Below are 72,089 nucleotides of genomic sequence, written 5' to 3' on the forward strand. Positions count from 1 at the left end.
ATAGTAAAGATATAAGGCCACGTTACTTCATTCTTTTTTTACAGTGATGGCAATCATTTATAGTGGAAAATCGTGGTTTTTTGTAACTATTATAATTAAGGAAAAGTTTTCAAATTGCTTCTAATTTTCAAGAACAAGTTGTAGATGCTATCGGCACATAGTGGGTTTTAAGCCGTTAACACACCGGGCAAAGTTGTTCAAAGTGATGGCAAAGTTGTGCAAAGTTATGGAAACTTTGGTAGATATATCGGTATACATGACCTAAGTTGTTGGCATATAGAAACGTGCAGCTGTAAAGTCAACACATTTAATAAATGCCAATTGAAAGCAACCTATAGATGTTCACATAAACTGACTGTAAAATGTTAGAAAACAGCGTGCAATGTTGGAAAAAGCGAAGGAAATGTTGGCGGAGTTGTTTGTTTATTTAACCTAAGTCATTGTAACGACACCCCCGCAGTTAAATTTAGAAAACATTAAGTAAATGCAACAGGAATGCCTCATATATAAACAAATTATCACAACAGCCAACCAAAGTATCGACTACAAACTGCTTACAAAGTTGTGTAAATTGATTGCGAAGATGGTTGTTTCATGCGGGATTGTTACCTGAGATATCATAATAACAAGTACCATAGTTAAAAGTTCGAAAATGTGAATAAATATTTCGAGAATTGCTGTTAAATTACCGTAGTGTTGCTCCAAGTATGTAGAGGTCATAGGTCAATACTAGAATCTAGAATGTACTTTGTGCCAGCGATAACGATTTTAAAACATCCAAAAACATGAAATACCCGCCAATTCGGCTTAACTAGAAATGATCCATGCAGCTAAGTGGTTACGTGACCGACAAATGTTTAAAGTAAAGCATGATCTGGCGTGGTTAGTACTTGCATGGGAGACTCCCTGAGTAAACGAGCAGTTTAATTTATTTTTTTGTTTCATCACACACATAGTAAAGATATAAGGCCACGTTACTTCATTCTTTTTTTACAGTGATGGCAATCATTTATAGTGGAAAATCGTGGTTTTTTGTAACTATTATAATTAAGGAAAAGTTTTCAAATTGCTTCTAATTTTCAAGAACAAGTTGTAGATGCTATCGGCACATAGTGGGTTTTAAGTCGTTAACACACCGGGCAAAGTTGTTCAAAGTGATGGCAAAGTTGTGCAAAGTTATGGAAACTTTGGTAGATATATCGGTATACATGACCTAAGTTGTTGGCATATAGAAACGTGCAGCTGTAAAGTCAACACATTTAATAAATGCCAATTGAAAGGAACCTATAGATGTTCACATAAACTGACTGTAAAATGTTAGAAAACAGAGTGCAATGTTGGAAAAAGCGAAGGAAATGTTGGCGGAGTTGTTTGTTTATTTAACCTAAGTCATTGTAACGACACCCCCGTAGTTAAATTTAGAAAACATTAAGTAAATGCAACAGGAATGCCTCATATATAAACAAATTATCACAACAGCCAACCAAAGTATCGACTACAAACTGCTTACAAAGTTGTGTAAATTGATTGCGAAGTTGGTTGTTTCATGCGGGATTGTTACCTGAGATATCATAATAACAAGTACCATAGTTAAAAGTTCGAAAATGTGAATAAATATTTCGAGAATTGCTGTTAAATTACCGTAGTGTTGCTCCAAGTATGTAGAGGTCATAGGTCAATACTAGAATCTAGAATGTACTTTGTGCCAGCGATAACGATTTTAAAACATCCAAAAACATGAAATACCCGCCAATTCGGCTTAACTTGAAATGATCCATGCAGCTAAGTGGTTACGTGACCGACAAATGTTTAAAGTAAAGCATGATCGGGCGTGGTTAGTACTTGCATGGGAGACTCCCTGAGTAAACGAGCAGTTTAATTTATTTTTTTGTTTCATCACACACATAGTAAAGATATAAGGCCACGTTACTTCATTCTTTTTTTTACAGTGATGGCAATCATTTATAGTGGAAAATCGTGGTTTTTTGTAACTATTATAATTAAGGAACAGTTTTCAAATTGCTTCTAATTTTCAAGAACAAGTTGTAGATGCTATCGGCACATAGTGGGTTTTAAGCCGTTAACACACCGGGCAAAGTTGTTCAAAGTGATGGCAAAGTTGTGCAAAGTTATGGAAACTTTGGTAGATATATCGGTATACATGACCTAAGTTGTTGGCATATAGAAACGTGCAGCTGTAAAGTCAACACATTTAATAAATGCCAATTGAAAGCAACCTATAGATGTTCACATAAACTGACTGTAAAATGTTAGAAAACAGCGTGCAATGTTGGAAAAAGCGAAGGAAATGTTGGCGGAGTTGTTTGTTTATTTAACCTAAGTCATTGTAACGACACCCCCGCAGTTAAATTTAGAAAACATTAAGTAAATGCAACAGGAATGCCTCATATATAAACAAATTATCACAACAACCAACCAAAGTATCGACTACAAACTGCTTACAAAGTTGTGAAAATTGATTGCGAAGTTGGTTGTTTCATGCGGGATTGTTACATGAGATATCATAATAACAAGTACCATAGTTAAAAGTTCGAAAATGTGAATAAATATTTCGAGAATTGCTGTTAAATTACCGTAGTGTTGCTCCAAGTATGTAGAGGTCATAGGTCAATACTAGAATCTAGAATGTACTTTGTGCCAGCGATAACGATTTTAAAACATCCAAAAACATGAAATACCCGCCAATTCGGCTTAACTTGAAATGATCCATGCAGCTAAGTGGTTACGTGACCGACAAATGTTTAAAGTAAAGCATGATCGGGCGTGGTTAGTACTTGCATGGGAGACTCCCTGAGTAAACGAGCAGTTTAATTTATTTTTTTTGTTTCATCACACACATAGTAAAGATATAAGGCCACGTTACTTCATTCTTTTTTTACAGTGATGGCAATCATTTATAGTGGAAAATCGTGGTTTTTTGTAACTATTATAATTAAGGAAAAGTTTTCAAATTGCTTCTAATTTTCAAGAACAAGTTGTAGATGCTATCGGCACATAGTGGGTTTTAAGCCGTTAACACACCGGGCAAAGTTGTTCAAAGTGATGGCAAAGTTGTGCAAAGTTATGGAAACTTTGGTAGATATATCGGTATACATGACCTAAGTTGTTGGCATATAGAAACGTGCAGCTGTAAAGTCAACACATTTAATAAATGCCAATTGAAAGCAACCTATAGATGTTCACATAAACTGACTGTAAAATGTTAGAAAACAGCGTGCAATGTTGGAAAAAGCGAAGGAAATGTTGGCGGAGTTGTTTGTTTATTTAACCTAAGTCATTGTAACGACACCCCCGCAGTTAAATTTAGAAAACATTAAGTAAATGCAACAGGAATGCCTCATATATAAACAAATTATCACAACAGCCAACCAAAGTATCGACTACAAACTGCTTACAAAGTTGTGAAAATTGATTGCGAAGTTGGTTGTTTCATGCGGGATTGTTACCTGAGATATCATAATAACAAGTACCATAGTTAAAAGTTCGAAAATGTGAATAAATATTTCGAGAATTGCTGTTAAATTACCGTAGTGTTGCTCCAAGTATGTAGAGGTCATAGGTCAATACTAGAATCTAGAATGTACTTTGTGCCAGCGATAACGATTTTAAAACATCCAAAAACATGAAATACCCGCCAATTCGGCTTAACTTGAAATGATCCATGCAGCTAAGTGGTTACGTGACCGACAAATGTTTAAAGTAAAGCATGATCGGGCGTGGTTAGTACTTGCATGGGAGACTCCCTGAGTAAACGAGCAGTTTAATTTATTTTTTTGTTTCATCACACACATAGTAAAGATATAAGGCCACGTTACTTCATTCTTTTTTTACAGTGATGGCAATCATTTATAGTGGAAAATCGTGGTTTTTTGTAACTATTATAATTAAGGAACAGTTTTCAAATTGCTTCTAATTTTCAAGAACAAGTTGTAGATGCTATCGGCACATTGTGGGTTTTAAGCCGTTAACACACCGGGCAAAGTTGTTCAAAGTGATGGCAAAGTTGTGCAAAGTTATGGAAACTTTGGTAGATATATCGGTATACATGACCTAAGTTGTTGGCATATAGAAACGTGCAGCTGTAAAGTCAACACATTTAATAAATGCCAATTGAAAGCAACCTATAGATGTTCACATAAACTGACTGTAAAATGTTAGAAAACAGCGTGCAATGTTGGAAAAAGCGAAGGAAATGTTGGCGGAGTTGTTTGTTTATTTAACCTAAGTCATTGTAACGACACCCCCGCAGTTAAATTTAGAAAACATTAAGTAAATGCAACAGGAATGCCTCATATATAAACAAATTATCACAACAGCCAACCAAAGTATCGACTACAAACTGCTTACAAAGTTGTGAAAATTGATTGCGAAGTTGGTTGTTTCATGCGGGATTGTTACCTGAGATATCATAATAACAAGTACCATAGTTAAAAGTTCGAAAATGTGAATAAATATTTCGAGAATTGCTGTTAAATTACCGTAGTGTTGCTCCAAGTATGTAGAGGTCATAGGTCAATACTAGAATCTAGAATGTACTTTGTGCCAGCGATAACGATTTTAAAACATCCAAAAACATGAAATACCCGCCAATTCGGCTTAACTTGAAATGATCCATGCAGCTAAGTGGTTACGTGACCGACAAATGTTTAAAGTAAAGCATGATCGGGCGTGGTTAGTACTTGCATGGGAGACTCCCTGAGTAAACGAGCAGTTTAATTTATTTTTTTGTTTCATCACACACATAGTAAAGATATAAGGCCACGTTACTTCATTCTTTTTTTACAGTGATGGCAATCATTTATAGTGGAAAATCGTGGTTTTTTGTAACTATTATAATTAAGGAACAGTTTTCAAATTGCTTCTAATTTTCAAGAACAAGTTGTAGATGCTATCGGCACATTGTGGGTTTTAAGCCGTTAACACACCGGGCAAAGTTGTTCAAAGTGATGGCAAAGTTGTGCAAAGTTATGGAAACTTTGGTAGATATATCGGTATACATGACCTAAGTTGTTGGCATATAGAAACGTGCAGCTGTAAAGTCAACACATTTAATAAATGCCAATTGAAAGCAACCTATAGATGTTCACATAAACTGACTGTAAAATGTTAGAAAACAGCGTGCAATGTTGGAAAAAGCGAAGGAAATGTTGGCGGAGTTGTTTGTTTATTTAACCTAAGTCATTGTAACGACACCCCCGCAGTTAAATTTAGAAAACATTAAGTAAATGCAACAGGAATGCCTCATATATAAACAAATTATCACAACAACCAACCAAAGTATCGACTACAAACTGCTTACAAAGTTGTGAAAATTGATTGCGAAGTTGGTTGTTTCATGCGGGATTGTTACATGAGATATCATAATAACAAGTACCATAGTTAAAAGTTCGAAAATGTGAATAAATATTTCGAGAATTGCTGTTAAATTACCGTAGTGTTGCTCCAAGTATGTAGAGGTCATAGGTCAATACTAGAATCTAGAATGTACTTTGTGCCAGCGATAACGATTTTAAAACATCCAAAAACATGAAATACCCGCCAATTCGGCTTAACTTGAAATGATCCATGCAGCTAAGTGGTTACGTGACCGACAAATGTTTAAAGTAAAGCATGATCGGGCGTGGTTAGTACTTGCATGGGAGACTCCCTGAGTAAACGAGCAGTTTAATTTATTTTTTTGTTTCATCACACACATAGTAAAGATATAAGGCCACGTTACTTCATTCTTTTTTTACAGTGATGGCAATCATTTATAGTGGAAAATCGTGGTTTTTTGTAACTATTATAATTAAGGAAAAGTTTTCAAATTGTTTCTAATTTTCAAGAACAAGTTGTAGATGCTATCGGCACATAGTGGGTTTTAAGCCGTTAACACACCGGGCAAAGTTGTTCAAAGTGATGGCAAAGTTGTGCAAAGTTATGGAAACTTTGGTAGATATATCGGTATACATGACCTAAGTTGTTGGCATATAGAAACGTGCAGCTGTAAAGTCAACACATTTAATAAATGCCAATTGAAAGCAACCTATAGATGTTCACATAAACTGACTGTAAAATGTTAGAAAACAGCGTGCAATGTTGGAAAAAGCGAAGGAAATGTTGGCGGAGTTGTTTGTTTATTTAACCTAAGTCATTGTAACGACACCCCCGCAGTTAAATTTAGAAAACATTAAGTAAATGCAACAGGAATGCCTCATATATAAACAAATTATCACAACAGCCAACCAAAGTATCGACTACAAACTGCTTACAAAGTTGTGAAAATTGATTGCGAAGTTGGTTGTTTCATGCGGGATTGTTACCTGAGATATCATAATAACAAGTACCATAGTTAAAAGTTCGAAAATGTGAATAAATATTTCGAGAATTGCTGTTAAATTACCGTAGTGTTGCTCCAAGTATGTAGAGGTCATAGGTCAATACTAGAATCTAGAATGTACTTTGTGCCAGCGATAACGATTTTAAAACATCCAAAAACATGAAATACCCGCCAATTCGGCTTAACTTGAAATGATCCATGCAGCTAAGTGGTTACGTGACCGACAAATGTTTAAAGTAAAGCATGATCGGGCGTGGTTAGTACTTGCATGGGAGACTCCCTGAGTAAACAAGCAGTTTAATTTATTTTTTTGTTTCATCACACACATAGTAAAGATATAAGGCCACGTTACTTCATTCTTTTTTTACAGTGATGGCAATCATTTATAGTGGAAAATCGTGGTTTTTTTGTAACTATTATAATTAAGGAAAAGTTTTCAAATTGCTTCTAATTTTCAAGAACAAGTTGTAGATGCTATCGGCACATAGTGGGTTTTAAGCCGTTAACACACCGGGCAAAGTTGTTCAAAGTGATGGCAAAGTTGTGCAAAGTTATGGAAACTTTGGTAGATATATCGGTATACATGACCTAAGTTGTTGGCATATAGAAACGTGCAGCTGTAAAGTCAACACATTTAATAAATGCCAATTGAAAGCAACCTATAGATGTTCACATAAACTGACTGTAAAATGTTAGAAAACAGCGTGCAATGTTGGAAAAAGCGAAGGAAATGTTGGCGGAGTTGTTTGTTTATTTAACCTAAGTCATTGTAACGACACCCCCGCAGTTAAATTTAGAAAACATTAAGTAAATGCAACAGGAATGCCTCATATATAAACAAATTATCACAACAGCCAACCAAAGTATCGACTACAAACTGCTTACAAAGTTGTGAAAATTGATTGCGAAGTTGGTTGTTTCATGCGGGATTGTTACCTGAGATATCATAATAACAAGTACCATAGTTAAAAGTTCGAAAATGTGAATAAATATTTCGAGAATTGCTGTTAAATTACCGTAGTGTTGCTCCAAGTATGTAGAGGTCATAGGTCAATACTAGAATCTAGAATGTACTTTGTGCCAGCGATAACGATTTTAAAACATCCAAAAACATGAAATACCCGCCAATTCGGCTTAACTTGAAATGATCCATGCAGCTAAGTGGTTACGTGACCGACAAATGTTTAAAGTAAAGCATGATCGGGCGTGGTTAGTACTTGCATGGGAGACTCCCTGAGTAAACGAGCAGTTTAATTTATTTTTTTGTTTCATCACACACATAGTAAAGATATAAGGCCACGTTACTTCATTCTTTTTTTACAGTGATGGCAATCATTTATAGTGGAAAATCGTGGTTTTTTTGTAACTATTATAATTAAGGAAAAGTTTTCAAATTGCTTCTAATTTTCAAGAACAAGTTGTAGATGATATCGGCACATAGTGGGTTTTAAGCCGTTAACACACCGGGCAAAGTTGTTCAAAGTGATGGCAAAGTTGTGCAAAGTTATGGAAACTTTGGTAGATATATCGGTATACAAGACCTAAGTTGTTGGCATATAGAAACGTGCAGCTGTAAAGTCAACACATTTAATAAATGCCAATTGAAAGCAACCTATAGATGTTCACATAAACTGACTGTAAAATGTTAGAAAACAGCGTGCAATGTTGGAAAAAGCGAAGGAAATGTTGTCGGAGTTGTTTGTTTATTTAACCTAAGTCATTGTAACGACACCCCCGCAGTTAAAATTAGAAAACATTAAGTAAATGCAACAGGAATGCCTCATATATAAACAAATTATCACAACAGCCAACCAAAGTATCGACAACAAACTGCTTACAAAGTTGTGAAAATTGATTGCGAAGTTGGTTGTTTCATGCGGGATTGTTACCTGAGATATCATAATAACAAGTACCATAGTTAATAGTTCGAAAATGTGAATAAATATTTCGAGAATTGCTGTTAAATTACCGTAGTGTTGCTCCAAGTATGTAGAGGTCATAGGTCAATACTAGAATCTAGAATGTACTTTGTGCCAGCGATAACGATTTTAAAACATCCAAAAACATGAAATACCCGCCAATTCGGCTTAACTTGAAATGATCCATGCAGCTAAGTGGTTACGTGACCGACAAATGTTTAAAGTAAAGCATGATCGGGCGTGGTTAGTACTTGCATGGGAGACTCCCTGAGTAAACAAGCAGTTTAATTTATTTTTTTGTTTCATCACACACATAGTAAAGATATAAGGCCACGTTACTTCATTCTTTTTTTACAGTGATGGCAATCATTTATAGTGGAAAATCGTGTTTTTTTTGTAACTATTATAATTAAGGAAAAGTTTTCAAATTGCTTCTAATTTTCAAGAACAAGTTGTAGATGCTATCGGCACATAGTGGGCTTTAAGCCGTTAACACACCGGGCAAAGTTGTTCAAAGTGATGGCAAAGTTGTGCAAAGTTATGGAAACTTTGGTAGATATATCGGTATACATGACCTAAGTTGTTGGCATATAGAAACGTGCAGCTGTAAAGTCAACACATTTAATAAATGCCAATTGAAAGCAACCTATAGATGTTCACATAAACTGACTGTAAAATGTTAGAAAACAGCGTGCAATGTTGGAAAAAGCGAAGGAAATGTTGGCGGAGTTGTTTGTTTATTTAACCTAAGTCATTGTAACGACACCCCCGCAGTTAAATTTAGAAAACATTAAGTAAATGCAACAGGAATGCCTCATATATAAACAAATTATCACAACAGCCAACCAAAGTATCGACTACAAACTGCTTACAAAGTTGTGTAAATTGATTGCGAAGTTGGTTGTTTCATGCGGGATTGTTACCTGAGATATCATAATAACAAGTACCATAGTTAAAAGTTCGAAAATGTGAATAAATATTTCGAGAATTGCTGTTAAATTACCGTAGTGTTGCTCCAAGTATGTAGAGGTCATAGGTCAATACTAGAATCTAGAATGTACTTTGTGCCAGCGATAACGATTTTAAAACATCCAAAAACATGAAATACCCGCCAATTCGGCTTAACTTGAAATGATCCATGCAGCTAAGTGGTTACGTGACCGACAAATGTTTAAAGTAAAGCATGATCGGGCGTGGTTAGTACTTGCATGGGAGACTCCCTGAGTAAACAAGCAGTTTAATTTATTTTTTTGTTTCATCACACACATAGTAAAGATATAAGGCCACGTTACTTCATTCTTTTTTTACAGTGATGGCAATCATTTATAGTGGAAAATCGTGGTTTTTTTGTAACTATTATAATTAAGGAAAAGTTTTCAAATTGCTTCTAATTTTCAAGAACAAGTTGTAGATGCTATCGGCACATAGTGGGTTTTAAGCCGTTAACACACCGGGCAAAGTTGTTCAAAGTGATGGCAAAGTTGTGCAAAGTTATGGAAACTTTGGTAGATATATCGGTATACATGACCTAAGTTGTTGGCATATAGAAACGTGCAGCTGTAAAGTCAACACATTTAATAAATGCCAATTGAAAGCAACCTATAGATGTTCACATAAACTGACTGTAAAATGTTAGAAAACAGCGTGCAATGTTGGAAAAAGCGAAGGAAATGTTGGCGGAGTTGTTTGTTTATTTAACCTAAGTCATTGTAACGACACCCCCGCAGTTAAATTTAGAAAACATTAAGTAAATGCAACAGGAATGCCTCATATATAAACAAATTATCACAACAGCCAACCAAAGTATCGACTACAAACTGCTTACAAAGTTGTGAAAATTGATTGCGAAGTTGGTTGTTTCATGCGGGATTGTTACCTGAGATATCATAATAACAAGTACCATAGTTAAAAGTTCGAAAATGTGAATAAATATTTCGAGAATTGCTGTTAAATTACCGTAGTGTTGCTCCAAGTATGTAGAGGTCATAGGTCAATACTAGAATCTAGAATGTACTTTGTGCCAGCGATAACGATTTTAAAACATCCAAAAACATGAAATACCCGCCAATTCGGCTTAACTTGAAATGATCCATGCAGCTAAGTGGTTACGTGACCGACAAATGTTTAAAGTAAAGCATGATCGGGCGTGGTTAGTACTTGCATGGGAGACTCCCTGAGTAAACGAGCAGTTTAATTTATTTTTTTGTTTCATCACACACATAGTAAAGATATAAGGCCACGTTACTTCATTCTTTTTTTACAGTGATGGCAATCATTTATAGTGGAAAATCGTGGTTTTTTTGTAACTATTATAATTAAGGAAAAGTTTTCAAATTGCTTCTAATTTTCAAGAACAAGTTGTAGATGATATCGGCACATAGTGGGTTTTAAGCCGTTAACACACCGGGCAAAGTTGTTCAAAGTGATGGCAAAGTTGTGCAAAGTTATGGAAACTTTGGTAGATATATCGGTATACAAGACCTAAGTTGTTGGCATATAGAAACGTGCAGCTGTAAAGTCAACACATTTAATAAATGCCAATTGAAAGCAACCTATAGATGTTCACATAAACTGACTGTAAAATGTTAGAAAACAGCGTGCAATGTTGGAAAAAGCGAAGGAAATGTTGTCGGAGTTGTTTGTTTATTTAACCTAAGTCATTGTAACGACACCCCCGCAGTTAAAATTAGAAAACATTAAGTAAATGCAACAGGAATGCCTCATATATAAACAAATTATCACAACAGCCAACCAAAGTATCGACAACAAACTGCTTACAAAGTTGTGAAAATTGATTGCGAAGTTGGTTGTTTCATGCGGGATTGTTACCTGAGCTATCATAATAACAAGTACCATAGTTAATAGTTCGAAAATGTGAATAAATATTTCGAGAATTGCTGTTAAATTACCGTAGTGTTGCTCCAAGTATGTAGAGGTCATAGGTCAATACTAGAATCTAGAATGTACTTTGTGCCAGCGATAAAGATTTTAAAACATCCAAAAACATGAAATACCCGCCAATTCGGCTTAACTTGAAATGATCCATGCAGCTAAGTGGTTACGTGACCGACAAATGTTTAAAGTAAAGCATGATCGGGCGTGGTTAGTACTTGCATGGGAGACTCCCTGAGTAAACAAGCAGTTTAATTTATTTTTTTGTTTCATCACACACATAGTAAAGATATAAGGCCACGTTACTTCATTCTTTTTTTACAGTGATGGCAATCATTTATAGTGGAAAATCGTGTTTTTTTTGTAACTATTATAATTAAGGAAAAGTTTTCAAATTGCTTCTAATTTTCAAGAACAAGTTGTAGATGCTATCGGCACATAGTGGGCTTTAAGCCGTTAACACACCGGGCAAAGTTGTTCAAAGTGATGGCAAAGTTGTGCAAAGTTATGGAAACTTTGGTAGATATATCGGTATACATGACCTAAGTTGTTGGCATATAGAAACGTGCAGCTGTAAAGTCAACACATTTAATAAATGCCAATTGAAAGCAACCTATAGATGTTCACATAAACTGACTGTAAAATGTTAGAAAACAGCGTGCAATGTTGGAAAAAGCGAAGGAAATGTTGGCGGAGTTGTTTGTTTATTTAACCTAAGTCATTGTAACGACACCCCCGCAGTTAAATTTAGAAAACATTAAGTAAATGCAACAGGAATGCCTCATATATAAACAAATTATCACAACAGCCAACCAAAGTATCGACAACAAACTGCTTACAAAGTTGTGAAAATTGATTGCGAAGTTGGTTGTTTCATGCGGGATTGTTACCTGAGATATCATAATAACAAGTACCATAGTTAATAGTTCGAAAATGTGAATAAATATTTCGAGAATTGCTGTTAAATTACCGTAGTGTTGCTCCAAGTATGTAGAGGTCATAGGTCAATACTAGAATCTAGAATGTACTTTGTGCCAGCGATAAAGATTTTAAAACATCCAAAAACATGAAATACCCGCCAATTCGGCTTAACTTGAAATGATCCATGCAGCTAAGTGGTTACGTGACCGACAAATGTTTAAAGTAAAGCATGATCGGGCGTGGTTAGTACTTGCATGGGAGACTCCCTGAGTAAACAAGCAGTTTAATTTATTTTTTTGTTTCATCACACACATAGTAAAGATATAAGGCCACGTTACTTCATTCTTTTTTTACAGTGATGGCAATCATTTATAGTGGAAAATCGTGTTTTTTTTGTAACTATTATAATTAAGGAAAAGTTTTCAAATTGCTTCTAATTTTCAAGAACAAGTTGTAGATGCTATCGGCACATAGTGGGCTTTAAGCCGTTAACACACCGGGCAAAGTTGTTCAAAGTGATGGCAAAGTTGTGCAAAGTTATGGAAACTTTGGTAGATATATCGGTATACATGACCTAAGTTGTTGGCATATAGAAACGTGCAGCTGTAAAGTCAACACATTTAATAAATGCCAATTGAAAGCAACCTATAGATGTTCACATAAACTGACTGTAAAATGTTAGAAAACAGCGTGCAATGTTGGAAAAAGCGAAGGAAATGTTGGCGGAGTTGTTTGTTTATTTAACCTAAGTCATTGTAACGACACCCCCGCAGTTAAATTTAGAAAACATTAAGTAAATGCAACAGGAATGCCTCATATATAAACAAATTATCACAACAGCCAACCAAAGTATCGACTACAAACTGCTTACAAAGTTGTGAAAATTGATTGCGAAGTTCGTTGTTTCATGCGGGATTGTTACCTGAGATATCATAATAACAAGTACCATAGTTAAAAGTTCGAAAATGTGAATAAATATTTCGAGAATTGCTGTTAAATTACCGTAGTGTTGCTCCAAGTATGTAGAGGTCATAGGTCAATACTAGAATCTAGAATGTACTTTGTGCCAGCGATAACGATTTTAAAACATCCAAAAACATGAAATACCCGCCAATTCGGCTTAACTTGAAATGATCCATGCAGCTAAGTGGTTACGTGACCGACAAATGTTTAAAGTAAAGCATGATCGGGCGTGGTTAGTACTTGCATGGGAGACTCCCTGAGTAAACAAGCAGTTTAATTTATTTTTTTGTTTCATCACACACATAGTAAAGATATAAGGCCACGTTACTTCATTCTTTTTTTACAGTGATGGCAATCATTTATAGTGGAAAATCGTGGTTTTTTTGTAACTATTATAATTAAGGAAAAGTTTTCAAATTGCTTCTAATTTTCAAGAACAAGTTGTAGATGCTATCGGCACATAGTGGGTTTTAAGCCGTTAACACACCGGGCAAAGTTGTTCAAAGTGATGGCAAAGTTGTGCAAAGTTATGGAAACTTTGGTAGATATATCGGTATACATGACCTAAGTTGTTGGCATATAGAAACGTGCAGCTGTAAAGTCAACACATTTAATAAATGCCAATTGAAAGCAACCTATAGATGTTCACATAAACTGACTGTAAAATGTTAGAAAACAGCGTGCAATGTTGGAAAAAGCGAAGGAAATGTTGGCGGAGTTGTTTGTTTATTTAACCTAAGTCATTGTAACGACACCCCCGCAGTTAAAATTAGAAAACATTAAGTAAATGCAACAGGAATGCCTCATATATAAACAAATTATCACAACAGCCAACCAAAGTATCGACAACAAACTGCTTACAAAGTTGTGAAAATTGATTGCGAAGTTGGTTGTTTCATGCGGGATTGTTACCTGAGATATCATAATAACAAGTACCATAGTTAATAGTTCGAAAATGTGAATAAATATTTCGAGAATTGCTGTTAAATTACCGTAGTGTTGCTCCAAGTATGTAGAGGTCATAGGTCAATACTAGAATCTAGAATGTACTTTGTGCCAGCGATAACGATTTTAAAACATCCAAAAACATGAAATACCCGCCAATTCGGCTTAACTTGAAATGATCCATGCAGCTAAGTGGTTACGTGACCGACAAATGTTTAAAGTAAAGCATGATCGGGCGTGGTTAGTACTTGCATGGGAGACTCCCTGAGTAAACAAGCAGTTTAATTTATTTTTTTGTTTCATCACACACATAGTAAAGATATAAGGCCACGTTACTTCATTCTTTTTTTACAGTGATGGCAATCATTTATAGTGGAAAATCGTGTTTTTTTTGTAACTATTATAATTAAGGAAAAGTTTTCAAATTGCTTCTAATTTTCAAGAACAAGTTGTAGATGCTATCGGCACATAGTGGGCTTTAAGCCGTTAACACACCGGGCAAAGTTGTTCAAAGTGATGGCAAAGTTGTGCAAAGTTATGGAAACTTTGGTAGATATATCGGTATACATGACCTAAGTTGTTGGCATATAGAAACGTGCAGCTGTAAAGTCAACACATTTAATAAATGCCAATTGAAAGCAACCTATAGATGTTCACATAAACTGACTGTAAAATGTTAGAAAACAGCGTGCAATGTTGGAAAAAGCGAAGGAAATGTTGGCGGAGTTGTTTGTTTATTTAACCTAAGTCATTGTAACGACACCCCCGCAGTTAAATTTAGAAAACATTAAGTAAATGCAACAGGAATGCCTCATATATAAACAAATTATCACAACAGCCAACCAAAGTGTCGACTACAAACTGCTTACAAAGTTGTGAAAATTGATTGCGAAGTTCGTTGTTTCATGCGGGATTGTTACCTGAGATATCATAATAACAAGTACCATAGTTAAAAGTTCGAAAATGTGAATAAATATTTCGAGAATTGCTGTTAAATTACCGTAGTGTTGCTCCAAGTATGTAGAGGTCATAGGTCAATACTAGAATCTAGAATGTACTTTGTGCCAGCGATAACGATTTTAAAACATCCAAAAACATGAAATACCCGCCAATTCGGCTTAACTTGAAATGATCCATGCAGCTAAGTGGTTACGTGACCGACAAATGTTTAAAGTAAAGCATGATCGGGCGTGGTTAGTACTTGCATGGGAGACTCCCTGAGTAAACGAGCAGTTTAATTTATTTTTTTGTTTCATCACACACATAGTAAAGATATAAGGCCACGTTACTTCATTCTTTTTTTACAGTGATGGCAATCATTTATAGTGGAAAATCGTGGTTTTTTGTAACTATTATAATTAAGGAAAAGTTTTCAAATTGCTTCTAATTTTCAAGAACAAGTTGTAGATGCTATCGGCACATAGTGGGTTTTAAGCCGTTAACACACCGGGCAAAGTTGTTCAAAGTGATGGCAAAGTTGTGCAAAGTTATGGAAACTTTGGTAGATATATCGGTATACATGACCTAAGTTGTTGGCATATAGAAACGTGCAGCTGTAAAGTCAACACATTTAATAAATGCCAATTGAAAGCAACCTATAGATGTTCACATAAACTGACTGTAAAATGTTAGAAAACAGCGTGCAATGTTGGAAAAGCGAAGGAAATGTTGGCGGAGTTGTTTGTTTATTTAACCTAAGTCATTGTAACGACACCCCCGCAGTTAAATTTAGAAAACATTAAGTAAATGCAACAGGAATGCCTCATATATAAACAAATTATCACAACAGCCAACCAAAGTATCGACTACAAACTGCTTACAAAGTTGTGTAAATTGATTGCGAAGTTGGTTGTTTCATGCGGGATTGTTACCTGAGATATCATAATAACAAGTACCATAGTTAAAAGTTCGAAAATGTGAATAAATATTTCGAGAATTGCTGTTAAATTACCGTAGTGTTGCTCCAAGTATGTAGAGGTCATAGGTCAATACTAGAATCTAGAATGTACTTTGTGCCAGCGATAACGATTTTAAAACATCCAAAAACATGAAATACCCGCCAATTCGGCTTAACTTGAAATGATCCATGCAGCTAAGTGGTTACGTGACCGACAAATGTTTAAAGTAAAGCATGATCTGGCGTGGTTAGTACTTGCATGGGAGACTCCCTGAGTAAACGAGCAGTTTAATTTATTTTTTTGTTTCATCACACACATAGTAAAGATATAAGGCCACGTTACTTCATTCTTTTTTTACAGTGATGGCAATCATTTATAGTGGAAAATCGTGGTTTTTTGTAACTATTATAATTAAGGAAAAGTTTTCAAATTGCTTCTAATTTTCAAGAACAAGTTGTAGATGCTATCGGCACATAGTGGGTTTTAAGCCGTTAACACACCGGGGAAAGTTGTTCAAAGTGATGGCAAAGTTGTGCAAAGTTATGGAAACTTTGGTAGATATATCGGTATACATGACCTAAGTTGTTGGCATATAGAAACGTGCAGCTGTAAAGTCAACACATTTAATAAATGCCAATTGAAAGCAACCTATAGATGTTAACATAAACTGACTGTAAAATGTTAGAAAACAGCGTGCAATGTTGGAAAAAGCGAAGAAAATGTTGGCGGAGTTGTTTGTTTATTTAACCTAAGTCATTGTAACGACACCCCCGCAGTTAAATTTAGAAAACATTAAGTAAATGCAACAGGAATGCCTCATATATAAACAAATTATCACAACAACCAACCAAAGTATCGACTACAAACTGCTTACAAAGTTGTGAAAATTGATTGCGAAGTTGGTTGTTTCATGCGGGATTGTTACATGAGATATCATAATAACAAGTACCATAGTTAAAAGTTCGAAAATGTGAATAAATATTTCGAGAATTGCTGTTAAATTACCGTAGTGTTGCTCCAAGTATGTAGAGGTCATAGGTCAATACTAGAATCTAGAATGTACTTTGTGCCAGCGATAACGATTTTAAAACATCCAAAAACATGAAATACCCGCCAATTCGGCTTAACTTGAAATGATCCATGCAGCTAAGTGGTTACGTGACCGACAAATGTTTAAAGTAAAGCATGATCGGGCGTGGTTAGTACTTGCATGGGAGACTCCCTGAGTAAACGAGCAGTTTAATTTATTTTTTTGTTTCATCACACACATAGTAAAGATATAAGGCCACGTTACTTCTTTCTTTTTTTACAGTGATGGCAATCATTTATAGTGGAAAATCGTGGTTTTTTGTAACTATTATAATTAAGGAAAAGTTTTCAAATTGCTTCTAATTTTCAAGAACAAGTTGTAGATGCTATCGGCACATAGTGGGTTTTAAGCCGTTAACACACCGGGCAAAGTTGTTCAAAGTGATGGCAAAGTTGTGCAAAGTTATGGAAACTTTGGTAGATATATCGGTATACATGACCTAAGTTGTTGGCATATAGAAACGTGCAGCTGTAAAGTCAACACATTTAATAAATGCCAATTGAAAGCAACCTATAGATGTTCACATAAACTGACTGTAAAATGTTAGAAAACAGCGTGCAATGTTGGAAAAGCGAAGGAAATGTTGGCGGAGTTGTTTGTTTATTTAACCTAAGTCATTGTAACGACACCCCCGCAGTTAAATTTAGAAAACATTAAGTAAATGCAACAGGAATGCCTCATATATAAACAAATTATCACAACAGCCAACCAAAGTATCGACTACAAACTGCTTACAAAGTTGTGAAAATTGATTGCGAAGTTGGTTGTTTCATGCGGGATTGTTACCTGAGATATCATAATAACAAGTACCATAGTTAAAAGTTCGAAAATGTGAATAAATATTTCGAGAATTGCTGTTAAATTACCGTAGTGTTGCTCCAAGTATGTAGAGGTCATAGGTCAATACTAGAATCTAGAATGTACTTTGTGCCAGCGATAACGATTTTAAAACATCCAAAAACATGAAATACCCGCCAATTCGGCTTAACTTGAAATGATCCATGCAGCTAAGTGGTTACGTGACCGACAAATGTTTAAAGTAAAGCATGATCTGGCGTGGTTAGTACTTGCATGGGAGACTCCCTGAGTAAACGAGCAGTTTAATTTATTTTGTTGTTTCATCACACACATAGTAAAGATATAAGGCCACGTTACTTCATTCTTTTTTTACAGTGATGGCAATCATTTATAGTGGAAAATCGTGGTTTTTTGTAACTATTATAATTAAGGAAAAGTTTTCAAATTGCTTCTAATTTTCAAGAACAAGTTGTAGATGCTATCGGCACATAGTGGGTTTTAAGCCGTTAACACACCGGGGAAAGTTGTTCAAAGTGATGGCAAAGTTGTGCAAAGTTATGGAAACTTTGGTAGATATATCGGTATACATGACCTAAGTTGTTGGCATATAGAAACGTGCAGCTGTAAAGTCAACACATTTAATAAATGCCAATTGAAAGCAACCTATAGATGTTAACATAAACTGACTGTAAAATGTTAGAAAACAGCGTGCAATGTTGGAAAAAGCGAAGGAAATGTTGGCGGAGTTGTTTGTTTATTTAACCTAAGTCATTGTAACGACACCCCCGCAGTTAAATTTAGAAAACATTAAGTAAATGCAACAGGAATGCCTCATATATAAACAAATTATCACAACAACCAACCAAAGTATCGACTACAAACTGCTTACAAAGTTGTGAAAATTGATTGCGAAGTTGGTTGTTTCATGCGGGATTGTTACATGAGATATCATAATAACAAGTACCATAGTTAAAAGTTCGAAAATGTGAATAAATATTTCGAGAATTGCTGTTAAATTACCGTAGTGTTGCTCCAAGTATGTAGAGGTCATAGGTCAATACTAGAATCTAGAATGTACTTTGTGCCAGCGATAACGATTTTAAAACATCCAAAAACATGAAATACCCGCCAATTCGGCTTAACTTGAAATGATCCATGCAGCTAAGTGGTTACGTGACCGACAAATGTTTAAAGTAAAGCATGATCGGGCGTGGTTAGTACTTGCATGGGAGACTCCCTGAGTAAACGAGCAGTTTAATTTATTTTTTTGTTTCATCACACACATAGTAAAGATATAAGGCCACGTTACTTCATTCTTTTTTTACAGTGATGGCAATCATTTATAGTGGAAAATCGTGGTTTTTTGTAACTATTATAATTAAGGAAAAGTTTTCAAATTGCTTCTAATTTTCAAGAACAAGTTGTAGATGCTATCGGCACATAGTGGGTTTTAAGCCGTTAACACACCGGGCAAAGTTGTTCAAAGTGATGGCAAAGTTGTGCAAAGTTATGGAAACTTTGGTAGATATATCGGTATACATGACCTAAGTTGTTGGCATATAGAAACGTGCAGCTGTAAAGTCAACACATTTAATAAATGCCAATTGAAAGCAACCTATAGATGTTCACATAAACTGACTGTAAAATGTTAGAAAACAGCGTGCAATGTTGGAAAAAGCGAAGGAAATGTTGGCGGAGTTGTTTGTTTATTTAACCTAAGTCATTGTAACGACACCACCGCAGTTAAATTTAGAAAACATTAAGTAAATGCAACAGGAATGCCTCATATATAAACAAATTATCACAACAGCCAACCAAAGTATCGACTACAAACTGCTTACAAAGTTGTGAAAATTGATTGCGAAGTTGGTTGTTTCATGCGGGATTGTTACCTGAGATATCATAATAACAAGTACCATAGTTAAAAGTTCGAAAATGTGAATAAATATTTCGAGAATTGCTGTTAAATTACCGTAGTGTTGCTCCAAGTATGTAGAGGTCATAGGTCAATACTAGAATCTAGAATGTACTTTGTGCCAGCGATAACGATTTTAAAACATCCAAAAACATGAAATACCCGCCAATTCGGCTTAACTTGAAATGATCCATGCAGCTAAGTGGTTACGTGACCGACAAATGTTTAAAGTAAAGCATGATCTGGCGTGGTTAGTACTTGCATGGGAGACTCCCTGAGTAAACGAGCAGTTTAATTTATTTTGTTGTTTCATCACACACATAGTAAAGATATAAGGCCACGTTACTTCATTCTTTTTTTACAGTGATGGCAATCATTTATAGTGGAAAATCGTGGTTTTTTGTAACTATTATAATTAAGGAAAAGTTTTCAAATTGCTTCTAATTTTCAAGAACAAGTTGTAGATGCTATCGGCACATAGTGGGTTTTAAGCCGTTAACACACCGGGGAAAGTTGTTCAAAGTGATGGCAAAGTTGTGCAAAGTTATGGAAACTTTGGTAGATATATCGGTATACATGACCTAAGTTGTTGGCATATAGAAACGTGCAGCTGTAAAGTCAACACATTTAATAAATGCCAATTGAAAGCAACCTATAGATGTTAACATAAACTGACTGTAAAATGTTAGAAAACAGCGTGCAATGTTGGAAAAAGCGAAGGAAATGTTGGCGGAGTTGTTTGTTTATTTAACCTAAGTCATTGTAACGACACCCCCGCAGTTAAATTTAGAAAACATTAAGTAAATGCAACAGGAATGCCTCATATATAAACAAATTATCACAACAACCAACCAAAGTATCGACTACAAACTGCTTACAAAGTTGTGAAAATTGATTGCGAAGTTGGTTGTTTCATGCGGGATTGTTACATGAGATATCATAATAACAAGTACCATAGTTAAAAGTTCGAAAATGTGAATAAATATTTCGAGAATTGCTGTTAAATTACCGTAGTGTTGCTCCAAGTATGTAGAGGTCATAGGTCAATACTAGAATCTAGAATGTACTTTGTGCCAGCGATAACGATTTTAAAACATCCAAAAACATGAAATACCCGCCAATTCGGCTTAACTTGAAATGATCCATGCAGCTAAGTGGTTACGTGACCGACAAATGTTTAAAGTAAAGCATGATCGGGCGTGGTTAGTACTTGCATGGGAGACTCCCTGAGTAAACGAGCAGTTTAATTTATTTTTTTGTTTCATCACACACATAGTAAAGATATAAGGCCACGTTACTTCATTCTTTTTTTACAGTGATGGCAATCATTTATAGTGGAAAATCGTGGTTTTTTGTAACTATTATAATTAAGGAAAAGTTTTCAAATTGCTTCTAATTTTCAAGAACAAGTTGTAGATGCTATCGGCACATAGTGGGTTTTAAGCCGTTAACACACCGGGCAAAGTTGTTCAAAGTGATGGCAAAGTTGTGCAAAGTTATGGAAACTTTGGTAGATATATCGGTATACATGACCTAAGTTGTTGGCATATAGAAACGTGCAGCTGTAAAGTCAACACATTTAATAAATGCCAATTGAAAGCAACCTATAGATGTTCACATAAACTGACTGTAAAATGTTAGAAAACAGCGTGCAATGTTGGAAAAAGCGAAGGAAATGTTGGCGGAGTTGTTTGTTTATTTAACCTAAGTCATTGTAACGACACCACCGCAGTTAAATTTAGAAAACATTAAGTAAATGCAACAGGAATGCCTCATATATAAACAAATTATCACAACAGCCAACCAAAGTAAGACAACAAACTGCTTACAAAGTTGTGAAAATTGATTGCGAAGTTGGTTGTTTCATGCGGGATTGTTACCTGAGATATCATAATAACAAGTACCATAGTTAAAAATTCGTAAATGTGAATAAATATTTCGAGAATTGCTGTTAAATTACCGTAGTGTTGCTCCAAGTATGTAGAGGTCATAGGTCAATACTAGAATCTAGAATGTACTTTGTGCCAGCGATAACGATTTTAAAACATCCAAAAACATGAAATACCCGCCAATTCGGCTTAACTTGAAATGATCCATGCAGCTAAGTGGTTACGTGACCGACAAATGTTTAAAGTAAAGCATGATCGGGCGTGGTTAGTACTTGCATGGGAGACTCCCTGAGCAAACGAGCAGTTTAATTTATTTTTTTGTTTCATCACACACATAGTAAAGATATAAGGCCACGTTACTTCATTCTTTTTTTACAGTGATGGCAATCATTTATAGTGGAAAATCGTGGTTTTTTTGTAACTATTATAATTAAGGAAAAGTTTTCAAATTGCTTCTAATTTTCAAGAACAAGTTGTAGATGCTATCGGCGCATAGTGGGTTTTAAGCCGTTAACACACCGGGCAAAGTTGTTCAAAGTGATGGCAAAGTTGTGCAAAGTTATGGAAACTTTGGTAGATATATCGGTATACATGACCTAAGTTGTTGGCATATAGAAACGTGCAGCTGTAAAGTCAACACATTTAATAAATGCCAATTGAAAGCAACCTATAGATGTTCACATAAACTGACTGTAAAATGTTAGAAAACAGCGTGCAATGTTGGAAAAAGCGAAGGAAATGTTGGCGGAGTTGTTTGTTTATTTAACCTAAGTCATTGTAACGACACCCCCGCAGTTAAATTTAGAAAACATTAAGTAAATGCAACAGGAATGCCTCATATATAAACAAATTATCACAACAACCAACCAAAGTATCGACTACAAACTGCTTACAAAGTTGTGAAAATTGATTGCGAAGTTGGTTGTTTCATGCGGGATTGTTACATGAGATATCATAATAACAAGTACCATAGTTAAAAGTTCGAAAATGTGAATAAATATTTCGAGAATTGCTGTTAAATTACCGTAGTGTTGCTCCAAGTATGTAGAGGTCATAGGTCAATACTAGAATCTAGAATGTACTTTGTGCCAGCGATAACGATTTTAAAACATCCAAAAACATGAAATACCCGCCAATTCGGCTTAACTTGAAATGATCCATGCAGCTAAGTGGTTACGTGACCGACAAATGTTTAAAGTAAAGCATGATCGGGCGTGGTTAGTACTTGCATGGGAGACTCCCTGAGTAAACGAGCAGTTTAATTTATTTTTTTGTTTCATCACACACATAGTAAAGATATAAGGCCACGTTACTTCATTCTTTTTTTACAGTCATGGCAATCATTTATAGTGGAAAATCGTGGTTTTTTGTAACTATTATATTTAAGGAAAAGTTTTCAAATTGCTTCTAATTTTCAAGAACAAGTTGTAGATGCTATCGGCACATAGTGGGTTTTAAGCCGTTAACACACCGGGCAAAGTTGTTCAAAGTGATGGCAAAGTTGTGCAAAGTTATGGAAACTTTGGTAGATATATCGGTATACATGACCTAAGTTGTTGGCATATAGAAACGTGCAGCTGTAAAGTCAACACATTTAATAAATGCCAATTGAAAGCAACCTATAGATGTTCACATAAACTGACTGTAAAATGTTAGAAAACAGCGTGCAATGTTGGAAAAAGCGAAGGAAATGTTGGCGGAGTTGTTTGTTTATTTAACCTAAGTCATTGTAACGACACCCCCGCAGTTAAATTTAGAAAACATTAAGTAAATGCAACAGGAATGCCTCATATATAAACAAATTATCACAACAGCCAACCAAAGTATCGACTACAAACTGCTTACAAAGTTGTGAAAATTGATTGCGAAGTTGGTTGTTTCATGCGGGATTGTTACCTGAGATATCATAATAACAAGTACCATAGTTAAAAGTTCGAAAATGTGAATAAATATTTCGAGAATTGCTGTTAAATTACCGTAGTGTTGCTCCAAGTATGTAGAGGTCATAGGTCAATACTAGAAGCTAGAATGTACTTTGTGCCAGCGATAACGATTTTAAAACATCCAAAAACATGAAATACCCGCCAATTCGGCTTAACTTGAAATGATCCATGCAGCTAAGTGGTTACGTGACCGACAAATGTTTAAAGTAAAGCATGATCGGGCGTGGTTAGTACTTGCATGGGAGACTCCCTGAGTAAACGAGCAGTTTAATTTATTTTTTTGTTTCATCACACACATAGTAAAGATATAAGGCCACGTTACTTCATTCTTTTTTTACAGTGATGGCAATCATTTATAGTGGAAAATCGTGGTTTTTTTGTAACTATTATAATTAAGGAAAAGTTTTCAAATTGCTTCTAATTTTCAAGAACAAGTTGTAGATGCTATCGGCGCATAGTGGGTTTTAAGCCGTTAACACACCGGGCAAAGTTGTTCAAAGTGATGGCAAAGTTGTGCAAAGTTATGGACACTTTGGTAGATATATCGGTATACATGACCTAAGTTGTTGGCATATAGAAACGTGCAGCTGTAAAGTCAACACATTTAATAAATGCCAATTGAAAGCAACCTATAGATGTTCACATAAACTGACTGTAAAATGTTAGAAAACAGCGTGCAATGTTGGAAAAAGCGAAGGAAATGTTGGCGGAGTTGTTTGTTTATTTAACCTAAGTCATTGTAACGACACCCCCGCAGTTAAATTTAGAAAACATTAAGTAAATGCAACAGGAATGCCTCATATATAAACAAATTATCACAACAGCCAACCAAAGTATCGACTACAAACTGCTTACAAAGTTGTGAAAATTGATTGCGAAGTTGGTTGTTTCATGCGGGATTGTTACCTGAGATATCATAATAAAAAGTACCATAGTTAAAAGTTCGAAAATGTGAATAAATATTTCGAGAATTGCTGTTAAATTACCGTAGTGTTGCTCCAAGTATGTAGAGGTCATAGGTCAATACTAGAATCTAGAATGTACTTTGTGCCAGCGATAACGATTTTAAAACATCCAAAAACATGAAATACCCGCCAATTCGGCTTAACTTGAAATGATCCATGCAGCTAAGTGGTTACGTGACCGACAAATGTTTAAAGTAAAGCATGATTGGGCGTGGTTAGTACTTGCATGGGAGACTCCCTGAGTAAACGAGCAGTTTAATTTATTTTTTTGTTTCATCACACACATAGTAAAGATATAAGGCCACGTTACTTCATTCTTTTTTTACAGTGATGGCAATCATTTATAGTGGAAAATCGTGGTTTTTTTGTAACTATTATAATTAAGGAAAAGTTTTCAAATTGCTTCTAATTTTCAAGAACAAGTTGTAGATGCTATCGGCACATAGTGGGTTTTAAGCCGTTAACACACCGGGCAAAGTTGTTCAAAGTGATGGCAAAGTTGTGCAAAGTTATGGAAACTTTGGTAGATATATCGGTATACATGACCTAAGTTGTTGGCATATAGAAACGTGCAGCTGTAAAGTCAACACATTTAATATATGCCAATTGAAAGCAACCTATAGATGTTCACATAAACTGACTGTAAAATGTTAGAAAACAGCGTGCAATGTTGGAAAAAGCAAAGGAAATGTTGGCGGAGTTGTTTGTTTATTTAACCTAAGTCATTGTAACGACACCCCCGCAGTTAAATTTAGAAAACATTAAGTAAATGCAACAGGAATGCCTCATATATAAACAAATTATCACAACAGCCAACCAAAGTATCGACAACAAACTGCTTACAAAGTTGTGAAAATTGATTGCGAAGTTGGTTGTTTCATGCGGGATTGTTACCTGAGATATCATAAGAACAAGTACCATAGTTAAAAGTTCGAAAATGTGAATAAATATTTCGAGAATTGCTGTTAAATTACCGTAGTGTTGCTCCAAGTATGTAGAGGTCATAGGTCAATACTAGAATCTAGAATGTACTTTGTGCCAGCGATAACGATTTTAAAACATCCAAAAACATGAAATACCCGCCAATTCGGCTTAACTTGAAATGATCCATGCAGCTAAGTGGTTACGTGACCGACAAATGTTTAAAGTAAAGCATGATCGGGCGTGGTTAGTACTTGCATGGGAGACTCCCTGAGTAAACGAGCAGTTTAATTTATTTTTTTGTTTCATCACACACATAGTAAAGATATAAGGCCACGTTACTTCATTCTTTTTTTACAGTGATGGCAATCATTTATAGTGGAAAATCGTGTTTTTTTTGTAACTATTATAATTAAGGAAAAGTTTTCAAATTGCTTCTAATTTTCAAGAACAAGTTGTAGATGCTATCGGCACATAGTGGGTTTTAAGCCGTTAACACACCGGGCAAAGTTGTTCAAAGTGATGGCAAAGTTGTGCAAATTTATGGAAACTTTGGTAGATATATCGGTATACATGACCTAAGTTGTTGGCATATAGAAACGTGCAGCTGTAAAGTCAACACATTTAATACATGCCAATTGAAAGCAACCTATAGATGTTCACATAAACTGACTGTAAAATGTTAGAAAACAGCGTGCAATGTTGGAAAAAGCGAAGGAAATGTTGGCGGAGTTGTTTGTTTATTTAACCTAAGTCATTGTAACGACACCCCCGCAGTTAAATTTAGAAAACATTAAGTAAATGCAACAGGAATGCCTCATATATAAACAAATTATCACAACAGCCAACCAAAGTATCGACAACAAACTGCTTACAAAGTTGTGAAAATTGATTGCGAAGTTGGTTGTTTCATGCGGGATTGTTACCTGAGATATCATAATAACAAGTACCATAGTTAAAAGTTCGAAAATGTGAATAAATATTTCGAGAATTGCTGTTAAATTACCGTAGTGTTGCTCCAAGTATGTAGAGGTCATAGGTCAATACTAGAATTTAGAATGTACTTTGTGCCAGCGATAACGATTTTAAAACATCCAAAAACATGAAATACCCGCCAATTCAGCTTAACTTGAAATGTTCCATGCAGCTAAGTGGTTACGTGACCGACAAATGTTTAAAGTAAATCACGATCGGGCGTGGTTAGTACTTGCATGGGAGACTCCCTGAGTAAAGGAGCAGTTTAATTTATTTTGTTGTTTCATCACACACATAGTAAAGATATAAGGCCACGTTACTTCATTCTTTTTTTACAGTGATGGCAATCATTTATAGTGGAAAATCGTGGTTTTTTTGTAACTATTATAATTAAGGAAAAGTTTTCAAATTGCTTCTAATTTTCAAGAACAAGTTGTAGATGCTATCGGCACATAGTGGGTTTTAAGCCGTTAACACACTGGGCAAAGTTGTTCAAAGTGATGGCAAAGTTGTGCAAAGTTATGGAAACTTTGGTAGATATATCGGTATACATGACCTAAGTTGTTGGCATATAGAAACGTGCAGCTGTAAAGTCAACACATTTAATAAATGCCAATTGAAAGCAACCTATAGATGTTCACATAAACTGACTGTAAAATGTTAGAAAACAGCGTGCAATGTTGGAAAAAGCGAAGGAAATGTTGGCGGAGTTGTTTGTTTATTTAACCTAAGTCATTGTAACGACACCCCCGCAGTTAAATTTAGAAAACATTAAGTAAATGCAACAGGAATGCCTCATATATAAACAAATTATCACAACAGCCAACCAAAGTATCGACAACAAACTGCTTACAAAGTTGTGAAAATTGATTGCGAAGTTGGTTGTTTCATGCGGGATTGTTACCTGAGATATCATAATAACAAGTACCATAGTTAAAAGTTCGAAAATGTGAATAAATATTTCGAGAATTGCTGTTAAATTACCGTAGTGTTGCTCCAAGTATGTAGAGGTCATAGGTCAATACTAGAATCTAGAATGTACTTTGTGCCAGCGATAACGATTTTAAAACATCCAAAAACATGAAATACCCGCCAATTCAGCTTAACTTGAAATGATCCATGCAGCTAAGTGGTTATGTGACCGACAAATGTTTAAAGTAAATCACGATCGGGCGTGGTTAGTACTTGCATGGGAGACTCCCTGAGTAAACGAGCAGTTTAATTTATTTTTTTGTTTCATCACACACATAGTAAAGATATAAGGCCACGTTACTTCATTCTTTTTTTACAGTGATGGCAATCATTTATAGTGGAAAATCGTGGTTTTTTTGTAACTATTATAATTAAGGAAAAGTTTTCAAATTGCTTCTAATTTTCAAGAACAAGTTGTAGATGCTATCGGCACATAGTGGGTTTTAATCCGTTAACACACCGGGCAAAGTTGTTCAAAGTGATGGCAAAGTTGTGCAAATTTATGGAAACTTTGGTAGATATATCGCTATACATGACCTAAGTTGTTGGCATATAGAAACGTGCAGCTGTAAAGTCAACACATTTAATACATGCCAATTGAAAGCAACCTATAGATGTTCACATAAACTGACTGTAAAATGTTAGAAAACAGCGTGCAATGTTGGAAAAAGCGAAGGAAATGTTGGCGGAGTTGTTTGTTTATTTAACCTAAGTCATTGTAACGACACCCCCGCAGTTAAATTTAGAAAACATTAAGTAAATGCAACAGGAATGCCTCATATATGAACAAATTATCACAACAGCCAACCAAAGTATCGACAACAAACTGCTTACAAAGTTGTGAAAATTGATTGCGAAGTTGGTTGTTTCATGCGGGATTGTTACCTGAGATATCATAATAACAGGTACCATAGTTAAAAGTTCGAAAATGTGAATAAATATTTCGAGAATTGCTGTTAAATTACCGTAGTGTTGCTCCAAGTATGTAGAGGTCATAGGTCAATACTATAATCTAGAATGTACTTTGTGCCAGCGATAACGATTTTAAAACATCCAAAAACATGAAATACCCGCCAATTCAGCTTAACTTGAAATGATCCATGCAGCTAAGTGGTTACGTGACCGACAAATGTTTAAAGTAAATCACGATCGGGCGTGGTTAGTACTTGCATGGGAGACTCCCTGAGTAAACGAGCAGTTTAATTTATTTTTTTGTTTCATCACACACATAGTAAAGATATAAGGCCACGTTACTTCATTCTTTTTTTACAGTGATGGCAATCATTTATAGTGGAAAATCGTGGTTTTTTTGTAACTATTATAATTAAGGAAAAGTTTTCAAATTGCTTCTAATTTTCAAGAACAAGTTGTAGATGCTATCGGCACATAGTGGGTTTTAAGCCGTTAACACACCGGGCAAAGTTGTTCAAAGTGATGGCAAAGTTGTGCAAATTTATGGAAACTTTGGTAGATATATCGGTATACATGACCTAAGTTGTTGGCATATAGAAACGTGCAGCTGTAAAGTCAACACATTTAATACATGCCAATTGAAAGCAACCTATAGATGTTCTCATAAACTGACTGTAAAATGTTAGAAAACAGCGTGCAATGTTGGAAAAAGCGAAGGAAATGTTGGCGGAGTTGTTTGTTTATTTAACCTAAGTCATTGTAACGACACCCCCGCAGTTAAATTTAGAAAACATTAAGTAAATGCAACAGGAATGCCTCATATATAAACAAATTATCACAACAGCCAACCAAAGTATCGACAACAAACTGCTTACAAAGTTGTGAAAATTGATTGCGAAGTTGGTTGTTTCATGCGGGATTGTTACCTGAGATATCATAATAACAAGTACCATAGTTAAAAGTTCGAAAATGTGAATAAATATTTCGAGAATTGCTGTTAAATTACCGTAGTGTTGCTCCAAGTATGTAGAGGTCATAGGTCAATACTAGAATCTAGAATGTACTTTGTGCCAGCGATAACGATTTTAAAACATCCAAAAACATGAAATACCCGCCAATTCAGCTTAACTTGAAATGTTCCATGCAGCTAAGTGGTTACGTGACCGACAAATGTTTAAAGTAAATCACGATCGGGCGTGGTTAGTACTTGCATGGGAGACTCCCTGAGTAAAGGAGCAGTTTAATTTATTTTGTTGTTTCATCACACACATAGTAAAGATATAAGGCCACGTTACTTCATTCTTTTTTTACAGTGATGGCAATCATTTATAGTGGAAAATCGTGGTTTTTTTGTAACTATTATAATTAAGGAAAAGTTTTCAAATTGCTTCTAATTTTCAAGAACAAGTTGTAGATGCTATCGGCACATAGTGGGTTTTAAGCCGTTAACACACCGGGCAAAGTTGTTCAAAGTGATGGCAAAGTTGTGCAAAGTTATGGAAACTTTGGTAGATATATCGGTATACATGACCTAAGTTGTTGGCATATAGAAACGTGCAGCTGTAAAGTCAACACATTTAATAAATGCCAATTGAAAGCAACCTATAGATGTTCACATAAACTGACTGTAAAATGTTAGAAAACAGCGTGCAATGTTGGAAAAAGCGAAGGAAATGTTGGCGGAGTTGTTTGTTTATTTAACCTAAGTCATTGTAACGACACCCCCGCAGTTAAATTTAGAAAACATTAAGTAAATTCAACAGGAATGCCTCATATATAAACAAATTATCACAACAGCCAACCAAAGTAAGACAACAAACTGCTTACAAAGTTGTGAAAATTGATTGCGAAGTTGGTTGTTTCATGCGGGATTGTTACCTGAGATATCATAATAACAAGTACCATAGTTAAAAATTCGTAAATGTGAATAAATATTTCGAGAATTGCTGTTAAATTACCGTAGTGTTGCTCCAAGTATGTAGAGGTCATAGGTCAATACTAGAATCTAGAATGTACTTTGTGCCAGCGATAACGATTTTAAAACATCCAAAAACATGAAATACCCGCCAATTCAGCTTAACTTGAAATGATCCATGCAGCTAAGTGGTTACGTGACCGACAAATGTTTAACGTAAAGCACGATCGGGCGTGGTTAGTACTTGCATGGGAGACTCCCTGAGTAAACGAGCAGTTTAATTTATTTTTTTGTTTCATCACACACATAGTAAAGATATAAGGCCACGTTACTTCATTCTTTTTTTACAGTGATGGCAATCATTTATAGTGGAAAATCGTGGTTTTTTTGTAACTATTATAATTAAGGAAAAGTTTTCAAATTGCTTCTAATTTTCAAGAACAAGTTGTAGATGCTATCGGCACATAGTGGGTTTTAAGCCGTTAACACACCGGGCAAAGTTGTTCAAAGTGATGGCAAAGTTGTGCAAAGTTATGGAAACTTTGGTAGATATATCGGTATACATGACCTAAGTTGTTGGCATATAGAAACGTGCAGCTGTAAAGTCAACACATTTAATAAATGCCAATTGAAAGCAACCTATAGATGTTCACATAAACTGACTGTAAAATGTTAGAAAACAGCGTGCAATGTTGGAAAAAGCGAAGGAAATGTTGGCGGAGTTGTTTGTTTATTTAACCTAAGTCATTGTAACGACACCCCCGCAGTTAAATTTAGAAAACATTAAGTAAATTCAACAGGAATGCCTCATATATAAACAAATTATCACAACAGCCAACCAAAGTAAGACAACAAACTGCTTACAAAGTTGTGAAAATTGATTGCGAAGTTGGTTGTTTCATGCGGGATTGTTACCTGAGATATCATAATAACAAGTACCATAGTTAAAAATTCGTAAATGTGAATAAATATTTCGAGAATTGCTGTTAAATTACCGTAGTGTTGCTCCAAGTATGTAGAGGTCATAGGTCAATACTAGAATCTAGAATGTACTTTGTGCCAGCGATAACGATTTTAAAACATCCAAAAACATGAAATACCCGCCAATTCAGCTTAACTTGAAATGATCCATGCAGCTAAGTGGTTACGTGACCGACAAATGTTTAACGTAAAGCACGATCGGGCGTGGTTAGTACTTGCATGGGAGACTCCCTGAGTAAACGAGCAGTTTAATTTATTTTTTTGTTTCATCACACACATAGTAAAGATATAAGGCCACGTTACTTCATTCTTTTTTTACAGTGATGGCAATCATTTATAGTGGAAAATCGTGGTTTTTTTGTAACTATTATAATTAAGGAAAAGTTTTCAAATTGCTTCTAATTTTCAAGAACAAGTTGTAGATGCTATCGGCACATAGTGGGTTTTAAGCCGTTAACACACCGGGCAAAGTTGTTCAAAGTGATGGCAAAGTTGTGCAAAGTTATGGAAACTTTGGTAGATATATCGGTATACATGACCTAAGTTGTTGGCATATAGAAACGTGCAGCTGTAAAGTCAACACATTTAATAAATGCCAATTGAAAGCAACCTATAGATGTTCACATAAACTGACTGTAAAATGTTAGAAAACAGCGTGCAATGTTGGAAAAAGCGAAGGAAATGTTGGCGGAGTTGTTTGTTTATTTAACCTAAGTCATTGTAACGACACCCCCGCAGTTAAATTTAGAAAACATTAAGTAAATTCAACAGGAATGCCTCATATATAAACAAATTATCACAACAGCCAACCAAAGTAAGACAACAAACTGCTTACAAAGTTGTGAAAATTGATTGCGAAGTTGGTTGTTTCATGCGGGATTGTTACCTGAGATATCATAATAACAAGTACCATTGTTAAAAATTCGTAAATGTGAATAAATATTTCGAGAATTGCTGTTAAATTACCGTAGTGTTGCTCCAAGTATGTAGAGGTCATAGGTCAATACTAGAATCTAGAATGTACTTTGTGCCAGCGATAACGATTTTAAAACATCCAAAAACATGAAATACCCGCCAATTCAGCTTAACTTGAAATGATCCATGCAGCTAAGTGGTTACGTGACCGACAAATGTTTAACGTAAAGCACGATCGGGCGTGGTTAGTACTTGCATGGGAGACTCCCTGAGTAAACGAGCAGTTTAATTTATTTTTTTGTTTCATCACACACATAGTAAAGATATAAGGCCACGTTACTTCATTCTTTTTTTACAGTGATGGCAATCATTTATAGTGGAAAATCGTGGTTTTTTTTTAACTATTATAATTAAGGAAAAGTTTTCAAATTGCTTCTAATTTTCAAGAACAAGTTGTAGATGCTATCGGCACATAGTGGGTTTTAAGCCGTTAACACACCGGGCAAAGTTGTTCAAAGTGATGGCAAAGTTGTGCAAAGTTATGGAAACTTTGGTAGATATATCGGTATACATGACCTAAGTTGTTGGCATATAGAAACGTGCAGCTGTAAAGTCAACACATTTAATAAATGCCAATTGAAAGCAACCTATAGATGTTCACATAAACTGACTGTAAAATGTTAGAAAACAGCGTGCAATGTTGGAAAAAGCGAAGGAAATGTTGGCGGAGTTGTTTGTTTATTTAACCTAAGTCATTGTAACGACACCCCCGCAGTTAAATTTAGAAAACATTAAGTAAATTCAACAGGAATGCCTCATATATAAACAAATTATCACAACAGCCAACCAAAGTAAGACAACAAACTGCTTACAAAGTTGTGAAAATTGATTGCGAAGTTGGTTGTTTCATGCGGGATTGTTACCTGAGATATCATAATAACAAGTACCATAGTTAAAAATTCGTAAATGTGAATAAATATTTCGAGAATTGCTGTTAAATTACCGTAGTGTTGCTCCAAGTATGTAGAGGTCATAGGTCAATACTAGAATCTAGAATGTACTTTGTGCCAGCGATAACGATTTTAAAACATCCAAAAACATGAAATACCCGCCAATTCAGCTTAACTTGAAATGATCCATGCAGCTAAGTGGTTACGTGACCGACAAATGTTTAACGTAAAGCACGATCGGGCGTGGTTAGTACTTGCATGGGAGACTCCCTGAGTAAACGAGCAGTTTAATTTATTTTTTTGTTTCATCACACACATAGTAAAGATATAAGGCCACGTTACTTCATTCTTTTTTTACAGTGATGGCAATCATTTATAGTGGAAAATCGTGGTTTTTTTTAACTATTATAATTAAGGAAAAGTTTTCAAATTGCTTCTAATTTTCAAGAACAAGTTGTAGATGCTATCGGCACATAGTGGGTTTTAAGCCGTTAACACACCGGGCAAAGTTGTTCAAAGTGATGGCAAAGTTGTGCAAAGTTATGGAAACTTTGGTAGATATATCGGTATACATGACCTAAGTTGTTGGCATATAGAAACGTGCAGCTGTAAAGTCAACACATTTAATAAATGCCAATTGAAAGCAACCTATAGATGTTCACATAAACTGACTGTAAAATGTTAGAAAACAGCGTGCAATGTTGGAAAAAGCGAAGGAAATGTTGGCGGAGTTGTTTGTTTATTTAACCTAAGTCATTGTAACGACACCCCCGCAGTTAAATTTAGAAAACATTAAGTAAATTCAACAGGAATGCCTCATATATAAACAAATTATCACAACAGCCAACCAAAGTAAGACAACAAACTGCTTACAAAGTTGTGAAAATTGATTGCGAAGTTGGTTGTTTCATGCGGGATTGTTACCTGAGATATCATAATAACAAGTACCATTGTTAAAAATTCGTAAATGTGAATAAATATTTCGAGAATTGCTGTTAAATTACCGTAGTGTTGCTCCAAGTATGTAGAGGTCATAGGTCAATACTAGAATCTAGAATGTACTTTGTGCCAGCGATAACGATTTTAAAACATCCAAAAACATGAAATACCCGCCAATTCAGCTTAACTTGAAATGATCCATGCAGCTAAGTGGTTACGTGACCGACAAATGTTTAACGTAAAGCACGATCGGGCGTGGTTAGTACTTGCATGGGAGACTCCCTGAGTAAACGAGCAGTTTAATTTATTTTTTTGTTTCATCACACACATAGTAAAGATATAAGGCCACGTTACTTCATTCTTTTTTTACAGTGATGGCAATCATTTATAGTGGAAAATCGTGGTTTTTTTTTAACTATTATAATTAAGGAAAAGTTTTCAAATTGCTTCTAATTTTCAAGAACAAGTTGTAGATGCTATCGGCACATAGTGGGTTTTAAGCCGTTAACACACCGGGCAAAGTTGTTCAAAGTGATGGCAAAGTTGTGCAAAGTTATGGAAACTTTGGTAGATATATCGGTATACATGACCTAAGTTGTTGGCATATAGAAACGTGCAGCTGTAAAGTCAACACATTTAATAAATGCCAATTGAAAGCAACCTATAGATGTTCACATAAACTGACTGTAAAATGTTAGAAAACAGCGTGCAATGTTGGAAAAAGCGAAGGAAATGTTGGCGGAGTTGTTTGTTTATTTAACCTAAGTCATTGTAACGACACCCCCGCAGTTAAATTTAGAAAACATTAAGTAAATTCAACAGGAATGCCTCATATATAAACAAATTATCACAACAGCCAACCAAAGTAAGACAACAAACTGCTTACAAAGTTGTGAAAATTGATTGCGAAGTTGGTTGTTTCATGCGGGATTGTTACCTGAGATATCATAATAACAAGTACCATAGTTAAAAATTCGTAAATGTGAATAAATATTTCGAGAATTGCTGTTAAATTACCGTAGTGTTGCTCCAAGTATGTAGAGGTCATAGGTCAATACTAGAATCTAGAATGTACTTTGTGCCAGCGATAACGATTTTAAAACATCCAAAAACATGAAATACCCGCCAATTCAGCTTAACTTGAAATGATCCATGCAGCTAAGTGGTTACGTGACCGACAAATGTTTAACGTAAAGCACGATCGGGCGTGGTTAGTACTTGCATGGGAGACTCCCTGAGTAAACGAGCAGTTTAATTTATTTTTTTGTTTCATCACACACATAGTAAAGATATAAGGCCACGTTACTTCATTCTTTTTTTACAGTGATGGCAATCATTTATAGTGGAAAATCGTGGTTTTTTTTAACTATTATAATTAAGGAAAAGTTTTCAAATTGCTTCTAATTTTCAAGAACAAGTTGTAGATGCTATCGGCACATAGTGGGTTTTAAGCCGTTAACACACCGGGCAAAGTTGTTCAAAGTGATGGCAAAGTTGTGCAAAGTTATGGAAACTTTGGTAGATATATCGGTATACATGACCTAAGTTGTTGGCATATAGAAACGTGCAGCTGTAAAGTCAACACATTTAATAAATGCCAATTGAAAGCAACCTATAGATGTTCACATAAACTGACTGTAAAATGTTAGAAAACAGCGTGCAATGTTGGAAAAAGCGAAGGAAATGTTGGCGGAGTTGTTTGTTTATTTAACCTAAGTCATTGTAACGACACCCCCGCAGTTAAATTTAGAAAACATTAAGTAAATTCAACAGGAATGCCTCATATATAAACAAATTATCACAACAGCCAACCAAAGTAAGACAACAAACTGCTTACAAAGTTGTGAAAATTGATTGCGAAGTTGGTTGTTTCATGCGGGATTGTTACCTGAGATATCATAATAACAAGTACCATTGTTAAAAATTCGTAAATGTGAATAAATATTTCGAGAATTGCTGTTAAATTACCGTAGTGTTGCTCCAAGTATGTAGAGGTCATAGGTCAATACTAGAATCTAGAATGTACTTTGTGCCAGCGATAACGATTTTAAAACATCCAAAAACATGAAATACCCGCCAATTCAGCTTAACTTGAAATGATCCATGCAGCTAAGTGGTTACGTGACCGACAAATGTTTAACGTAAAGCACGATCGGGCGTGGTTAGTACTTGCATGGGAGACTCCCTGAGTAAACGAGCAGTTTAATTTATTTTTTTGTTTCATCACACACATAGTAAAGATATAAGGCCACGTTACTTCATTCTTTTTTTACAGTGATGGCAATCATTTATAGTGGAAAATCGTGGTTTTTTTTTAACTATTATAATTAAGGAAAAGTTTTCAAATTGCTTCTAATTTTCAAGAACAAGTTGTAGATGCTATCGGCACATAGTGGGTTTTAAGCCGTTAACACACCGGGCAAAGTTGTTCAAAGTGATGGCAAAGTTGTGCAAAGTTATGGAAACTTTGGTAGATATATCGGTATACATGACCTAAGTTGTTGGCATATAGAAACGTGCAGCTGTAAAGTCAACACATTTAATAAATGCCAATTGAAAGCAACCTATAGATGTTCACATAAACTGACTGTAAAATGTTAGAAAACAGCGTGCAATGTTGGAAAAAGCGAAGGAAATGTTGGCGGAGTTGTTTGTTTATTTAACCTAAGTCATTGTAACGACACCCCCGCAGTTAAATTTAGAAAACATTAAGTAAATTCAACAGGAATGCCTCATATATAAACAAATTATCACAACAGCCAACCAAAGTAAGACAACAAACTGCTTACAAAGTTGTGAAAATTGATTGCGAAGTTGGTTGTTTCATGCGGGATTGTTACCTGAGATATCATAATAACAAGTACCATAGTTAAAAATTCGTAAATGTGAATAAATATTTCGAGAATTGCTGTTAAATTACCGTAGTGTTGCTCCAAGTATGTAGAGGTCATAGGTCAATACTAGAATCTAGAATGTACTTTGTGCCAGCGATAACGATTTTAAAACATCCAAAAACATGAAATACCCGCCAATTCAGCTTAACTTGAAATGATCCATGCAGCTAAGTGGTTACGTGACCGACAAATGTTTAACGTAAAGCACGATCGGGCGTGGTTAGTACTTGCATGGGAGACTCCCTGAGTAAACGAGCAGTTTAATTTATTTTTTTGTTTCATCACACACATAGTAAAGATATAAGGCCACGTTACTTCATTCTTTTTTTACAGTGATGGCAATCATTTATAGTGGAAAATCGTGGTTTTTTTTAACTATTATAATTAAGGAAAAGTTTTCAAATTGCTTCTAATTTTCAAGAACAAGTTGTAGATGCTATCGGCACATAGTGGGTTTTAAGCCGTTAACACACCGGGCAAAGTTGTTCAAAGTGATGGCAAAGTTGTGCAAAGTTATGGAAACTTTGGTAGATATATCGGTATACATGACCTAAGTTGTTGGCATATAGAAACGTGCAGCTGTAAAGTCAACACATTTAATAAATGCCAATTGAAAGCAACCTATAGATGTTCACATAAACTGACTGTAAAATGTTAGAAAACAGCGTGCAATGTTGGAAAAAGCGAAGGAAATGTTGGCGGAGTTGTTTGTTTATTTAACCTAAGTCATTGTAACGACACCCCCGCAGTTAAATTTAGAAAACATTAAGTAAATTCAACAGGAATGCCTCATATATAAACAAATTATCACAACAGCCAACCAAAGTAAGACAACAAACTGCTTACAAAGTTGTGAAAATTGATTGCGAAGTTGGTTGTTTCATGCGGGATTGTTACCTGAGATATCATAATAACAAGTACCATAGTTAAAAATTCGTAAATGTGAATAAATATTTCGAGAATTGCTGTTAAATTACCGTAGTGTTGCTCCAAGTATGTAGAGGTCATAGGTCAATACTAGAATCTAGAATGTACTTTGTGCCAGCGATAACGATTTTAAAACATCCAAAAACATGAAATACCCGCCAATTCAGCTTAACTTGAAATGATCCATGCAGCTAAGTGGTTACGTGACCGACAAATGTTTAACGTAAAGCACGATCGGGCGTGGTTAGTACTTGCATGGGAGACTCCCTGAGTAAACGAGCAGTTTAATTTATTTTTTTGTTTCATCACACACATAGTAAAGATATAAGGCCACGTTACTTCATTCTTTTTTTACAGTGATGGCAATCATTTATAGTGGAAAATCGTGGTTTTTTTGTAACTATTATAATTAAGGAAAAGTTTTCAAATTGCTTCTAATTTTCAAGAACAAGTTGTAGATGCTATCGGCACATAGTGGGTTTTAAGCCGTTAACACACCGGGCAAAGTTGTTCAAAGTGATGGCAAAGTTGTGCAAAGTTATGGAAACTTTGGTAGATATATCGGTATACATGACCTAAGTTGTTGGCATATAGAAACGTGCAGCTGTAAAGTCAACACATTTAATAAATGCCAATTGAAAGCAACCTATAGATGTTCACATAAACTGACTGTAAAATGTTAGAAAACAGCGTGCAATGTTGGAAAAAGCGAAGGAAATGTTGGCGGAGTTGTTTGTTTATTTAACCTAAGTCATTGTAACGACACCCCCGCAGTTAAATTTAGAAAACATTAAGTAAATGCAACAGGAATGCCTCATATATAAACAAATTATCACAACAGCCAACCAAAGTATCGACAACAAACTGCTTACAAAGTTGTGAAAATTGATTGCGAAGTTGGTTGTTTCATGCGGGATTGTTACCTGAGATATCATAATAACAAGTACCATAGTTAAAAATTCGTAAATGTGAATAAATATTTCGAGAATTGCTGTTAAATTACCGTAGTGTTGCTCCAAGTATGTAGAGGTCATAGGTCAATACTAGAATCTAGAATGTACTTTGTGCCAGCGATAACGATTTTAAAACATCCAAAAACATGAAATACCCGCCAATTCAGCTTAACTTGAAATGATCCATGCAGCTAAGTGGTTACGTGACCGACAAATGTTTAACGTAAAGCACGATCGGGCGTGGTTAGTACTTGCATGGGAGACTCCCTGAGTAAACGAGCAGTTTAATTTATTTTTTTGTTTCATCACACACATAGTAAAGATATAAGGCCACGTTACTTCATTCTTTTTTTACAGTGATGGCAATCATTTATAGTGGAAAATCGTGGTTTTTTTGTAACTATTATAATTAAGGAAAAGTTTTCAAATTGCTTCTAATTTTCAAGAACAAGTTGTAGATGCTATCGGCACATAGTGGGTTTTAAGCCGTTAACACACCGGGCAAAGTTGTTCAAAGTGATGGCAAAGTTGTGCAAAGTTATGGAAACTTTGGTAGATATATCGGTATACATGACCTAAGTTGTTGGCATATAGAAACGTGCAGCTGTAAAGTCAACACATTTAATAAATGCCAATTGAAAGCAACCTATAGATGTTCACATAAACTGACTGTAAAATGTTAGAAAACAGCGTGCAATGTTGGAAAAAGCGAAGGAAATGTTGGCGGAGTTGTTTGTTTATTTAACCTAAGTCATTGTAACGACACCCCGCAGTTAAATTTAGAAAACATTAAGTAAATGCAACAGGAATGCCTCATATATAAACAAATTATCACAACAGCCAACCAAAGTATCGACAACAAACTGCTTACAAAGTTGTGAAAATTGATTGCGAAGTTGGTTGTTTCATGCGGGATTGTTACCTGAGATATCATAATAACAAGTACCATAGTTAAAAGTTCGAAAATGTGAATAAATATTTCGAGAATTGCTGTTAAATTACCGTAGTGTTGCTCCAAGTATGTAGAGGTCATAGGTCAATACTAGAATCTAGAATGTACTTTGTGCCAGCGATAACGATTTTAAAACATCCAAAAACATGAAATACCCGCCAATTCAGCTTAACTTGAAATGTTCCATGCAGCTAAGTGGTTACGTGACCGACAAATGTTTAAAGTAAATCACGATCGGGCGTGGTTAGTACTTGCATGGGAGACTCCCTGAGTAAAGGAGCAGTTTAATTTATTTTGTTGTTTCATCACACACATAGTAAAGATATAAGGCCACGTTACTTCATTCTTTTTTTACAGTGATGGCAATCATTTATAGTGGAAAATCGTGGTTTTTTTGTAACTATTATAATTAAGGAAAAGTTTTCAAATTGCTTCTAATTTTCAAGAACAAGTTGTAGATGCTATCGGCACATAGTGGGTTTTAAGCCGTTAACACACCGGGCAAAGTTGTTCAAAGTGATGGCAAAGTTGTGCAAAGTTATGGAAACTTTGGTAGATATATCGGTATACATGACCTAAGTTGTTGGCATATAGAAACGTGCAGCTGTAAAGTCAACACATTTAATAAATGCCAATTGAAAGCAACCTATAGATGTTCACATAAACTGACTGTAAAATGTTAGAAAACAGCGTGCAATGTTGGAAAAAGCGAAGGAAATGTTGGCGGAGTTGTTTGTTTATTTAACCTAAGTCATTGTAACGACACCCCCGCAGTTAAATTTAGAAAACATTAAGTAAATTCAACAGGAATGCCTCATATATAAACAAATTATCACAACAGCCAACCAAAGTAAGACAACAAACTGCTTACAAAGTTGTGAAAATTGATTGCGAAGTTGGTTGTTTCATGCGGGATTGTTACCTGAGATATCATAATAACAAGTACCATTGTTAAAAATTCGTAAATGTGAATAAATATTTCGAGAATTGCTGTTAAATTACCGTAGTGTTGCTCCAAGTATGTAGAGGTCATAGGTCAATACTAGAATCTAGAATGTACTTTGTGCCAGCGATAACGATTTTAAAACATCCAAAAACATGAAATACCCGCCAATTCAGCTTAACTTGAAATGATCCATGCAGCTAAGTGGTTACGTGACCGACAAATGTTTAACGTAAAGCACGATCGGGCGTGGTTAGTACTTGCATGGGAGACTCCCTGAGTAAACGAGCAGTTTAATTTATTTTTTTGTTTCATCACACACATAGTAAAGATATAAGGCCACGTTACTTCATTCTTTTTTTACAGTGATGGCAATCATTTATAGTGGAAAATCGTGGTTTTTTTTTAACTATTATAATTAAGGAAAAGTTTTCAAATTGCTTCTAATTTTCAAGAACAAGTTGTAGATGCTATCGGCACATAGTGGGTTTTAAGCCGTTAACACACCGGGCAAAGTTGTTCAAAGTGATGGCAAAGTTGTGCAAAGTTATGGAAACTTTGGTAGATATATCGGTATACATGACCTAAGTTGTTGGCATATAGAAACGTGCAGCTGTAAAGTCAACACATTTAATAAATGCCAATTGAAAGCAACCTATAGATGTTCACATAAACTGACTGTAAAATGTTAGAAAACAGCGTGCAATGTTGGAAAAAGCGAAGGAAATGTTGGCGGAGTTGTTTGTTTATTTAACCTAAGTCATTGTAACGACACCCCCGCAGTTAAATTTAGAAAACATTAAGTAAATTCAACAGGAATGCCTCATATATAAACAAATTATCACAACAGCCAACCAAAGTAAGACAACAAACTGCTTACAAAGTTGTGAAAATTGATTGCGAAGTTGGTTGTTTCATGCGGGATTGTTACCTGAGATATCATAATAACAAGTACCATAGTTAAAAATTCGTAAATGTGAATAAATATTTCGAGAATTGCTGTTAAATTACCGTAGTGTTGCTCCAAGTATGTAGAGGTCATAGGTCAATACTAGAATCTAGAATGTACTTTGTGCCAGCGATAACGATTTTAAAACATCCAAAAACATGAAATACCCGCCAATTCAGCTTAACTTGAAATGATCCATGCAGCTAAGTGGTTACGTGACCGACAAATGTTTAACGTAAAGCACGATCGGGCGTGGTTAGTACTTGCATGGGAGACTCCCTGAGTAAACGAGCAGTTTAATTTATTTTTTTGTTTCATCACACACATAGTAAAGATATAAGGCCACGTTACTTCATTCTTTTTTTACAGTGATGGCAATCATTTATAGTGGAAAATCGTGGTTTTTTTTAACTATTATAATTAAGGAAAAGTTTTCAAATTGCTTCTAATTTTCAAGAACAAGTTGTAGATGCTATCGGCACATAGTGGGTTTTAAGCCGTTAACACACCGGGCAAAGTTGTTCAAAGTGATGGCAAAGTTGTGCAAAGTTATGGAAACTTTGGTAGATATATCGGTATACATGACCTAAGTTGTTGGCATATAGAAACGTGCAGCTGTAAAGTCAACACATTTAATAAATGCCAATTGAAAGCAACCTATAGATGTTCACATAAACTGACTGTAAAATGTTAGAAAACAGCGTGCAATGTTGGAAAAAGCGAAGGAAATGTTGGCGGAGTTGTTTGTTTATTTAACCTAAGTCATTGTAACGACACCCCCGCAGTTAAATTTAGAAAACATTAAGTAAATTCAACAGGAATGCCTCATATATAAACAAATTATCACAACAGCCAACCAAAGTAAGACAACAAACTGCTTACAAAGTTGTGAAAATTGATTGCGAAGTTGGTTGTTTCATGCGGGATTGTTACCTGAGATATCATAATAACAAGTACCATTGTTAAAAATTCGTAAATGTGAATAAATATTTCGAGAATTGCTGTTAAATTACCGTAGTGTTGCTCCAAGTATGTAGAGGTCATAGGTCAATACTAGAATCTAGAATGTACTTTGTGCCAGCGATAACGATTTTAAAACATCCAAAAACATGAAATACCCGCCAATTCAGCTTAACTTGAAATGATCCATGCAGCTAAGTGGTTACGTGACCGACAAATGTTTAACGTAAAGCACGATCGGGCGTGGTTAGTACTTGCATGGGAGACTCCCTGAGTAAACGAGCAGTTTAATTTATTTTTTTGTTTCATCACACACATAGTAAAGATATAAGGCCACGTTACTTCATTCTTTTTTTACAGTGATGGCAATCATTTATAGTGGAAAATCGTGGTTTTTTTTTAACTATTATAATTAAGGAAAAGTTTTCAAATTGCTTCTAATTTTCAAGAACAAGTTGTAGATGCTATCGGCACATAGTGGGTTTTAAGCCGTTAACACACCGGGCAAAGTTGTTCAAAGTGATGGCAAAGTTGTGCAAAGTTATGGAAACTTTGGTAGATATATCGGTATACATGACCTAAGTTGTTGGCATATAGAAACGTGCAGCTGTAAAGTCAACACATTTAATAAATGCCAATTGAAAGCAACCTATAGATGTTCACATAAACTGACTGTAAAATGTTAGAAAACAGCGTGCAATGTTGGAAAAAGCGAAGGAAATGTTGGCGGAGTTGTTTGTTTATTTAACCTAAGTCATTGTAACGACACCCCCGCAGTTAAATTTAGAAAACATTAAGTAAATTCAACAGGAATGCCTCATATATAAACAAATTATCACAACAGCCAACCAAAGTAAGACAACAAACTGCTTACAAAGTTGTGAAAATTGATTGCGAAGTTGGTTGTTTCATGCGGGATTGTTACCTGAGATATCATAATAACAAGTACCATAGTTAAAAATTCGTAAATGTGAATAAATATTTCGAGAATTGCTGTTAAATTACCGTAGTGTTGCTCCAAGTATGTAGAGGTCATAGGTCAATACTAGAATCTAGAATGTACTTTGTGCCAGCGATAACGATTTTAAAACATCCAAAAACATGAAATACCCGCCAATTCAGCTTAACTTGAAATGATCCATGCAGCTAAGTGGTTACGTGACCGACAAATGTTTAACGTAAAGCACGATCGGGCGTGGTTAGTACTTGCATGGGAGACTCCCTGAGTAAACGAGCAGTTTAATTTATTTTTTTGTTTCATCACACACATAGTAAAGATATAAGGCCACGTTACTTCATTCTTTTTTTACAGTGATGGCAATCATTTATAGTGGAAAATCGTGGTTTTTTTTAACTATTATAATTAAGGAAAAGTTTTCAAATTGCTTCTAATTTTCAAGAACAAGTTGTAGATGCTATCGGCACATAGTGGGTTTTAAGCCGTTAACACACCGGGCAAAGTTGTTCAAAGTGATGGCAAAGTTGTGCAAAGTTATGGAAACTTTGGTAGATATATCGGTATACATGACCTAAGTTGTTGGCATATAGAAACGTGCAGCTGTAAAGTCAACACATTTAATAAATGCCAATTGAAAGCAACCTATAGATGTTCACATAAACTGACTGTAAAATGTTAGAAAACAGCGTGCAATGTTGGAAAAAGCGAAGGAAATGTTGGCGGAGTTGTTTGTTTATTTAACCTAAGTCATTGTAACGACACCCCCGCAGTTAAATTTAGAAAACATTAAGTAAATTCAACAGGAATGCCTCATATATAAACAAATTATCACAACAGCCAACCAAAGTAAGACAACAAACTGCTTACAAAGTTGTGAAAATTGATTGCGAAGTTGGTTGTTTCATGCGGGATTGTTACCTGAGATATCATAATAACAAGTACCATAGTTAAAAATTCGTAAATGTGAATAAATATTTCGAGAATTGCTGTTAAATTACCGTAGTGTTGCTCCAAGTATGTAGAGGTCATAGGTCAATACTAGAATCTAGAATGTACTTTGTGCCAGCGATAACGATTTTAAAACATCCAAAAACATGAAATACCCGCCAATTCAGCTTAACTTGAAATGATCCATGCAGCTAAGTGGTTACGTGACCGACAAATGTTTAACGTAAAGCACGATCGGGCGTGGTTAGTACTTGCATGGGAGACTCCCTGAGTAAACGAGCAGTTTAATTTATTTTTTTGTTTCATCACACACATAGTAAAGATATAAGGCCACGTTACTTCATTCTTTTTTTACAGTGATGGCAATCATTTATAGTGGAAAATCGTGGTTTTTTTGTAACTATTATAATTAAGGAAAAGTTTTCAAATTGCTTCTAATTTTCAAGAACAAGTTGTAGATGCTATCGGCACATAGTGGGTTTTAAGCCGTTAACACACCGGGCAAAGTTGTTCAAAGTGATGGCAAAGTTGTGCAAAGTTATGGAAACTTTGGTAGATATATCGGTATACATGACCTAAGTTGTTGGCATATAGAAACGTGCAGCTGTAAAGTCAACACATTTAATAAATGCCAATTGAAAGCAACCTATAGATGTTCACATAAACTGACTGTAAAATGTTAGAAAACAGCGTGCAATGTTGGAAAAAGCGAAGGAAATGTTGGCGGAGTTGTTTGTTTATTTAACCTAAGTCATTGTAACGACACCCCCGCAGTTAAATTTAGAAAACATTAAGTAAATGCAACAGGAATGCCTCATATATAAACAAATTATCACAACAGCCAACCAAAGTATCGACAACAAACTGCTTACAAAGTTGTGAAAATTGATTGCGAAGTTGGTTGTTTCATGCGGGATTGTTACCTGAGATATCATAATAACAAGTACCATAGTTAAAAATTCGTAAATGTGAATAAATATTTCGAGAATTGCTGTTAAATTACCGTAGTGTTGCTCCAAGTATGTAGAGGTCATAGGTCAATACTAGAATCTAGAATGTACTTTGTGCCAGCGATAACGATTTTAAAACATCCAAAAACATGAAATACCCGCCAATTCAGCTTAACTTGAAATGATCCATGCAGCTAAGTGGTTACGTGACCGACAAATGTTTAACGTAAAGCACGATCGGGCGTGGTTAGTACTTGCATGGGAGACTCCCTGAGTAAACGAGCAGTTTAATTTATTTTTTTGTTTCATCACACACATAGTAAAGATATAAGGCCACGTTACTTCATTCTTTTTTTACAGTGATGGCAATCATTTATAGTGGAAAATCGTGGTTTTTTTGTAACTATTATAATTAAGGAAAAGTTTTCAAATTGCTTCTAATTTTCAAGAACAAGTTGTAGATGCTATCGGCACATAGTGGGTTTTAAGCCGTTAACACACCGGGCAAAGTTGTTCAAAGTGATGGCAAAGTTGTGCAAAGTTATGGAAACTTTGGTAGATATATCGGTATACATGACCTAAGTTGTTGGCATATAGAAACGTGCAGCTGTAAAGTCAACACATTTAATAAATGCCAATTGAAAGCAACCTATAGATGTTCACATAAACTGACTGTAAAATGTTAGAAAACAGCGTGCAATGTTGGAAAAAGCGAAGGAAATGTTGGCGGAGTTGTTTGTTTATTTAACCTAAGTCATTGTAACGACACCCCGCAGTTAAATTTAGAAAACATTAAGTAAATGCAACAGGAATGCCTCATATATAAACAAATTATCACAACAGCCAACCAAAGTATCGACAACAAACTGCTTACAAAGTTGTGAAAATTGATTGCGAAGTTGGTTGTTTCATGCGGGATTGTTACCTGAGATATCATAATAACAAGTACCATAGTTAAAAGTTCGAAAATGTGAATAAATATTTCGAGAATTGCTGTTAAATTACCGTAGTGTTGCTCCAAGTATGTAGAGGTCATAGGTCAATACTAGAATCTAGAATGTACTTTGTGCCAGCGATAACGATTTTAAAACATCCAAAAACATGAAATACCCGCCAATTCAGCTTAACTTGAAATGTTCCATGCAGCTAAGTGGTTACGTGACCGACAAATGTTTAAAGTAAATCACGATCGGGCGTGGTTAGTACTTGCATGGGAGACTCCCTGAGTAAAGGAGCAGTTTAATTTATTTTGTTGTTTCATCACACACATAGTAAAGATATAAGGCCACGTTACTTCATTCTTTTTTTACAGTGATGGCAATCATTTATAGTGGAAAATCGTGGTTTTTTTGTAACTATTATAATTAAGGAAAAGTTTTCAAATTGCTTCTAATTTTCAAGAACAAGTTGTAGATGCTATCGGCACATAGTGGGTTTTAAGCCGTTAACACACCGGGCAAAGTTGTTCAAAGTGATGGCAAAGTTGTGCAAAGTTATGGAAACTTTGGTAGATATATCGGTATACATGACCTAAGTTGTTGGCATATAGAAACGTGCAGCTGTAAAGTCAACACATTTAATAAATGCCAATTGAAAGCAACCTATAGATGTTCACATAAACTGACTGTAAAATGTTAGAAAACAGCGTGCAATGTTGGAAAAAGCGAAGGAAATGTTGGCGGAGTTGTTTGTTTATTTAACCTAAGTCATTGTAACGACACCCCCGCAGTTAAATTTAGAAAACATTAAGTAAATTCAACAGGAATGCCTCATATATAAACAAATTATCACAACAGCCAACCAAAGTAAGACAACAAACTGCTTACAAAGTTGTGAAAATTGATTGCGAAGTTGGTTGTTTCATGCGGGATTGTTACCTGAGATATCATAATAACAAGTACCATAGTTAAAAATTCGTAAATGTGAATAAATATTTCGAGAATTGCTGTTAAATTACCGTAGTGTTGCTCCAAGTATGTAGAGGTCATAGGTCAATACTAGAATCTAGAATGTACTTTGTGCCAGCGATAACGATTTTAAAACATCCAAAAACATGAAATACCCGCCAATTCAGCTTAACTTGAAATGATCCATGCAGCTAAGTGGTTACGTGACCGACAAATGTTTAACGTAAAGCACGATCGGGCGTGGTTAGTACTTACATGGGAGACTCCCTGAGTAAACGAGCAGTTTAATTTATTTTTTTGTTTCATCACACACATAGTAAAGATATAAGGCCACGTTACTTCATTCTTTTTTTACAGTGATGGCAATCATTTATAGTGGAAAATCGTGGTTTTTTTGTAACTATTATAATTAAGGAAAAGTTTTCAAATTGCTTCTAATTTTCAAGAACAAGTTGTAGATGCTATCGGCACATAGTGGGTTTTAAGCCGTTAACATACCGGGCAAAGTTGTTCAAAGTGATGGCAAAGTTGTGCAAAGTTATGGAAACTTTGGTAGATATATCGGTATACATGACCTAAGTTGTTGGCATATAGAAACGTGCAGCTGTAAAGTCAACACATTTAATAAATGCCAATTGAAAGCAACCTATAGATGTTCACATAAACTGACTGTAAAATGTTAGAAAACAGCGTGCAATGTTGGAAAAAGCGAAGGAAATGTTGGCGGAGTTGTTTGTTTATTTAACCTAAGTCATTGTAACGACACCCCCGCAGTTAAATTTAGAAAACATTAAGTAAATGCAACAGGAATGCCTCATATATAAACAAATTATCACAACAGCCAACCAAAGTATCGACAACAAACTGCTTACAAAGTTGTGAAAATTGATTGCGAATTTGGTTGTTTCATGCGGGATTGTTACCTGAGATATCATAATAACAAGTACCATAGTTAAAAGTTCGAAAATGTGAATAAATATTTCGAGAATTGCTGTTAAATTACCGTAGTGTTGCTCCAAGTATGTAGAGGTCATAGGTCAATACTAGAATCTAGAATGTACTTTGTGCCAGCGATAACGATTTTAAAACATCCAAAAACATGAAATACCCGCCAATTCAGCTTAACTTGAAATGATCCATGCAGCTAAGTGGTTACGTGACCGACAAATGTTTAACGTAAAGCACGATCGGGCGTGGTTAGTACTTGCATGGGAGACTCCCTGAGTAAACGAGCAGTTTAATTTATTTTTTTGTTTCATCACACACATAGTAAAGATATAAGGCCACGTTACTTCATTCTTTTTTTACAGTGATGGCAATCATTTATAGTGGAAAATCGTGGTTTTTTTGTAACTATTATAATTAAGGAAAAGTTTTCAAATTGCTTCTAATTTTCAAGAACAAGTTGTAGATGCTATCGGCACATAGTGGGTTTTAAGCCGTTAACACACCGGGCAAAGTTGTTCAAAGTGATGGCAAAGTTGTGCAAAGTTATGGAAACTTTGGTAGATATATCGGTATACATGACCTAAGTTGTTGGCATATAGAAACGTGCAGCTGTAAAGTCAACACATTTAATAAATGCCAATTGAAAGCAACCTATAGATGTTCACATAAACTGACTGTAAAATGTTAGAAAACAGCGTGCAATGTTGGAAAAAGCGAAGGAAATGTTGGCGGAGTTGTTTGTTTATTTAACCTAAGTCATTGTAACGACACCCCCGCAGTTAAATTTAGAAAACATTAAGTAAATGCAACAGGAATGCCTCATATATAAACAAATTATCACAACAGCCAACCAAAGTATCGACAACAAACTGCTTACAAAGTTGTGAAAATTGATTGCGAAGTTGGTTGTTTCATGCGGGATTGTTACCTGAGATATCATAATAACAAGTACCATAGTTAAAAGTTCGAAAATGTGAATAAATATTTCGAGAATTGCTGTTAAATTACCGTAGTGTTGCTCCAAGTATGTAGAGGTCATAGGTCAATACTAGAATCTAGAATGTACTTTGTGCCAGCGATAACGATTTTAAAACATCCAAAAACATGAAATACCCGCCAATTCAGCTTAACTTGAAATGTTCCATGCAGCTAAGTGGTTACGTGACCGACAAATGTTTAAAGTAAATCACGATCGGGCGTGGTTAGTACTTGCATGGGAGACTCCCTGAGTAAAGGAGCAGTTTAATTTATTTTGTTGTTTCATCACACACATAGTAAAGATATAAGGCCACGTTACTTCATTCTTTTTTTACAGTGATGGCAATCATTTATAGTGGAAAATCGTGGTTTTTTTGTAACTATTATAATTAAGGAAAAGTTTTCAAATTGCTTCTAATTTTCAAGAACAAGTTGTAGATGCTATCGGCACATAGTGGGTTTTAAGCCGTTAACACACCGGGCAAAGTTGTTCAAAGTGATGGCAAAGTTGTGCAAAGTTATGGAAACTTTGGTAGATATATCGGTATACATGACCTAAGTTGTTGGCATATAGAAACGTGCAGCTGTAAAGTCAACACATTTAATAAATGCCAATTGAAAGCAACCTATAGATGTTCACATAAACTGACTGTAAAATGTTAGAAAACAGCGTGCAATGTTGGAAAAAGCGAAGGAAATGTTGGCGGAGTTGTTTGTTTATTTAACCTAAGTCATTGTAACGACACCCCCGCAGTTAAATTTAGAAAACATTAAGTAAATTCAACAGGAATGCCTCATATATAAACAAATTATCACAACAGCCAACCAAAGTAAGACAACAAACTGCTTACAAAGTTGTGAAAATTGATTGCGAAGTTGGTTGTTTCATGCGGGATTGTTACCTGAGATATCATAATAACAAGTACCATAGTTAAAAATTCGTAAATGTGAATAAATATTTCGAGAATTGCTGTTAAATTACCGTAGTGTTGCTCCAAGTATGTAGAGGTCATAGGTCAATACTAGAATCTAGAATGTACTTTGTGCCAGCGATAACGATTTTAAAACATCCAAAAACATGAAATACCCGCCAATTCAGCTTAACTTGAAATGATCCATGCAGCTAAGTGGTTACGTGACCGACAAATGTTTAACGTAAAGCACGATCGGGCGTGGTTAGTACTTACATGGGAGACTCCCTGAGTAAACGAGCAGTTTAATTTATTTTTTTGTTTCATCACACACATAGTAAAGATATAAGGCCACGTTACTTCATTCTTTTTTTACAGTGATGGCAATCATTTATAGTGGAAAATCGTGGTTTTTTTGTAACTATTATAATTAAGGAAAAGTTTTCAAATTGCTTCTAATTTTCAAGAACAAGTTGTAGATGCTATCGGCACATAGTGGGTTTTAAGCCGTTAACATACCGGGCAAAGTTGTTCAAAGTGATGGCAAAGTTGTGCAAAGTTATGGAAACTTTGGTAGATATATCGGTATACATGACCTAAGTTGTTGGCATATAGAAACGTGCAGCTGTAAAGTCAACACATTTAATAAATGCCAATTGAAAGCAACCTATAGATGTTCACATAAACTGACTGTAAAATGTTAGAAAACAGCGTGCAATGTTGGAAAAAGCGAAGGAAATGTTGGCGGAGTTGTTTGTTTATTTAACCTAAGTCATTGTAACGACACCCCCGCAGTTAAATTTAGAAAACATTAAGTAAATGCAACAGGAATGCCTCATATATAAACAAATTATCACAACAGCCAACCAAAGTATCGACAACAAACTGCTTACAAAGTTGTGAAAATTGATTGCGAAGTTGGTTGTTTCATGCGGGATTGTTACCTGAGATATCATAATAACAAGTACCATAGTTAAAAGTTCGAAAATGTGAATAAATATTTCGAGAATTGCTGTTAAATTACCGTAGTGTTGCTCCAAGTATGTAGAGGTCATAGGTCAATACTAGAATCTAGAATGTACTTTGTGCCAGCGATAACGATTTTAAAACATCCAAAAACATGAAATACCCGCCAATTCAGCTTAACTTGAAATGTTCCATGCAGCTAAGTGGTTACGTGACCGACAAATGTTTAAAGTAAATCACGATCGGGCGTGGTTAGTACTTGCATGGGAGACTCCCTGAGTAAAGGAGCAGTTTAATTTATTTTGTTGTTTCATCACACACATAGTAAAGATATAAGGCCACGTTACTTCATTCTTTTTTTACAGTGATGGCAATCATTTATAGTGGAAAATCGTGGTTTTTTTGTAACTATTATAATTAAGGAAAAGTTTTCAAATTGCTTCTAATTTTCAAGAACAAGTTGTAGATGATATCGGCACATAGTGGGTTTTAAGCCGTTAACACACCGGGCAAAGTTGTTCAAAGTGATGGCAAAGTTGTGCAAAGTTATGGAAACTTTGGTAGATATATCGGTATACATGACCTAAGTTGTTGGCATATAGAAACGTGCAGCTGTAAAGTCAACACATTTAATAAATGCCAATTGAAAGCAACCTATAGATGTTCACATAAACTGACTGTAAAATTGATTGCGAAGTTGGTTGTTTCATGCGGGATTGTTACCTGAGATATCATAATAACAAGTACCATAGTTAAAATTTCGAAAATGTGAATAAATATTTCGAGAATTGCTGTTAAATTACCGTAGTGTTGCTCCAAGTATGTAGAGGTCATAGGTCAATACTAGAATCTAGAATGTACTTTGTGCCAGCGATAACGATTTTAAAACATCAAAAAACATGAAATACCCGCCAATTCAGCTTAACTTGAAATGATCCATGCAGCTAAGTGGTTACGTGACCGACAAATTTTTAAAGTAAAGCACGATCGGGCGTGGTTAGTACTTGCATGGGAGACTCCCTGAGTAAACGAGCAGTTTAATTTATTTTTTTGTTTCATCACACACATAGTAAAGATATAAGGCCACGTTACTTCATTCTTTTTTTACAGTGATGGCAATCATTTATAGTGGAAAATCGTGGTTTTTTTGTAACTATTATAATTAAGGAAATGTTTTCAAATTGCTTCTAATTTTCAAGAACAAGTTGTAGATGCTATCGGCACATAGTGGGTTTTAAGCCGTTAACACACAGGGCAAAGTTGTTCAAAGTGATGGCAAAGTTGTGCAAAGTTATGGAAACTTTGGTAGATATATCGGTATACATGACCTAAGTTGTTGGCATATAGAAACGTGCAGCTGTAAAGTCAACACATTTAATAAATGCCAATTGAAAGCAACCTATAGATGTTCACATAAACTGACTGTAAAATGTTAGAAAACAGCGTGCAATGTTGGAAAAAGCGAAGGAAATGTTGGCGGAGTTGTTTGTTTATTTAACCTAAGTCATTGTAACGACACCCCCGCAGTTAAATTTAGAAAACATTAAGTAAATGCAACAGGAATGCCTCATATATAAACAAATTATCACAACAGCCAACCAAAGTATCGACAACAAACTGCTTACAAAGTTGTGAAAATTGATTGCGAAGTTGGTTGTTTCATGCGGGATTGTTACCTGAGATATCATAATAACAAGTACCATAGTTAAAAGTTCGAAAATGTGAATAAATATTTCGAGAATTGCTGTTAAATTACCGTAGTGTTGCTCCAAGTATGTAGAGGTCATAGGTCAATACTAGAATCTAGAATGTACTTTGTGCCAGCGATAACGATTTTAAAACATCCAAAAACATGAAATACCCGCAAATTCAGCTTAACTTGAAATGATCCATGCAGCTAAGTGGTTACGTGACCGACAAATGTTTAAAGTAAAGCACGATCGGGCGTGGTTAGTACTTGCATGGGAGACTCCCTGAGTAAACGAGCAGTTTAATTTATTTTTTTGTTTCATCACACACATAGTAAAGATATAAGGCCACGTTACTTCATTCTTTTTTTACAGTGATGGCAATCATTTATAGTGGAAAATCGTGGTTTTTTTGTAACTATTATAATTAAGGAAAAGTTTTCAAATTGCTTCTAATTTTCAAGAACAAGTTGTAGATGCTATCGGCACATAGTGGGTTTTAAGCCGTTAACACACCGGGCAAAGTTGTTCAAAGTGATGGCAAAGTTGTGCAAAGTTATGGAAACTTTGGTAGATATATCGGTATACATGACCTAAGTTGTTGGCATATAGAAACGTGCAGCTGTAAAGTCAACACATTTAATAAATGCCAATTGAAAGCAACCTATAGATGTTCACATAAACTGACTGTAAAATGTTAGAAAACAGCGTGCAATGTTGGAAAAAGCGAAGGAAATGTTGGCGGAGTTGTTTGTTTATTTAACCTAAGTCATTGTAACGACACCCCCGCAGTTAAATTTAGAAAACATTAAGTAAATGCAACAGGAATGCCTCATATATAAACAAATTATCACAACAGCCAACCAAAGTATCGACAACAAACTGCTTACAAAGTTGTGAAAATTGATTGCGAAGTTGGTTGTTTCATGCGGGATTGTTACCTGAGATATCATAATAACAAGTACATTAGTTAAAAGTTCGAAAATGTGAATAAATATTTCGAGAATTGCTGTTAAATTACCGTAGTGTTGCTCCAAGTATGTAGAGGTCATAGGTCAATACTAGAATCTAGAATGTACTTTGTGCCAGCGATAACGATTTCAAAACATCCAAAAACATGAAATACCCGCCAATTCAGCTTAACTTGAAATGATCCGTGCAGCTAAGTGGTTACGTGACCGACAAATGTTTAAAGTAAAGCACGATCGGGCGTGGTTAGTACTTGCATGGGAGACTCCCTGAGTAAACGAGCAGTTTAATTTATTTTTTTGTTTCATCGCACACATAGTAAAGATATAAGGCCACGTTACTTCATTCTTTTTTTACAGTGATGGCAATCATTTATAGTGGAAAATCGTGGTTTTTTTGTAACTATTATAATTAAGGAAAAGTTTTCAAATTGCTTCTAATTTTCAAGAACAAGTTGTAGATGCTATCGGCACATAGTGGGTTTTAAGCCGTTAACACACCGGGCAAAGTTGTTCAAAGTGATGGCAAAGTTGTGCAAAGTTATGGAAACTTTGGTAGATATATCGGTATACATTGACCTAAGTTGTTGGCATATAGAAACGTGCAGCTGTAAAGTCAACACATTTAATAAATGCCAATTGAAAGCAACCTATAGATGTTCACATAAACTGACTGTAAAATGTTAGAAAACAGCGTGCAATGTTGGAAAAAGCGAAGGAAATGTTGGCGGAGTTGTTTGTTTATTTAACCTAAGTCATTGTAACGACACCCCCGCAGTTAAATTTAGAAAACATTAAGTAAATGCAACAGGAATGCCTCATATATAAACAAATTATCACAACAGCCAACCAAAGTATCGACAACAAACTGCTTACAAAGTTGTGAAAATTGATTGCGAATTTGGTTGTTTCATGCGGATTGTTACCTGAGATATCATAATAACAAGTACCATAGTTAAAAGTTCGAAAATGTGAATAAATATTTCGAGAATTGCTGTTAAATTACCGTAGTGTTGCTCCAAGTATGTAGAGGTCATAGGTCAATACTAGAATCTAGAATGTACTTTGTGCCAGCGATAACGATTTTAAAACATCCAAAAACATGAAATACCCGCCAATTCAGCTTAACTTGAAATGATCCATGCAGCTAAGTGGTTACGTGACCGACAAATGTTTAAAGTAAAGCACGATCGGGCGTGGTTAGTACTTGCATGGGAGACTCCCTGAGTAAACGAGCAGTTTAATTTATTTTTTTGTTTCATCACACACATAGTAAAGATATAAGGCCACGTTACTTCATTCTTTTTTTACAGTGATGGCAATCATTTATAGTGGAAAATCGTGGTTTTTTTGTAACTATTATAATTAAGGAAAAGTTTTCAAATTGCTTCTAATTTTCAAGAACAAGTTGTAGATGCTATCGGCACATAGTGGGTTTTAAGCCGTTAACACACCGGGCAAAGTTGTTCAAAGTGATGGCAAAGTTGTGCAAAGTTATGGAAACTTTGGTAGATATATCGGTATACATGACCTAAGTTGTTGGCATATAGAAACGTGCAGCTGTAAAGTCAACACATTTAATAAATGCCAATTGAAAGCAACCTATAGATGTTCACATAAACTGACTGTAAAATGTTAGAAAACAGCGTGCAATGTTGGAAAAAGCGAAGGAAATGTTGGCGGAGTTGTTTGTTTATTTAACCTAAGTCATTGTAACGACACCCCCGCAGTTAAATTTAGAAAACATTGAGTAAATGCAACAGGACTGCCTCATATATAAACAAATTATTACAACAGCCAACCAAAGTATCGACAACAAACTGCTTACAAAGTTGTGAAAATTGATTGCGAAGTTGGTTGTTTCATGCGGGATTGTTACCTGAGATATCATAATAACAAGTACCATAGTTAAAAGTTCGAAAATGTGAATAAATATTTCGAGAATTGCTGTTAAATTACGGTAGTGTTGCTCCAAGTATGTAGAGGTCATAGGTCAATACTAGAATCTAGAATGTACTTTGTGCCAGCGATAACGATTTTAAAACATCCAAAAACATGAAATACCCGCCAATTCAGCTTAACTTGAAATGATCCATGCAGCTAAGTGGTTACGTGACCGACAAATGTTTAAAGTAAAGCACGATCGGGCGTGGTTAGTACTTGCATGGGAGACTCCCTGAGTAAACGAGCAGTTTAATTTATTTTTTTGTTTCATCACACACATAGTAAAGATATAAGGCCACGTTACTTCATTCTTTTTTTACAGTGATGGCAATCATTTATAGTGGAAAATCGTGGTTTTTTTGTAACTATTATAATTAAGGAAAAGTTTTCAAATTGCTTCTAATTTTCAAGAACAAGTTGTAGATGCTATCGGCACATAGTGGGTTTTAAGCCGTTAACACACCGGGCAAAGTTGTTCAAAGTGATGGCAAAGTTGTGCAAAGTTATGGAAACTTTGGTAGATATATCGGTATACATGACCTAAGTTGTTGGCATATAGAAACGTGCAGCTGTAAAGTCAACACATTTAATAAATGCCAATTGAAAGCAACCTATAGATGTTCACATAAACTGACTGTAAAATGTTAGAAAACAGCGTGCAATGTTGGAAAAAGCGAAGGAAATGTTGGCGGAGTTGTTTGTTTATTTAACCTAAGTCATTGTAACGACACCCCCGCAGTTAAATTTAGAAAACATTAAGTAAATGCAACAGGAATGCCTCATATATAAACAAATTATCACAACAGCCAACCAAAGTATCGACAACAAACTGCTTACAAAGTTGTGAAAATTGATTGCGAAGTTGGTTGTTTCATGCGGAATTGTTACCTGAGATATCATAATAACAAGTACATTAGTTAAAAGTTCGAAAATGTGAATAAATATTTCGAGAATTGCTGTTAAATTACCGTAGTGTTGCTCCAAGTATGTAGAGGTCATAGGTCAATACTAGAATCTAGAATGTACTTTGTGCCAGCGATAACGATTTCAAAACATCCAAAAACATGAAATACCCGCCAATTCAGCTTAACTTGAAATGATCCATGCAGCTAAGTGGTTACGTGACCGACAAATGTTTAAAGTAAAGCACGATCGGGCGTGGTTAGTACTTGCATGGGAGACTCCCTGAGTAAACGAGCAGTTTAATTTATTTTTTTGTTTCATCACACACATAGTAAAGATATAAGGCCACGTTACTTCATTCTTTTTTTACAGTGATGGCAATCATTTATAGTGGAAAATCGTGGTTTTTTTGTAACTATTATAATTAAGAAAAAGTTTTCAAATTGCTTCTAATTTTCAAGAACAAGTTGTAGATGCTATCGGCACATAGTGGGTTTTAAGCCGTTAACACACCGGGCAAAGTTGTTCAAAGTGATGGCAAAGTTGTGCAAAGTTATGGAAACTTTGGTAGATATATCGGTATACATTGACCTAAGTTGTTGGCATATAGAAACGTGCAGCTGTAAAGTCAACACATTTAATAAATGCCAATTGAAAGCAACCTATAGATGTTCACATAAACTGACTGTAAAATGTTAGAAAACAGCGTGCAATGTTGGAAAAAGCGAAGGAAATGTTGGCGGAGTTGTTTGTTTATTTAACCTAAGTCATTGTAACGACACCCCCGCAGTTAAATTTAGAAAACATTAAGTAAATGCAACAGGAATGCCTCATATATAAACAAATTATCACAACAGCCAACCAAAGTATCGACAACAAACTGCTTACAAAGTTGTGAAAATTGATTGCGAATTTGGTTGTTTCATGCGGATTGTTACCTGAGATATCATAATAACAAGTACCATAGTTAAAAGTTCGAAAATGTGAATAAATATTTCGAGAATTGCTGTTAAATTACCGTAGTGTTGCTCCAAGTATGTAGAGGTCATAGGTCAATACTAGAATCTAGAATGTACTTTGTGCCAGCGATAACGATTTTAAAACATCCAAAAACATGAAATACCCGCCAATTCAGCTTAACTTGAAATGATCCATGCAGCTAAGTGGTTACGTGACCGACAAATGTTTAAAGTAAAGCACGATCGGGCGTGGTTAGTACTTGCATGGGAGACTCCCTGAGTAAACGAGCAGTTTAATTTATTTTTTTGTTTCATCACACACATAGTAAAGATATAAGGCCACGTTACTTCATTCTTTTTTTACAGTGATGGCAATCATTTATAGTGGAAAATCGTGGTTTTTTTGTAACTATTATAATTAAGGAAAAGTTTTCAAATTGCTTCTAATTTTCAAGAACAAGTTGTAGATGCTATCGGCACATAGTGGGTTTTAAGCCGTTAACACACCGGGCAAAGTTGTTCAAAGTGATGGCAAAGTTGTGCAAAGTTATGGAAACTTTGGTAGATATATCGGTATACATGACCTAAGTTGTTGGCATATAGAAACGTGCAGCTGTAAAGTCAACACATTTAATAAATGCCAATTGAAAGCAACCTATAGATGTTCACATAAACTGACTGTAAAATGTTAGAAAACAGCGTGCAATGTTGGAAAAAGCGAAGGAAATGTTGGCGGAGTTGTTTGTTTATTTAACCTAAGTCATTGTAACGACACCCCCGCAGTTAAATTTAGAAAACATTAAGTAAATGCAACAGGAATGCCTCATATATAAACAAATTATCACAACAGCCAACCAAAGTATCGACAACAAACTGCTTACAAAGTTGTGAAAATTGATTGCGAAGTTGGTTGTTTCATGCGGGATTGTTACCTGAGATATCATAATAACAAGTACCATAGTTAAAAGTTCGAAAATGTGAATAAATATTTCGAGAATTGCTGTTAAATTACCGTAGTGTTGCTCCAAGTATGTAGAGGTCATAGGTCAATACTAGAATCTAGAATGTACTTTGTGCCAGCGATAACGATTTTAAAAAATCCAAAAACATGAAATACCCGCCAATTCAGCTTAACTTGAAATGATCCATGCAGCTAAGTGGTTACGTGACCGACAAATGTTTAAAGTAAAGCACGATCGGGCGTTGTTAGTACTTGCATGGGAGACTCCCTGAGTAAACGAGCAGTTTAATTTATTTTTTTGTTTCATCACACACATAGTAAAGATATAAGGCCACGTTACTTCATTCTTTTTTTACAGTGATGGCAATCATTTATAGTGGAAAATCGTGGTTTTTTTGTAACTATTATAATTAAGGAAAAGTTTTCAAATTGCTTCTAATTTTCAAGAACAAGTTGTAGATGCTATCGGCACATAGTGGGTTTTAAGCCGTTAACACACCGGGCAAAGTTGTTCAAAGTGATGGCAAAGTTGTGCAAAGTTATGGAAACTTTGGTAGATATATCGGTATACATGACCTAAGTTGTTGGCATATAGAAACGTGCAGCTGTAAAGTCAACACATTTAATAAATGCCAATTGAAAGCAACCTATAGATGTTCACATAAACTGACTGTAAAATGTTAGAAAACAGCGTGCAATGTTGGAAAAAGCGAAGGAAATGTTGGCGGAGTTGTTTGTTTATTTAACCTAAGTCATTGTAACGACACCCCCGCAGTTAAATTTAGAAAACATTGAGTAAATGCAACAGGACTGCCTCATATATAAACAAATTATCACAACAGCCAACCAAAGTATCGACAACAAACTGCTTACAAAGTTGTGAAAATTGATTGCGAAGTTGGTTGTTTCATGCGGGATTGTTACCTGAGATATCATAATAACAAGTACCATAGTTAAAAGTTCGAAAATGTGAATAAATATTTCGAGAATTGCTGTTAAATTACGGTAGTGTTGCTCCAAGTATGTAGAGGTCATAGGTCAATACTAGAATCTAGAATGTACTTTGTGCCAGCGATAACGATTTTAAAACATCCAAAAACATGAAATACCCGCCAATTCAGCTTAACTTGAAATGATCCATGCAGCTAAGTGGTTACGTGACCGACAAATGTTTAAAGTAAAGCACGATCGGGCGTGGTTAGTACTTGCATGGGAGACTCCCTGAGTAAACGAGCAGTTTAATTTATTTTTTTGTTTCATCACACACATAGTAAAGATATAAGGCCACGTTACTTCATTCTTTTTTTACAGTGATGGCAATCATTTATAGTGGAAAATCGTGGTTTTTTTGTAACTATTATAATTAAGGAAAAGTTTTCAAATTGCTTCTAATTTTCAAGAACAAGTTGTAGATGCTATCGGCACATAGTGGGTTTTAAGCCGTTAACACACCGGGCAAAGTTGTTCAAAGTGATGGCAAAGTTGTGCAAAGTTATGGAAACTTTGGTAGATATATCGGTATACATGACCTAAGTTGTTGGCATATAGAAACGTGCAGCTGTAAAGTCAACACATTTAATAAATGCCAATTGAAAGCAACCTATAGATGTTCACATAAACTGACTGTAAAATGTTAGAAAACAGCGTGCAATGTTGGAAAAAGCGAAGGAAATGTTGGCGGAGTTGTTTGTTTATTTAACCTAAGTCATTGTAACGACACCCCCGCAGTTAAATTTAGAAAACATTAAGTAAATGCAACAGGAATGCCTCATATATAAACAAATTATCACAACAGCCAACCAAAGTATCGACAACAAACTGCTTACAAAGTTGTGAAAATTGATTGCGAATTTGGTTGTTTCATGCGGATTGTTACCTGAGATATCATAATAACAAGTACCATAGTTAAAAGTTCGAAAATGTGAATAAATATTTCGAGAATTGCTGTTAAATTACCGTAGTGTTGCTCCAAGTATGTAGAGGTCATAGGTCAATACTAGAATCTAGAATGTACTTTGTGCCAGCGATAACGATTTTAAAACATCCAAAAACATGAAATACCCGCCAATTCAGCTTAACTTGAAATGATCCATGCAGCTAAGTGGTTACGTGACCGACAAATGTTTAAAGTAAAGCACGATCGGGCGTGGTTAGTACTTGCATGGGAGACTCCCTGAGTAAACGAGCAGTTTAATTTATTTTTTTGTTTCATCACACACATAGTAAAGATATAAGGCCACGTTACTTCATTCTTTTTTTACAGTGATGGCAATCATTTATAGTGGAAAATCGTGGTTTTTTTGTAACTATTATAATTAAGGAAAAGTTTTCAAATTGCTTCTAATTTTCAAGAACAAGTTGTAGATGCTATCGGCACATAGTGGGTTTTAAGCCGTTAACACACCGGGCAAAGTTGTTCAAAGTGATGGCAAAGTTGTGCAAAGTTATGGAAACTTTGGTAGATATATCGGTATACATGACCTAAGTTGTTGGCATATAGAAACGTGCAGCTGTAAAGTCAACACATTTAATAAATGCCAATTGAAAGCAACCTATAGATGTTCACATAAACTGACTGTAAAATGTTAGAAAACAGCGTGCAATGTTGGAAAAAGCGAAGGAAATGTTGGCGGAGTTGTTTGTTTATTTAACCTAAGTCATTGTAACGACACCCCCGCAGTTAAATTTAGAAAACATTAAGTAAATGCAACAGGAATGCCTCATATATAAACAAATTATCACAACAGCCAACCAAAGTATCGACAACAAACTGCTTACAAAGTTGTGAAAATTGATTGCGAAGTTGGTTGTTTCATGCGGGATTGTTACCTGAGATATCATAATAACAATTACATTAGTTAAAAGTTCGAAAATGTGAATAAATATTTCGAGAATTGCTGTTAAATTACCGTAGTGTTGCTCCAAGTATGTAGAGGTCATAGGTCAATACTAGAATCTAGAATGTACTTTGTGCCAGCGATAACGATTTCAAAACATCCAAAAACATGAAATACCCGCCAATTCAGCTTAACTTGAAATGATCCATGCAGCTAAGTGGTTACGTGACCGACAAATGTTTAAAGTAAAGCACGATCGGGCGTGGTTAGTACTTGCATGGGAGACTCCCTGAGTAAACGAGCAGTTTAATTTATTTTTTTGTTTCATCACACACATAGTAAAGATATAAGGCCACGTTACTTCATTCTTTTTTTACAGTGATGGCAATCATTTATAGTGGAAAATCGTGGTTTTTTTGTAACTATTATAATTAAGGAAAAGTTTTCAAATTGCTTCTAATTTTCAAGAACAAGTTGTAGATGCTATCGGCACATAGTGGGTTTTAAGCCGTTAACACACCGGGCAAAGTTGTTCAAAGTGATGGCAAAGTTGTGCAAAGTTATGGAAACTTTGGTAGATATATCGGTATACATTGACCTAAGTTGTTGGCATATAGAAACGTGCAGCTGTAAAGTCAACACATTTAATAAATGCCAATTGAAAGCAACCTATAGATGTTCACATAAACTGACTGTAAAATGTTAGAAAACAGCGTGCAATGTTGGAAAAAGCGAAGGAAATGTTGGCGGAGTTGTTTGTTTATTTAACCTAAGTCATTGTAACGACACCCCCGCAGTTAAATTTAGAAAACATTAAGTAAATGCAACAGGAATGCCTCATATATAAACAAATTATCACAACAGCCAACCAAAGTATCGACAACAAACTGCTTACAAAGTTGTGAAAATTGATTGCGAATTTGGTTGTTTCATGCGGATTGTTACCTGAGATATCATAATAACAAGTACCATAGTTAAAAGTTCGAAAATGTGAATAAATATTTCGAGAATTGCTGTTAAATTACCGTAGTGTTGCTCCAAGTATGTAGAGGTCATAGGTCAATACTAGAATCTAGAATGTACTTTGTGCCAGCGATAACGATTTCAAAACATCCAAAAACATGAAATACCCGCCAATTCAGCTTAACTTGAAATGATCCATGCAGCTAAGTGGTTACGTGACCGACAAATGTTTAAAGTAAAGCACGATCGGGCGTGGTTAGTACTTGCATGGGAGACTCCCTGAGTAAACGAGCAGTTTAATTTATTTTTTTGTTTCATCACACACATAGTAAAGATATAAGGCCACGTTACTTCATTCTTTTTTTACAGTGATGGCAATCATTTATAGTGGAAAATCGTGGTTTTTTTGTAACTATTATAATTAAGGAAAAGTTTTCAAATTGCTTCTAATTTTCAAGAACAAGTTGTAGATGCTATCGGCACATAGTGGGTTTTAAGCCGTTAACACACCGGGCAAAGTTGTTCAAAGTGATGGCAAAGTTGTGCAAAGTTATGGAAACTTTGGTAGATATATCGGTATACATTGACCTAAGTTGTTGGCATATAGAAACGTGCAGCTGTAAAGTCAACACATTTAATAAATGCCAATTGAAAGCAACCTATAGATGTTCACATAAACTGACTGTAAAATGTTAGAAAACAGCGTGCAATGTTGGAAAAAGCGAAGGAAATGTTGGCGGAGTTGTTTGTTTATTTAACCTAAGTCATTGTAACGACACCCCCGCAGTTATATTTAGAAAACATTAAGTAAATGCAACAGGAATGCCTCATATATAAACAAATTATCACAACAGCCAACCAAAGTATCGACAACAAACTGCTTACAAAGTTGTGAAAATTGATTGCGAATTTGGTTGTTTCATGCGGATTGTTACCTGAGATATCATAATAACAAGTACCATAGTTAAAAGTTCGAAAATGTGAATAAATATTTCGAGAATTGCTGTTAAATTACCGTAGTGTTGCTCCAAGTATGTAGAGGTCATAGGTCAATACTAGAATCTAGAATGTACTTTGTGCCAGCGATAACGATTTTAAAACATCCAAAAACATGAAATACCCGCCAATTCAGCTTAACTTGAAATGATCCATGCAGCTAAGTGGTTACGTGACCGACAAATGTTTAAAGTAAAGCACGATCGGGCGTGGTTAGTACTTGCATGGGAGACTCCCTGAGTAAACGAGCAGTTTAATTTATTTTTTTGTTTCATCACACACATAGTAAAGATATAAGGCCACGTTACTTCATTCTTTTTTTACAGTGATGGCAATCATTTATAGTGGAAAATCGTGGTTTTTTTGTAACTATTATAATTAAGGAAAAGTTTTCAAATTGCTTCTAATTTTCAAGAACAAGTTGTAGATGCTATCGGCACATAGTGGGTTTTAAGCCGTTAACACACCGGGCAAAGTTGTTCAAAGTGATGGCAAAGTTGTGCAAAGTTATGGAAACTTTGGTAGATATATCGGTATACATGACCTAAGTTGTTGGCATATAGAAACGTGCAGCTGTAAAGTCAACACATTTAATAAATGCCAATTGAAAGCAACCTATAGATGTTCACATAAACTGACTGTAAAATGTTAGAAAACAGCGTGCAATGTTGGAAAAAGCGAAGGAAATGTTGGCGGAGTTGTTTGTTTATTTAACCTAAGTCATTGTAACGACACCCCCGCAGTTAAATTTAGAAAACATTAAGTAAATGCAACAGGAATGCCTCATATATAAACAAATTATCACAACAGCCAACCAAAGTATCGACAACAAACTGCTTACAAAGTTGTGAAAATTGATTGCGAAGTTGGTTGTTTCATGCGGGATTGTTACCTGAGATATCATAATAACAAGTACCATAGTTAAAAGTTCGAAAATGTGAATAAATATTTCGAGAATTGCTGTTAAATTACCGTAGTGTTGCTCCAAGTATGTAGAGGTCATAGGTCAATACTAGAATCTAGAATGTACTTTGTGCCAGCGATAACGATTTTAAAAAATCCAAAAACATGAAATACCCGCCAATTCAGCTTAACTTGAAATGATCCATGCAGCTAAGTGGTTACGTGACCGACAAATGTTTAAAGTAAAGCACGATCGGGCGTGGTTAGTACTTGCATGGGAGACTCCCTGAGTAAACGAGCAGTTTAATTTATTTTTTTGTTTCATCACACACATAGTAAAGATATAAGGCCACGTTACTTCATTCTTTTTTTACAGTGATGGCAATCATTTATAGTGGAAAATCGTGGTTTTTTTGTAACTATTATAATTAAGGAAAAGTTTTCAAATTGCTTCTAATTTTCAAGAACAAGTTGTAGATGCTATCGGCACATAGTGGGTTTTAAGCCGTTAACACACCGGGCAAAGTTGTTCAAAGTGATGGCAAAGTTGTGCAAAGTTATGGAAACTTTGGTAGATATATCGGTATACATGACCTAAGTTGTTGGCATATAGAAACGTGCAGCTGTAAAGTCAACACATTTAATAAATGCCAATTGAAAGCAACCTATAGATGTTCACATAAACTGACTGTAAAATGTTAGAAAACAGCGTGCAATGTTGGAAAAAGCGAAGGAAATGTTGGCGGAGTTGTTTGTTTATTTAACCTAAGTCATTGTAACGACACCCCCGCAGTTAAATTTAGAAAACATTGAGTAAATGCAACAGGACTGCCTCATATATAAACAAATTATCACAACAGCCAACCAAAGTATCGACAACAAACTGCTTACAAAGTTGTGAAAATTGATTGCGAAGTTGGTTGTTTCATGCGGGATTGTTACCTGAGATATCATAATAACAAGTACCATAGTTAAAAGTTCGAAAATGTGAATAAATATTTCGAGAATTGCTGTTAAATTACCGTAGTGTTGCTCCAAGTATGTAGAGGTCATAGGTCAATACTAGAATCTAGAATGTACTTTGTGCCAGCGATAACGATTTTAAAACATCCAAAAACATGAAATACCCGCCAATTCAGCTTAACTTGAAATGATCCATGCAGCTAAGTGGTTACGTGACCGACAAATGTTTAAAGTAAAGCACGATCGGGCGTGGTTAGTACTTGCATGGGAGACTCCCTGAGTAAACGAGCAGTTTAATTTATTTTTTTGTTTCATCACACACATAGTAAAGATATAAGGCCACGTTACTTCATTCTTTTTTTACAGTGATGGCAATCATTTATAGTGGAAAATCGTGGTTTTTTTGTAACTATTATAATTAAGGAAAAGTTTTCAAATTGCTTCTAATTTTCAAGAACAAGTTGTAGATGCTATCGGCACATAGTGGGTTTTAAGCCGTTAACACACCGGGCAAAGTTGTTCAAAGTGATGGCAAAGTTGTGCAAAGTTATGGAAACTTTGGTAGATATATCGGTATACATGACCTAAGTTGTTGGCATATAGAAACGTGCAGCTGTAAAGTCAACACATTTAATAAATGCCAATTGAAAGCAACCTATAGATGTTCACATAAACTGACTGTAAAATGTTAGAAAACAGCGTGCAATGTTGGAAAAAGCGAAGGAAATGTTGGCGGAGTTGTTTGTTTATTTAACCTAAGTCATTGTAACGACACCCCCGCAGTTAAATTTAGAAAACATTAAGTAAATGCAACAGGAATGCCTCATATATAAACAAATTATCACAACAGCCAACCAAAGTATCGACAACAAACTGCTTACAAAGTTGTGAAAATTGATTGCGAAGTTGGTTGTTTCATGCGGGATTGTTACCTGAGATATCATAATAACAAGTACCATAGTTAAAAGTTCGAAAATGTGAATAAATATTTCGAGAATTGCTGTTAAATTACCGTAGTGTTGCTCCAAGTATGTAGAGGTCATAGGTCAATACTAGAATCTAGAATGTACTTTGTGCCAGCGATAACGATTTTAAAAAATCCAAAAACATGAAATACCCGCCAATTCAGCTTAACTTGAAATGATCCATGCAGCTAAGTGGTTACGTGACCGACAAATGTTTAAAGTAAAGCACGATCGGGCGTGGTTAGTACTTGCATGGGAGACTCCCTGAGTAAACGAGCAGTTTAATTTATTTTTTTGTTTCATCACACACATAGTAAAGATATAAGGCCACGTTACTTCATTCTTTTTTTACAGTGATGGCAATCATTTATAGTGGAAAATCGTGGTTTTTTTGTAACTATTATAATTAAGGAAAAGTTTTCAAATTGCTTCTAATTTTCAAGAACAAGTTGTAGATGCTATCGGCACATAGTGGGTTTTAAGCCGTTAACACACCGGGCAAAGTTGTTCAAAGTGATGGCAAAGTTGTGCAAAGTTATGGAAACTTTGGTAGATATATCGGTATACATGACCTAAGTTGTTGGCATATAGAAACGTGCAGCTGTAAAGTCAACACATTTAATAAATGCCAATTGAAAGCAACCTATAGATGTTCACATAAACTGACTGTAAAATGTTAGAAAACAGCGTGCAATGTTGGAAAAAGCGAAGGAAATGTTGGCGGAGTTGTTTGTTTATTTAACCTAAGTCATTGTAACGACACCCCCGCAGTTAAATTTAGAAAACATTGAGTAAATGCAACAGGACTGCCTCATATATAAACAAATTATCACAACAGCCAACCAAAGTATCGACAACAAACTGCTTACAAAGTTGTGAAAATTGATTGCGAAGTTGGTTGTTTCATGCGGGATTGTTACCTGAGATATCATAATAACAAGTACCATAGTTAAAAGTTCGAAAATGTGAATAAATATTTCGAGAATTGCTGTTAAATTACGGTAGTGTTGCTCCAAGTATGTAGAGGTCATAGGTCAATACTAGAATCTAGAATGTACTTTGTGCCAGCGATAACGATTTTAAAACATCCAAAAACATGAAATACCCGCCAATTCAGCTTAACTTGAAATGATCCATGCAGCTAAGTGGTTACGTGACCGACAAATGTTTAAAGTAAAGCACGATCGGGCGTGGTTAGTACTTGCATGGGAGACTCCCTGAGTAAACGAGCAGTTTAATTTATTTTTTTGTTTCATCACACACATAGTAAAGATATAAGGCCACGTTACTTCATTCTTTTTTTACAGTGATGGCAATCATTTATAGTGGAAAATCGTGGTTTTTTTGTAACTATTATAATTAAGGAAAAGTTTTCAAATTGCTTCTAATTTTCAAGAACAAGTTGTAGATGCTATCGGCACATAGTGGGTTTTAAGCCGTTAACACACCGGGCAAAGTTGTTCAAAGTGATGGCAAAGTTGTGCAAAGTTATGGAAACTTTGGTAGATATATCGGTATACATTGACCTAAGTTGTTGGCATATAGAAACGTGCAGCTGTAAAGTCAACACATTTAATAAATGCCAATTGAAAGCAACCTATAGATGTTCACATAAACTGACTGTAAAATGTTAGAAAACAGCGTGCAATGTTGGAAAAAGCGAAGGAAATGTTGGCGGAGTTGTTTGTTTATTTAACCTAAGTCATTGTAACGACACCCCCGCAGTTAAATTTAGAAAACATTAAGTAAATGCAACAGGAATGCCTCATATATAAACAAATTATCACAACAGCCAACCAAAGTATCGACAACAAACTGCTTACAAAGTTGTGAAAATTGATTGCGAATTTGGTTGTTTCATGCGGATTGTTACCTGAGATATCATAATAACAAGTACCATAGTTAAAAGTTCGAAAATGTGAATAAATATTTCGAGAATTGCTGTTAAATTACCGTAGTGTTGCTCCAAGTATGTAGAGGTCATAGGTCAATACTAGAATCTAGAATGTACTTTGTGCCAGCGATAACGATTTCAAAACATCCAAAAACATGAAATACCCGCCAATTCAGCTTAACTTGAAATGATCCATGCAGCTAAGTGGTTACGTGACCGACAAATGTTTAAAGTAAAGCACGATCGGGCGTGGTTAGTACTTGCATGGGAGACTCCCTGAGTAAACGAGCAGTTTAATTTATTTTTTTGTTTCATCACACACATAGTAAAGATATAAGGCCACGTTACTTCATTCTTTTTTTACAGTGATGGCAATCATTTATAGTGGAAAATCGTGGTTTTTTTGTAACTATTATAATTAAGGAAAAGTTTTCAAATTGCTTCTAATTTTCAAGAACAAGTTGTAGATGCTATCGGCACATAGTGGGTTTTAAGCCGTTAACACACCGGGCAAAGTTGTTCAAAGTGATGGCAAAGTTGTGCAAAGTTATGGAAACTTTGGTAGATATATCGGTATACATTGACCTAAGTTGTTGGCATATAGAAACGTGCAGCTGTAAAGTCAACACATTTAATAAATGCCAATTGAAAGCAACCTATAGATGTTCACATAAACTGACTGTAAAATGTTAGAAAACAGCGTGCAATGTTGGAAAAAGCGAAGGAAATGTTGGCGGAGTTGTTTGTTTATTTAACCTAAGTCATTGTAACGACACCCCCGCAGTTATATTTAGAAAACATTAAGTAAATGCAACAGGAATGCCTCATATATAAACAAATTATCACAACAGCCAACCAAAGTATCGACAACAAACTGCTTACAAAGTTGTGAAAATTGATTGCGAATTTGGTTGTTTCATGCGGATTGTTACCTGAGATATCATAATAACAAGTACCATAGTTAAAAGTTCGAAAATGTGAATAAATATTTCGAGAATTGCTGTTAAATTACCGTAGTGTTGCTCCAAGTATGTAGAGGTCATAGGTCAATACTAGAATCTAGAATGTACTTTGTGCCAGCGATAACGATTTTAAAACATCCAAAAACATGAAATACCCGCCAATTCAGCTTAACTTGAAATGATCCATGCAGCTAAGTGGTTACGTGACCGACAAATGTTTAAAGTAAAGCACGATCGGGCGTGGTTAGTACTTGCATGGGAGACTCCCTGAGTAAACGAGCAGTTTAATTTATTTTTTTGTTTCATCACACACATAGTAAAGATATAAGGCCACGTTACTTCATTCTTTTTTTACAGTGATGGCAATCATTTATAGTGGAAAATCGTGGTTTTTTTGTAACTATTATAATTAAGGAAAAGTTTTCAAATTGCTTCTAATTTTCAAGAACAAGTTGTAGATGCTATCGGCACATAGTGGGTTTTAAGCCGTTAACACACCGGGCAAAGTTGTTCAAAGTGATGGCAAAGTTGTGCAAAGTTATGGAAACTTTGGTAGATATATCGGTATACATGACCTAAGTTGTTGGCATATAGAAACGTGCAGCTGTAAAGTCAACACATTTAATAAATGCCAATTGAAAGCAACCTATAGATGTTCACATAAACTGACTGTAAAATGTTAGAAAACAGCGTGCAATGTTGGAAAAAGCGAAGGAAATGTTGGCGGAGTTGTTTGTTTATTTAACCTAAGTCATTGTAACGACACCCCCGCAGTTAAATTTAGAAAACATTAAGTAAATGCAACAGGAATGCCTCATATATAAACAAATTATCACAACAGCCAACCAAAGTATCGACAACAAACTGCTTACAAAGTTGTGAAAATTGATTGCGAAGTTGGTTGTTTCATGCGGGATTGTTACCTGAGATATCATAATAACAAGTACCATAGTTAAAAGTTCGAAAATGTGAATAAATATTTCGAGAATTGCTGTTAAATTACCGTAGTGTTGCTCCAAGTATGTAGAGGTCATAGGTCAATACTAGAATCTAGAATGTACTTTGTGCCAGCGATAACGATTTTAAAAAATCCAAAAACATGAAATACCCGCCAATTCAGCTTAACTTGAAATGATCCATGCAGCTAAGTGGTTACGTGACCGACAAATGTTTAAAGTAAAGCACGATCGGGCGTGGTTAGTACTTGCATGGGAGACTCCCTGAGTAAACGAGCAGTTTAATTTATTTTTTTGTTTCATCACACACATAGTAAAGATATAAGGCCACGTTACTTCATTCTTTTTTTACAGTGATGGCAATCATTTATAGTGGAAAATCGTGGTTTTTTTGTAACTATTATAATTAAGGAAAAGTTTTCAAATTGCTTCTAATTTTCAAGAACAAGTTGTAGATGCTATCGGCACATAGTGGGTTTTAAGCCGTTAACACACCGGGCAAAGTTGTTCAAAGTGATGGCAAAGTTGTGCAAAGTTATGGAAACTTTGGTAGATATATCGGTATACATGACCTAAGTTGTTGGCATATAGAAACGTGCAGCTGTAAAGTCAACACATTTAATAAATGCCAATTGAAAGCAACCTATAGATGTTCACATAAACTGACTGTAAAATGTTAGAAAACAGCGTGCAATGTTGGAAAAAGCGAAGGAAATGTTGGCGGAGTTGTTTGTTTATTTAACCTAAGTCATTGTAACGACACCCCCGCAGTTAAATTTAGAAAACATTGAGTAAATGCAACAGGACTGCCTCATATATAAACAAATTATCACAACAGCCAACCAAAGTATCGACAACAAACTGCTTACAAAGTTGTGAAAATTGATTGCGAAGTTGGTTGTTTCATGCGGGATTGTTACCTGAGATATCATAATAACAAGTACCATAGTTAAAAGTTCGAAAATGTGAATAAATATTTCGAGAATTGCTGTTAAATTACGGTAGTGTTGCTCCAAGTATGTAGAGGTCATAGGTCAATACTAGAATCTAGAATGTACTTTGTGCCAGCGATAACGATTTTAAAACATCCAAAAACATGAAATACCCGCCAATTCAGCTTAACTTGAAATGATCCATGCAGCTAAGTGGTTACGTGACCGACAAATGTTTAAAGTAAAGCACGATCGGGCGTGGTTAGTACTTGCATGGGAGACTCCCTGAGTAAACGAGCAGTTTAATTTATTTTTTTGTTTCATCACACACATAGTAAAGATATAAGGCCACGTTACTTCATTCTTTTTTTACAGTGATGGCAATCATTTATAGTGGAAAATCGTGGTTTTTTTGTAACTATTATAATTAAGGAAAAGTTTTCAAATTGCTTCTAATTTTCAAGAACAAGTTGTAGATGCTATCGGCACATAGTGGGTTTTAAGCCGTTAACACACCGGGCAAAGTTGTTCAAAGTGATGGCAAAGTTGTGCAAAGTTATGGAAACTTTGGTAGATATATCGGTATACATGACCTAAGTTGTTGGCATATAGAAACGTGCAGCTGTAAAGTCAACACATTTAATAAATGCCAATTGAAAGCAACCTATAGATGTTCACATAAACTGACTGTAAAATGTTAGAAAACAGCGTGCAATGTTGGAAAAAGCGAAGGAAATGTTGGCGGAGTTGTTTGTTTATTTAACCTAAGTCATTGTAACGACACCCCCGCAGTTAAATTTAGAAAACATTAAGTAAATGCAACAGGAATGCCTCATATATAAACAAATTATCACAACAGCCAACCAAAGTATCGACAACAAACTGCTTACAAAGTTGTGAAAATTGATTGCGAAGTTGGTTGTTTCATGCGGGATTGTTACCTGAGATATCATAATAACAAGTACCATAGTTAAAAGTTCGAAAATGTGAATAAATATTTCGAGAATTGCTGTTAAATTACCGTAGTGTTGCTCCAAGTATGTAGAGGTCATAGGTCAATACTAGAATCTAGAATGTACTTTGTGCCAGCGATAACGATTTTAAAACATCCAAAAACATGAAATACCCGCCAATTCAGCTTAACTTGAAATGATCCATGCAGCTAAGTGGTTACGTGACCGACAAATGTTTAA

The sequence above is a fragment of the Saccoglossus kowalevskii genome, chromosome 12 (genome assembly GCF_978046115.1).
Source record: "Saccoglossus kowalevskii chromosome 12, keSacKowa6.1, whole genome shotgun sequence".
Taxonomy (NCBI): Eukaryota; Metazoa; Hemichordata; class Enteropneusta; family Harrimaniidae; genus Saccoglossus; species Saccoglossus kowalevskii.